Source organism: Silene latifolia, chromosome 6 (assembly GCF_048544455.1).
Source record: "Silene latifolia isolate original U9 population chromosome 6, ASM4854445v1, whole genome shotgun sequence".
In the NCBI taxonomy this organism is placed as follows: domain Eukaryota; kingdom Viridiplantae; phylum Streptophyta; class Magnoliopsida; order Caryophyllales; family Caryophyllaceae; genus Silene; species Silene latifolia.
Window position 1 is genome coordinate 26,911,372 of NC_133531.1, and position 72,089 is coordinate 26,983,460.

Sequence of the window (72,089 nt, forward strand, 5' to 3'; positions counted from 1 at the left end):
CTGAATTGGCGAAACTAGAGTCGTTGGATGGTCACAATTATAAACGTTGGTCCCAGAAATTATTGATGTATTTTGAGCAGTTAGAAATTGATTATGTTTTATTTAATGACCCGCCTAAACCTATCACCCCTACTGACGTTGAGACGACCCCTCCTGCTGCTAAAGATGTTAAGTCTAATGAAGAGGATATTGCAAAATTTGTGAAAGACAACAAAACTGCTAGGTGGCACATACTGAATAATATGACAAACACTTTGTTCGACTTATTTGCTGTGAATAAGTCTGCTAAGTTTATTTGGGAGTCTTTAGAAACTAAGTATGGGGCTGATGATGTGGGGAAAAAGAAGTATGTTGTGGGACAATGGTTGGGATTTCAGATGGCTGACGGGAAACCTATCATGGATCAAGTCCATGTCTATGAAAACTTATGTGCTGATGTTGTGAATGAGGGCATGAAACTTGATGATATCTTTGTAGCTAATGTTCTGCTAGAGAAATTCCCTCCCTCCTGGTCTAATTACCGAAACCAACTTAAGCATAAAAAGAAAGACCTATCCCTTAAAGAACTTATAGGACATATGAGGACCGAGGAGGCTAATCGCCTTAAAGACCTTCCTGCTAATCAATCTGTGGATCGTTCCCGCTTATTCTTCTTTGTTAAAGCTAATTTGGTTGAGTCTGGTGGTCCGTCTAATGCTGAGAAATATAAGGGTAAGGGTAAGGCCAAGGTTGGTCAGGGTAAGAACCAGGGTCCTGCTAAGAAGAATGGTCCAGGGAAGCATACCAAACCGGTTCCTAAGATTCAGAAAACTGCTAAGGGTCCTATTGTCTGCTATGTCTGTGGAAAACCTAGGCACAAAGCCTACCAATGCTCTGAGAAGAAATCTGCTGAGGCCAATGTTGCTGTGACTGATGATGTTATTGCAGTTGTGGTTGTGGAAGCTAATCTGGTGGGTAATGTTTTTGAATGGGTCTTGAATCTTGGAGCTTGAGACACCCTGTGGCCGATAGGGGTTTATTTCTTTGAGTTCGAGGAAGTTGCTGATGGGGAATGCGTCTACATGGGTAATTCTTCATCTACAAAGATCACAGGCAAAGGCAAGATCTTTCTCAAACTCACCTCGAGGAAAACACTTGCTCTCAGTAATGTTTTATTTGTACCCTCATTGCGTCGAAACCTTGTGTCTGGTGCCTTGTTAAACAAAGCTGGTTTGAAACTTGTTTTTGAGGCTGACAAGGTGGTAATGTCGCGTAATGGGGAATTTGTGGGCAAGGGTTATCTTTCTGAGGGTCTTTTTGTATTGAACACCGAATCTGCTATTAATAATATTGCATCTTCTTCTGCTTATATCGCTGAGTGTATTGATGTTTGGCATGGTAGGTTAGGTCATGTGAATGTGGATTACATTAAAAAACTTAGAACTATGAGTTTAATTCCGAGTTTGACGAGTCAAGAATTCTCTAAATGTGCTAGCTGTGTTGAGGCTAAGTTTACAAAGAAGCCTAGTAAACCTATGACTACTAGGAACACGAGTCTTCTTGAGTTAATTCACACCGACCTAGCCGACTTCAAAAATGTTGCAAGTAGAGGTGGCAAGAATTATTATGTTACGTTTATAGATGACTGTTCTAGATACACCCGTGTCTATTTGCTTAAGACTAAACATGAAGCTGAACAATCTTTTATAAACTTTAAGAATGAAGTTGAGAACCAACTTGACAGAAAAATTAAAAGGGTAAGGTCTGATAGAGGTGGTGAGTATAAATCCAGTTATCTAGCCGACTTTTGTGCTGCAAACGGTTTAATACATGAGACTAGTCCACCTTACTTACCCCAATACAATGGTGTAGATGAACGTAAAAATAGAACCTTAAAAGAAATGATGAATGCTATGCTTTTAAGTTCTGGCCTATCTGACGATATGTGGGGGGAAGCAATTCTTTCAGCTTGTCACATTCTTAACCGTGTACCTCATAAGAAAATTGACAAGACACCCTACGAGATTTGGAAGGGCTATCCTCCTAACGTGAGCTTCCTTAGGGTATGGGGGTGTTTAGCTAAAGTGGGCTTACCTGATTTTAGGAGATCTACCGTTGGACCTAAGACCTATGATTGTGTGTTTATAGGTTATGCTCAAAATAGCTCTGCTTATAAATTTATGTCTTTGAGTGACCGTTCTATATCTGAGGCTAGAGATGCCGAATTCTTTGAGCATGTTTCTCCTTTTCAGAAAACTTTTGTACCATCTCCTAGTTTATCTGTTGCATCTCATGATTTGTCTTCACATGCTAATAGTAGTAGCACTTCTATTGATGTTCATGTTGAACCTAGAAGAAGTAAAAGACCTAGATGCCCAAAGAACTTTGGTGATGATTATGATACAACTATGTTGTCTGAACTTGGATACACTGTTTGTGCTAGTGATGAGTTTGTTTCAGCCTTTTTAATAGAAGATGACCCAAAAACCTATAGTGAGGCAATGAAATCCATTGATGCTAATTTTTGGAAAGATGCTATTAAAAGTGAACTTGACTCTATTGTGTCAAATCGACTTGGGAGTTGGTGATTTACCTAAAGGTAGCAAACCCATTACAAGTAAATGGATCTTTAAAAAGAAAATGAGACCTGACGGTACAATAGAGAGGTTCAAAGCTAGACTTGTAGTTAGAGGCTTTACACAAAAGAAGGGTATTGATTACTTTGATACTTACTCTCCTGTGACCAAAATTTCGACTATTAGGACTCTTGTCGCCTTAGCTGCTATTCATAACCTTGTTATACATCAGATGGATGTTAAAACTGCTTTTCTGAATGGTGAACTAAGGGAAGAGATCTATATGTCTCAACCTGAAGGTTGTGTGATCGAGGGTCAAGAGAGTAAAGTGTGTAAACTGAACAAGTCACTTTATGGACTGAAACAAGCACCTAAACAGTGGTATGAGAAATTTAACAACACTTTGATAAGTAATGGCTATGTGGTTAACAATTCTGATTCATGTGTTTATTCAAAAATGATGGGATCTGATTGTGTAATTATATGCCTGTATGTTGATGACATGTTAATACTTGGTAATAATTTGGAGGTCATAATTAGAACCAAAGATTTTTTGTCATCACAATTTGAGATGAAGGACTTAGGAGAAGCTGATGTTATCCTAGGAGTTAAGGTCATCCGAAACCCCAATGGAATCTGTCTAAGTCAATCTCATTATGTTGAAAAAGTGTTGAGAAAGTTTAACTGCGTTGATGATGTGCCTGCTAGAACAACCTATGATCCTAGTGTACCATTGTGTAAAAACTTGGGCAAGAGTGTTTCTCAAGAAGAGTATGCTAAAATCCTAGGTAGTGTGATGTTTTTAATGAACTGTACTCGACCAGATATTGCTTATGCAGTTAGTAGACTGAGTCGTTATACACATAACCCTAGTAATGAACACTGGAATGCTCTTCGTCGTTTACTAAAATACCTAAAAGGAACAGTTGACTTATGTTTGCATTATAGTAAATTTCTCTTTGTGTTAGAGGGATATTGTGATGCGAACGGGTTGCGGGTAACGATGAGATCTGTTCTACTAGTGGTTATGTCTTTACCATGGGTGGAGGTGCTATATCGTGGAAGTCTTCTAAACAGACTTGTATCGCACGCTCTACCATGGAATCTGAGTTCATAGCTCTTGAGTTGGCAGGACAAGAGGCTGAATGGTTGAGAAACCTTTTAGCTGATATACCCGTATGGGGCGAACGGTTGACACCGGTCTCCCTGCACTGTGACTCGCAGGCTGCTATTGGTGTTACAAAGAATTGTGTCTACAATTCGAAAAAGAGACACATTCGAATAAGGCACGGTGCAGTTAGACAACTCCAAGACAATGGAGTGATTGCTTTGGACTATGTGAAGTCTGAAAACAATCTCGCAGATCCCTTTACTAAAGGGCTGGCTAGGAGACTAGTCGTTGATACGTCGAGGGGAATGAGGCTTAAGTCCTTAGGTCAAGAGTGAGACTTGACTAGGTCTAAAGCTTCTATTCCTATGGCGTTGTATGATTCATAGCCTCTATGGTGGTGCTTTTAAGACGCACTTGATGAATCATACACCAGGTTGGACTTAGGTCCTTAATGACTCATGTGAGAAGTGCTATTGAGAAGCACTTGAGTCACCTATGTAGGTGTAACGATCATTAGACTATGAGAAGTCTTCTGATCACATCTATTAGTACCGAGGTAAACGCATAACTCTAAAAGAGCGCGTTGCACTTTCGCGGAACGATCTTAATCTGAAGGTATGATATGTGTTGTGGGGGGTATCGACCGAAGCTCAGCTAGGAATTCAAATCGCAAGATATTCTCTCGCTGTAAGTAAGTTGTTTCCTCATTACACTAAAGTGTCAATTCATATCGAAAGATATTGATACCTAAGTATCCAATCCTTCCTTTACCCAGGAATTCTTTTTCTTTGTCTCTGGCGCCCCTAGTGGGGGATTGTTGGAAATAGGGGCTTTTTTTAGCAAAGTCATTTTTCCATATTGTCCCACATTGGTGAGGAAAAGAAAGATGTATGTCTTTATATATCTCATCTTGCCTTACACTATCACTAGTGGGTCAAGGGAGGCTTTTGTGGAAGCCTTGCGAGGTGCTTAATTCAGCTCGCACACGCGCGCGCGCCGTGCCCGAGCCCGGATTCGGATTCGGGATTCGGGATTTGGCAATCGCTTGCGGCGGGCTATGCCTATCTTTTTGGGCCAGTCCAAAGTGTGTGTTTTTGCTGCTTCTGTTTTGGTGTCAAAACAGAATAAGAAACAGTCATCCGATTGTTAGTGGGTGAGCAAAAGGCTCCTGTTCTTCAGGCTTTGACTGCTGCAGTTTAGGGGCACGTTTTTAGCTTCTGAACTGCTCCAGTTCTCCTATTAATAAGACCCTGTACTCAGCTTCAAAAACACATTCCTTCACACTCTTCTTCCTCTCTTCTCTTCTGTTCTCTAAATTATTTCTGGGTATTGCTTAATTTCGTTCCAAGTCTCTCTGTCACGAGTGGGCGTGACAGTGAGGAGGCTGTAGTGTGATCCTTGGGGAACTACCGGCACTAGCTGATTGCCACCACGGTCGTACCGGGCAAATAGTTTTCAAGGCAGTGGCATCCTACCACGGCACTACTTTTACGGTTCTATCTTTCTGCTCTCTTTCGCTTATTTTCGATTCTGGTTCTTATCTGTTACTGCAATTAAACCAACACCCATATCCTACCATTTTGTATATATACATTTCCTAGCTTTCAAAAGGTCCACCTGCAAAGCCTTATAACAAGGGACATGTTACTTGTGATTCAAGACTACCAGGGGTATTGAAGTTCATTTCATTTCAGGTGTAAACCATAGGCATCGAATAAAGATTCCATAATAATAACTAAGGATAGTGTTTTTATGTTCATAAACAGCCTCCTCAGATTCTCCTTGGTCAAAGTCGCCATATCAACCACGTCTCTACCGTTTATCCCAAGGTTTGCTATTATTATTGGGTTTGTGGCGGAGATGCGGCGAGGAGTGAGGATTGAGGAAGAGAAGATTGGGGGATTGGTGATGGACGGTCAGGAGTTTTGATTTTTTTTGTTGTTGTTTGTGTTTGGTGATTGATGGTGAAGCAGATGAAAGGGATGAAGGTACAGAGGATGAAATATGATATATTCAAGGAGAAGAGGAGAAGAGTTCGGTGCAAGTTAAATGATGCAATAAATAGAAGGGATAATTCACGTGGTACCCCTGCGTTTAAGTTTGTGCACATGGTACCCCTCAACTTTCATTTTAGTGCACGAACTACCCTTACTTTTCTTGCCGTTATAACGACGTCATCTCCCCTCAACCCCTAACTTATTTTACCCCCTTTTCCCTATCAACCTAACTTCTTTTCCCCCCATTTCACTCATAAACAAATAAAAAAAAAGGACAACCTCTCTCACTTCCTCATAACATCAGACGATTATCCTCCACAAACCTCAACAATCAATCACATCAACCCGAAAAACCCCCAAATCAGCTTTTATTTTTCATCAATCTTCTTCATTTTGATCACATATTCATCATCTTCGTCGTTGCTATTGTATTCCAGGTAACAATCTTCATCTTTATTTTTATTTTATTTTTTGGTTAAAATTTGTTTCTTTGAATCTTTTTTTTTTGTTTTGTGATTAACTCATACCTAAATGAGGATTTTTGTAAACGATTTTGTTTGCATGTAGATAATTGTTGTTTTGTGAATTTTAATTAGGGTTTTTGATGTGGTTTTATGAATATTGCAATTCAATAATTAGGGTATTTGTTTGTTTTTCTGATTTTGTTATTCCTTTTGTTATTCCTTTCCATTTTGGAGTGATTTTGTCAATTATTAATTTTTTTTTGAAATAATTAGGGTTAGGGTTTTACTCGACTGTATTTAAATAATGCTTGATTTAAAATGGTAGGATGGAAGCTGCGTTTTGGTTGCAATGTCACTACAAAGGGCAAAAATTTGATTACGCTATATATGATGTGGATTTTATACAATTACTAGATATAATTGCTGATCTTGGGGTTGTTGCTGAGAAACAACAAGTTTTATTGCCCTCTGTCTATGCTATGTATTATAGAGGAAGGAATGATGCTAAGGTAAACATTAAGGATGATGGGGATTTACTGAAAATGTTTTGGGATTATGAAAGCTTTGAGACAATTGATGTGTGGATTGAGGACACAAATAAGCCAATTACGGAGTTTAGGTTAGTGGCTGAAATAAAAAAGGCAAGAATGATGGAAGAACAGAGGAAGGAGATGCAGAAGAAAAAAGAAAAGGAAAGGATGGAGAAAAACAGAGTGGAGAGTGAAGGTTTGTTAGTTGAACCTTTGGCAATTGAAGTGCCTACTGTGGATGTGGAGACAAATGAGAGTGTTTATACTAGAGTCTTTGAGTCTCAAGAGTTGGCTGATCTAGCAAAACAAAACACCAACCCTGAACCTCAAAAAAAGACTAACCCTGAACCTCAAAAAAAGACCAACCCTGAACCTCAAAATAAGACTAACCCTGAACCCCAAAAAAAGACCAATCCCGAACCTCAAAACAAGACTAACTCTGAACCTCAAACAAACAGCAACCCGACTTCTCATGAAACTACTCCTAAAAGTCCAACCACCACCATCATACCTGAAAATGTCCCTGAAACTCAAACAAACACTCCACCAAGTCAGTACACCCAAAATTGCCCAACTGCTAATAGATTTAGCATAGAAAATCAAAATGTCCTTGAAAGTACCCCAAACTTGTCTCAATTGTTTAAAAAAAGGCCTGACCCAAAGCAGAAAATTCCTAGATCAACTGCTAAGAGAAAAGGTATTTATACTCCAAAATCTAAGTCAAGTACTCCTGGAAGTGATGCTGAGGCAACTGAGATAAGGACAGGAAGGGGTAAGAGAAGGGGTGAGCCAATAAATTTGGGTTTGGATGAGGATGAAGGTGAAGAGAGTGAGGAATTTGATGAAGACTGCTCTGCCTTTGATGAAGAGAGTGAATAAGATGAAGATAGTACTGAGGATGAGCAATCATCTGAGTGTAGCAAGGATCCATTTGATAAAACAGTGGAAGGGGATAAAATGCATCCATTTGATAAGACAGTTAATGAAGCAAAGGAAGGGGATGAGGCAGTTTCTTTGGATAAGGCATACAATAATGGTAAGATGTATGTACCTGAAAGGTGGGGTGAGATTAAGTTGAGGCCATGGTTACTGTTCCAAACCAAGAGTGACTTTGTATCAGTGCTCTCTGATTACTGCATTCAAGAAGGATTCAATGTTATAGTCAGCAAATCTGATAAAGTGAGGTACAGAGATGAGTGTAGTGGAGAACATTGTACTTGGAAGATACATGCGTCCATAATCCCTGATAAACTAACTTGGGCAATCAAGACAATTAGTGGTGAATAGAGCTGATCATATGGCCCAGGCCCGCTAGCCCGACCCGGCCCAGCCCGATTTTTTCCCGGGCTTGGGCCTCGATTTTAGGCCCGAAAAGCCCACGGCCCGAAGCCCATGACCCGATTCAATATAATAGGGCCGGGTTTGGGCCACCTTACTGACCCGAATTTTGCCCGGCCGGCCCGAACATATGCAAAATTTATAAATATGTATAATTTAAGAATGTTAATAAGCATTAAGTAAAATAATTAACCAATCAATTGTTGTATTGTAAATAAGCCGTAATAACTTGTTTACATGTATTAGTTTGATAAGGCTTAGTATTTTCCTTCACCAGTATTTATATGATAAAAAATGAGCTAATGATTTTGTATCATATTAGTGCCGATAAATTATTTACCATTATCGGCGTGCTAAGTCAATGTTTTTGAGCCTAAAGAAAAACAAATATCAAATCAATTACAAAATTACAACAACATACAGTGAGCACCGCACTAAAATATATTATTACACTACTAAAAATTGTGCATTTAGTTTGTATAAGTCACCTCAAGCAATATCATAAAAGCTACATTAGGTTACTACTTCTTAATTGCAATACTCGAAAAAAATCAGACAATTCTATACCAAATTTTTGATAACAAATACACAAAGTATTATAACTTCAAAAGGGGATTTCTAAACTTATTTTAAGAGAAAAAATATTTAGCCCGAATTGGCCCGAATCGGCCCGAAAGCCCGCTTAAGCCCGCATGGGCCGGGTTTGGGCCGACAAAATAGGCCCGCACTTGTAGCCCGGCCCGGCCCGACCCACACACTTGGGCTTAATTTAATGCTTGGGCCCGGCTCAAACCCGGCCCGGCCTGGCCCACGATCACCTCTAGTGGTGAACATATCCAATGCCATTTCCTGAAGTGCAATCCTATGGCAACAACTGAATGGATGGCTTCTAAATTAGAAGATGAATTGACTGCAAATCCTGGTATGCCAGTTCAGGGCATAACAGACTTGTTAATGGGTAAGTTTGGAATTACTGTAAAAAAAGAGGACAATGTACAAGGTCAGAAATGTAGTTGTTGAGAAGGTGTTTGGGGGACATGAGGAAATTTATAATTTTCTCCCTGCTTATGCTGAGATGATCAAACAGACCAACCCTGGTTCATGGGCACTTATTACCTGGCATTCCCCTTACACTGACAGGTTGACCTATTTTAAGGGAATGTTTGTTAGCTTTTCTGCCTGGACAAAAGGATTCCTGAGAGGTTGTAGGCCAATAATAGGAGTTGATGGTTGTCATCTGAAGGGGAGGTTTAAGGGAATGTTATTGTCTGCATTATCTCTGGATGGCAACAATAACTTGTTTATCATTGCATATGCTATTATTGGTAAGGAGACAACTGAGTCATGAAGTTATTTTTTCAGAAATTTGAAGATGGCATTTCAGAAGGAAGGTTGTACTAAGTGGGACTGGACTTTAATTAGTGATAGAATGAAAGGTGTTGAGAAGGCTATATCAAATGTGTTCCCAACTGCCACAAGAAGAATTTGTGCTCAGCATTTGTACACAAATTTCAAGGAGAAATGGGCAGGGCCTGGCTATCATGATCTGTTTTGGAAGGCTGCCAATACAACATCACCATTTGTCTTCAACAAAGCAATGACAGGTATAGCTAGACTTTCTAGAGAAGCTTTTGCTTACTTGTCTAATGTTCCCCAACAATGGTCCATACATCAATTTGATCCACTAACAACTTGTGATCATAATACCTCAAACTTTGTTGAGTCTTTTAATGCTGTGATTAATGACATGAGGGCCAAACCAATTCTTGTCTTGATGGAAGAGATAAGGCAATATCAGATGAACAAGATAGCAGAAAGAATTGATATAGCTGAGGCTGTGCAACCATATGATCTTACCCCATATGCAAAGGGTATTATTGAGTCTAATTGTTCAGACTCAAGGCATTGCAGAGTGATAAAAGCTGGAGGTGGAGAATTTGAGGTGGTTGAAGGTACCACAACTACCTTTCCTGTAAATTTGAAGAATGAAACATGTTTGTGTGGGGCATGGCAGATGACTGGGATACCATGTAAGCATGCATGTAGGGTCATCTATCACAACAAAGAAGAACCAATGCAATATCTGAATGGCTACTTCTCTGGGATGTGCTATAAATTAATTTATAGCAATATCATGCACCCTATGCCTGATAAAGATCAGTGGCCTGAATTTCAGTTTCCTATGATCCAGCCACCACTACAAGAAAGATCAGCAGGAAGGCCAGCTAGACAAAGAAAGAGGAAGCTTGATGAGAAAAAGAGAAAGAGAGGCAGCAGGTCCACCATCATCAGATGTTCTATTTGTAAGACAATAGGCCACAATGCAAGATCATGCCAAGGTGGTCCAACAACAAAGAAGAGAAGGACTGATGGTGCTTCAACTTCAACAAATCAATCTCCAAACTGATTTAGAAGTTAATGTGGTAATATTTTATTTTAGTTGCTGAAAACATTGGATTTAACTTGACTTTTTGTAGGAGTTGTAATTGACATTATAACTGTGTTTGTAATGTCAATTCCAACTTCTAACTATTCATTTTTTGGGTTAGATAAATGGTACCTATTGGATAAGAATTGGTAACTCTGTTTAGATAAGTAGGCTGTTAGTAAGTTGGTTGTTAGTTGTTGAACTGGATGAATCATGTAAGTTTTTGGGTTAAACTCTTGGATGCTTGGATGTCAATGATGTTATATAATGCATGTAATTTGTTTTAGGTTTCTGAAATCTTTTTTTTTATATCACAATGCTAGAACACTTATTTCATTATAATATAGACTAAAAACATATACATTATTATCCCTATTTTCAAACTCAATTGAAACTTTTTAGATAAATCTACAATTTCTCTTTTTAAGTCACAAATGATAGTTGTTTTGTTCCTTCAGTTTCTTCTTAAACTCTTGTATAGCATTAGCATCATGAAATTGTGCAGCTTCCTCACCAACCAACTCATTCATGTCTTCATTTTTTGGTTTGCACCATTGAAAGCATTCACATTCATCACATTTGTAGTACAATCTTGATGGATTTGCTGCCAAAGGTCCAGATGACCTTATGTTGAATCTCTTCTTATATTTAGGGCAATTTTTGTTATCAATTTGCACCCCTTTTGAATTAGATCTTGAATTAGATGATGATTGCATTATTATAGTAGGAATGTGTTTGTAGTAGTGTTTAAGAGTCATTGCTCCAAATTTTAACATCAACTCTCTTTATATGCAATAACTACAACGGCTACTTTTCTAGCCGTTAGAGGTCATTTCTGGTAACAGGGGCATTTGGTGCACAATTCTCAAACCTCAAGGGTATTTGGTGCACAAATCTCAAACTTCAGGGGTATTTGGTAAAAGTCATATTAGTTAGTTGTAGTTAGTTACAAATTTTAGTTAGTTGGATATTCAAAAGGTTGTTGGGTTTCAACAAACTTTCCCAACAAGTCAATAAACCTGCTGCCGTTTAATATTTGACAGCGTTAATGAAAAAGGGTAGTTCGTGCACTAAAATGAAAGTTGAGGGGTACCATGTGCACAAACTTAAACGCAGGGGTACCACGTGAAATAAGCCAAACCTCAGGGGCACCATGTGAATTATCCCTAAATAGAATTATTCTCAGTTAAACATTAGTTGGGATTGGATTAATACGAGAAGAGGAGACTTAGGTTGGATTATTCACATGAAATAACCCATTTCTTTATGGAAGTCGTATATACTTTAGTCTATTTCGACATTTAATTTTAGGTCATTAATATTGGGTTCGAATATTTGTTACTTTGAGTTGGATTAATCCATTATCAGTTAAAATGTTTAATTAATTAAAAAATTGATAAAGGGGTGTTTGGTGTTACAAGCAACAAAATCTGACTTTCTAAAGTTGTAGACGGGTTAAATATGTGACCATTTACAGAATAAGACAACCAACAAGTGGATGGTGGAAGTTATTATTTATGTAAAAATGAGATTATTTAACCCATCTACATCTTTAAACGGATATTCCCGTATACAATAAGACTAATTGCAATCCTTATTAAGTTGTTTGGAGCTGCACAGACAACTAATGAGGATTTGAATGTAAATCGAGTAGACAAAGTTCAACGAAAAACATAGGGTAAGATTATCAATAAGACTCTTCAAGTTTAAGTCTCTCCCACATTAACTTTTCACTAACTTTTATTATTTCTTTATTATTCCGACTCGTCTCAGACTCTACTTCAAAGTAAGTTTACAAACAACCCATGTTAAATGAAGAGATCAATTGATAAGCTTAAATAACTAGTACTCCGTATTTAAATCGAATGAAAGCTAGTTATATAAACAAAGTGCACCTCTGATCTGGAAGTCTGTGATAAAAAAATATAGAGTTGGTTGCTGGTCAATAGTCTTAGAGCTCGAGGACAAAATGCACGGAAAAGGATCCGTGTTGAACTATGGACCAAGTACATAGTCTGATGAAGTACCGTAAGTAACCGATTCCGCCCAAGGTTTGGGTAAGGGTGTTCCATAGTATCTTTGGTGTTTAATAGTCTATCTCGAACACAAATTTCACCATTTTGCACGTGTATTAAAGTAAATTTGTGTTTCATAGAACGGTTCACATGATTATATCGTGCTTCAATTTAGCACGTAGATATAATTTCAACTTTCGAGTCTTTCTACATCATACTCGTATGATTCTATCGCACTGTACACAATTTACATTAGAACACAGTACCGCGGAGTATTATATATGATCTCAACCTACTGCGTATTTGGCTAGTACAAAAGATAACAAAGCCAACGCTAGATAAATAACTCGGCTTCGGACATATACAACATCCTTGGTTTTAGCTGTTAGACTGTACAATAGTTCTCGACTTTTGAGCAATGCACGACAAAGTTCACCAGAAATTCTTGATAGCATTCTTGGTGATCTTTGGGGAATTCCCAGAGAATGTCAAAGGAAGTTCTTCCTCAATGGTTTTACTGTCTGACCAACTTGCAGAAACACCGACTACCTTTGATTCTCTTCTGTGCATATTTGGCTGTTCAGGATCGTCAGGAATGTCCCGGTATAAGTGTTTAAGCATAAAGAGAGCTGTATCCAGGTCGCGCCAATAGTTTCTGCACAAATGTGTGGAGTACTTAACAAAAGGTATGAAGCCGACAAATGTGAAAAAGAATAAAAGTTGGATTTCATTTTTACTGCAAATAAAAGGGGTCAATTACTATGGAAACTTTAATTTATTTGATTTTACCGTCTAACTAAGGGGGCTCGATCACTACATTTATCAAAATACAAACACTATTTAGGACAGGAAGCATAGGAAGCTTGTTTTAGATTTATACTCAAATATCCAATGGCATTTTACGTCTTCTAAAACACTAGCAGGGAAACAAGAATGGAGTCATGACTATGAACTTACGTGTGTGCTCCGATAGCTGATATATACGAATGCTGGAAAGTTTTATCCTACAATAAGCAAACAGAAGATTATAATAGAGAGTTACAAGAGAGTAACGATGCCAAATGGAGATATGGATATTGTAATGAATAAGACCAATTGAATCTTTCTTAGTACTTCAATATTAAGGACAACTTTTTTCCACAACTTTTAGTAAATTGTTTCGTCAGTGATTTCAAGGAGCTAGAAAGACCGTGTTATTTTGAAGCAAACAAGCAGTTCATTGCAATTACACAAAAGATGAAATTTGGACAAAAGCAAAGAAACTGAAAACGGTGTGCGGTATTGGAGAAAGTTAATTGACCCACTCATGCACTCCTTCAACGAACAAAATTGTATATAGCCAGTCTTTGGTCCTGACCGGGTTTAACCAGATCACCGGTATGCAACATACCAGGGACCCCAAAACAGATAATCCAAAACCAAAGACCTGCTGGGTAAGCTACAAGTCTGGATCAGTCTGGACCGAACTGCCCGGATCGATCAGAGTAGCCAGTCAGTGCCTAGTTTTGAACCGCTCTAAGATCCAGAGATACTAAAATCCAGAAGATGCACTCTTCAGATCTGAATATATGCAGAAGCTACAGGTGTGCCTAGATAAACATGTTAAGTAGGTGTAGTGTTGGTTTATTGTTTCAGTAGGTTTTCGCCCCAATTTGATTTCCAAGATTAATATTAGGGATATTCTGCATGGTACCCCTCAATTTTTCGACTTTCTACATGGTACCTCTACACTTTTTAAAACATACATGGTGTCCCTAATTGTTGTCATTATCACTAAGTGTACCCCTAAACTTTATTTTCCGTCAATTAAACTCAGTTTTAGGCGTTAAGTGATTACTTCGACGCATAACCAAGTTTGTCATTTATCATCTCATGACATAAGGACTCTATTAGGCTCAATATCCATCTTTGGACGTGATAATTTGGCAAAGAATCAATAAATTTTCCGTCAAAATTTTTTTAGCCCATATATATCAATAAATATTAGGATCGAGATGGATATTGAGCCTAATAGAGTCCTTATGACATGGGATAATAAATGACAAGTTTGGTTACGCGTCCAAGTTATTACCTAACGCCTAAAACCGAGTTTAATTGACGGAAAATAAAGTTTAGGGGTACATTAGTGATAATGACAACAATTAGGGGTACTATGTATGTTTTAAAAAGTGTAGGGGCATCATGTAGAAAGTCGAAAATTTGAGGGGTACCATGCATTATAAAATCTTCAAGTATAACAGTTCCTATGATAATGACTGCTCGTTTCAAGGAATCTCATATTACATCTTCGTTGAACCTTTATTTTCCTCGGGCAACAAAAATAGCATTTCAAGCTAGCAAGTGAAGATCAAGTCACAATTAGAACTAATTGCCGTAGAACTTAAAATATCATGTATGCAATGTGCAACAGAAGCTGATTCGAGAGGTTAAAAAGATTCACCATGCCAACATAAAATGATAGAAGTGAAGCCCACTAGAATCCTACATAGAACAGATGGATAGAAAAAACTCCGTACATACCTGAAGAACATGATCAATACGCTCTTCTTCACTTCCAGTTAGTCTTTCTATCATGTAGGAACCATAAGAGCGTTTTTCATCAGACTCATCTTCTTCTGGTTCTGCAAAATAACTCAAGTTATACAACAATGAACAATAAGTGAAGAAACACTCTCACTAAACTTTGTATGTTTTTACCATTGTAAGCAATTGGCTATCTCCACATACCTTCAAGCCTATCTTGCTTTCTTGATTGACAAACGGTTAGCACTTGAACCTATCAAAAATAAAAAAATGCTTTTTTTCAAAAACAAATTCTAGATGTCAAGAGTGAGAACATAAATTAATGGATATGAAAGTTCAATTCTCATTAATTAAAACTAATAAATGAAGTGGCGGACGCTGAGGTCGGCAGGTTGCTGACTATAGAATCATATGTTGTTCAAAGTAAATACTCCCTCTGTCCCGGTCATTTGTTGTCCTATTCTATTTTGGGGTGTCTCAATCAATTGTTGTCCTTTCTATTTTAAGAATGAACTTGATGAGCAATTTGATCATTCACACTCAATTTGGTCCACTTGTCATTTAATAATTGGCCCCCTCCTCTTTCCTTGGTCTTTGTGCTAAAACCAAAGGACAACAATGACCGGGACGAAGGGAGTAATATTTTTCGGTGAAGAGGGAAGAAAACGAATATGTTGCTTCACAAGGAAAAATCCAGATCACTTCACAATGTTTGATATCGCATTTTTTTCTTAACATCTACATCCCATAAACTCGATCGGGGATCCTAACTTAGTAGATGTTGAAATGCTTCCTCAAGCCACGAAACTGTCGTAGCCTCTTAGGGAATTTAAGAAGGTAAGTAACTTATTCCCTAAGCTGAACCAAGATACTTCTGAGAACAGGGGTACCAAGAGTCCGTTTTTTGACAAGGCTCTATGGAGATTAAATACTAGGTAATTATACCACTCTTCATCTCTTAATTTGTCAGTAAAATGGTGTTTTATTTGTTCCATAGATGAAATTTTTACTTGGGAGTACGAGCAACCATTTAATCATCAGTTGTGCCAAATAGTTGAGATCTTAACCAAACTTCAGTCCCCTTTCTAAAAGGTAGAGCATACTCCCAAATACAAGGAATGATAATAAAGTGAGTAAAGTATCGGGAAATAAGTCAATAATATTTAATACATCATATAATAAGCAGAACTCACTCTGACAGAGTTCAGATGGTTCACAATTGACTGCGATCGTGATGCTAAATCTTCTGCAAAATCCTGGAGCACATTAAGTCAGAATAAAAAAGCAAGTAACCACATCAATTAATGTGTGTACATGGCAGGCAATGTTTTATTAAAGCCATACCTGAAATCCGATATGCAGCCGCTTGCCTCCTCTGTGGTATGGAACAATGACAGGGCGTTTGCTAACATATTCTTTACATACCAGTGGCTCTATTCTGTGGTAAACAAAAATATTTTTATATTATTTTTTGTACAAACAGATAATGGTTTCACAGTACAAGAAAACCAGTATAAAGGGAGAGTTTCATGCTCATGTGCCTCCCCCCACCCACCCCTCACACACACACCATGGAATTCCCAATGGGAATAAGTGCTATAACTCCTACCAATAACTATAGCATAGCTACAGGGAAGTAAAATATAATACAGTTATTAGGGTGACACTTACCTATATGCGACAGGATCAAAAGGATGAAAGATATTGAACATTCGCTGACAAGCAGGCATCTCTTCGTTTACATTTTCCTCTCCCCAGTATTCCCCACCTTCACCTACACAAGCAGAAATAATCATTCATAAGCATGAAAATCAGGCATCTCTTCATTTACATCTCTTCAACTATTTCTTCTTTCATTCATGAAAGACACTCACAGAAGAATACACCCATAACAATCGATGCAATTTTAGCGTGATGCAAGGATAACTAGTAATGGAAGCGCAAAAATAAGCCGCTATCGTCAAAACCAACAAAGTTATAAGACAACTAAGGACTAAGAGTCTAAGACACTTACCAATCCCAATGCGTACATTTCGGATGGCAAGGAAGACACCGAGAGGAGAACCAACAGCAAAAAATGTATCAACCTGTTGAATAACAAGACATCGGTAAAAAAAAACCAGCATCATAGATAACACATAGAAGCGAGTACAACAATGTAGGGAACCACCTTAAATTCAAGCTTTGTGTATTTGATAAAAGGTCTATAGCCCATAGGTGAATCATCTAACGCAGCCTGAATCTTCATGGATTCATCTTGATCTAAAACGTTTGGATGTACATCATCATTTCCTGCACCAATATGGCCAAAACCATAGCGTAGAATTAGCGCTCTAATGCATATCTTAAAAGATGTACTACACCCCAAATAGAGAGTATTGTTTTTCATCACTGCAGTACTTACCACGAGTTTTAGTCCTACCAAGTTGTGCTTCCAATTCCATCACTCGCCCTTCAAGATATTCAAGCTACATCATTTAACAAAAGAAAATCATTTAAATCCTAGAAGAAACACATGTTTACCCTTTGTTTGGATGAATGAATTTAGAGGGAACGGGGGGGGGGGGGGGGGGAGGGGGAGACCTGAAAAGCGCAAGGATGGGCCAATATACCGAGTTTGGTTAGCCAATTGGATTGGAGGGTGTTGGAATATAAACGCACATGAGTGTCGCACATTGCATGGAGAAGAGAGATTGTACCACTTTATAAACCAACACAAGGAGGCTGCTACTCCTATTGCCGATTGGTTTTAGGATGGAACCTCCCTCATGTTTGTCAAGTGGTCCATCTCTACTCCGTTCGGGTAAGGCCCAGACCCATTTTCATGTTCTAACAGAGGGACTCATCTGCCCTCCAACAAGTTACACGTTAAAATGCTTCCAACATATGAATGATTTGAAAGGAAAATGATAGATATTGTTACATCCTATCAGTGTATCCAAATAAAACCATAGGTAATGGAGCCCACCTTTGACTTAAGAGCGATGGTATCCATGTCTTTATCTCCTGTATGTGACAAGCTCTTATCCCCGGCAACATTCTCGGAAACATTAGATTGTAAAACACCATCCACATTAGGTGTATCCTCCAAAGTGTCTCGAGTAGTATTGGGGGCTTCACCAAAAGATTTAATTCCAGATGAAGAAATGGTGGAATTACAGACGCCGATAATCGGGTGTGAATTTTTAGCATCTTCATTTTCAAAACCAGCTGGAACGTGCTGACTCTCCTGCAACGTTTTAGATTCACAATCCCCGGCTTGAGAAGATAACTTGGAGACGTTCCCAATTGGCTCCTCGTCTCTCACTTGTTTTCTAAATAAACAATCCATTGGAAATGGAGATGACAACTTTTCTTGGTGACAAAGGATATCATATGAAAGAACACTTCCAAGGGAATGACCATATAAAGAAACCTGAAAAAGTTAGGATTCATTCTTAGGACTACCTTTTCAAATTGAATTCAGAACTAGATGGAGGAACAGAAAGAAATAAAATCACCCTAATTATTCATATTAACCTCTACCTTTCCGTCATAGCCTGGATTCCTCTTTAGAAACTTCAAGTACAATCGATTCAACTGATTTGAGACCTGCAAAGAGGGACATTTATCATTTGAGCCTCTTTACTAGGAACAGTAGCACGTCAATAACTTATAATCGCTTGGCTCTTGCCACAACTATTAAACAAAGAAATAATTTGTACAAAATGAAAACTGAAGGGAAATAAAAATCGACGATCTCCCATGAATCTTCATTAAGAAACAAAAGTATGTTTTGTGGTGTACAACTGAAAATAGTTCACTACCTTACTAATCTCTTCCTTATAGTTCCCCCCACGCCACAGAAAGAGGTAATCTTTTTTAGACAAAGTAAGTTCTTTTAAATTTTAATAGAGCATCAGGAACAAGTTGTGAAAATTATAATCACCCAATCCCAGTAATCTCTAAGAAACACCAGTGGCATACGCCAAAAGAGAAGCAAGAAAGGCCTTTTTTTCCTCCATGCTAAAAGATTAAGGGCCCAAACAAGTAGGCAATCTTCTCCGACTCTAACCAAATGCACCAGAAAAAGCAACACACGCTCGTGACAAATTTCCTCTTTCATGTTCTACAACCAAACCCAGAAAAGAAATGCAAGGAAAATACAACAAAATTGGCACAAAACAGCTTTTTCAATGTTGCATCTTCAATGACAATATGGAGATGTTGATTTCTCATAAGGTTGCGTAACATTACTTTTGACAGATTCAGTCACCCAGGGTAACAAGCCTAAAAATGTGCTTGAACTTCAGATATTCAGATTTCATGGCATAATAAAGAGCAAGACTGTCTATAACACGCAAAGTTCTCCTTAAGGTACCAAGTGGCAAGTACCAACATAGTTATAACGAAATTTAAAACTCGACAAAAAAATGAAGACATTGCAACACTTTCATCAATTTTTATGCATGAAGGAGGATGAACAAAGAGTTCCATGACCTCCCATCATACCGAATATGTTCGTACAGATATCAGCACGTGTCCACCACAATAAGTGTCCCAGCTGTAACAGCTCCAGATGCAAATAAAATTTTATTGATAAAATGAGCATCACTAGTTCAAGAGGCATTCTACGGAGCACAGAAATTTGGTAGCACAAAAATTTGGCACATTTTTTTATTTTATTTCTCTGCTGGGGGTTTGACACTTGTACTGGAAGTCAGAGCTTACAAGTTAGTGTCAATAGAATTCCCCTGAATACCAAAACACAGATCTTCATGCACAAGCTGGCAATACATATAAAGGCATACCACACACCGGCACACCCCCACAGACAGCTAAAACAAGATAAAAAAAAATAGACAATCTTGCCGACAAAGAACCACCAAAACTCAAATATAAAAAAAAGACAACAGAATTACATACCGAATCAATGATCTCCTGGCAGTAAATTGGGCTCATGTAGTACAAGACATCATGAACAGTTGCACTTAGAGTTGTACGCAAACCTCGCACACCATCTAAAGTTATCTTCTCAACTGCAGATTCTCCACTGAACTTCAAGCCCTTTCTCCACTGGAAAACAGAATAGAAAACTCACATATGCAGACAACTTTCCTGTACATAACATAAGTCCCTACACCTAAAGTAGCATTCGAATGCTACTGAAGATAGAAAATTCCACTGTAGTATCCCTAACAGGCTAACATTGTGTACCCATGGATGCCTTTTCTAGTTTTCTTAGTGTGTTCACTTAGTTTTCATTCAGTTACGTACAGTTTCTTCTTCTCATATTCCAGGGAGCTAAAGCGTAAATTACAGCTAATAAAAATTACACGGAGGCCAAATCACATCCTCCTGAGATAATATTAAGCTTTATCCAATAGAAAGGGGTTTAAAAGTGAATGGGGGAAAAAACATGAGCAAAGAAAGGATGAATGAAAGAGTAAGATAAAAATACTATCATATGTGGAAGTACGATGGAGTTTGGGCTTAGGGATGACTCTTCCGCTACTATGTTTCCTCGTATACAAATATATCTACTTTTTGTATTGTATGAAATCATGTTTCTATGTTCAACCTCAGCATAATCGACTCTTAGGACCTCCATAGGCTCCATTGATGTAGAAACTTGAAACCTTCAATATCGGACGATGGGAGAGCTTATTTCTTTAATAATACAATAGGGTTCTGGTGTGGGCTAGCGTCAAACGAAAATCCTTCTCTAGTTATCTTGTAAATCCTTCCTTAAATATATTAGAATGCTTACTTGATATCCACCTTATATCATTGCCAATTTCATTCAGAGTTGAAAGTCTCCTTTTGCTTGGATTATGGCATTGCTAAGATTAATACATATGACATGTTGCAATGGAGAAAGCCCACGAGCTACCCTAATATATGCATGATGTGATGTTGCAACCGTAAGCGTATCTCACACCTATTTTTTACCCTATGATGTTGCTTGATCATTATGGATACAACTCTTAAAAGTCAAAGGGAAGAGACAGGCATGTGGATTTGGAACCATGGACCACCTGCGACCTTATTATGTCGAGCTATGAAGGAATGACAACGGAGTTTATCGGTGCTGTGCTTTATGACTATTTTCTGGGTGATTGGGTTATTCTGTTGCAGAGGAAGTAGAGTGGAAAACAAGAAACAGGTGATCTGAAGACACACTGAGAAAATGCTTACCTGACATGGGATATAGAGTACTCTCTGAATGCCACGTTGATATGAAGTCAAGTGTTTCTCAGCTAGGCTAGAGGTAATATGACGAAAATTTGTCACATCATCTACCAGATTTGATTTCTCCAATCTCTGACCAATACCATGGACCATAAACACCAAATGACGAACTGGAACCTGGAAATGTACAATATAACAGTCACAAGAAGCTAATAACATATTGAACTCGACAACACTACGGCAGAGGGTTGGAAAATGGCAACAGAGCCAACAGCTCCAACAAGATAATCTTATTACATCCACAAGACGTGTTTTTGGATGACAAGAAGTGTAGGCTCAAAAAACTTCTGGGGCAAAGAATATTCTCAACTGGATTATGCAGACCTTCACAATAAAATGATAAATACAAATAATGCTTTACTGTATCAACCATTAGGGCCTGCAGCTGAGATTCGTAAAGTTCAAATCTATGTACGATTAGAGCAGTGAAATACACCATACTACCAGAGGCTGGCAAGATGGGAATCTAAGCATCTGTTTGAAAAACGTAGATTTATAAAGTATTTTGGCTAGATTGCCCATCTACCACCTGCCTTATTCCGTTATTCACTCGTAAGTTTGTGGCTCTCAAACCTTGTTAAATGAATTGTTGTCGTCTGTGACAGATTCAATGACAGGTTTTCATTTGGTCAAGTCAATTAATCACTTCCAAACCAAACATGGGTAGTCTCATCACTCTTCCCCTTCTACTCTACTTATCAACATATAAACTCCTAAAGGCAAGTGGGTATGGAGGTTCACCACATGTCCACATCAAACGCTTGATTGATAAATGTCATTTGTAAAAATAATTACAATAATGACGATGATAAATAAAAACATAGCAAAAATATTTTTTATAAGAAAACGTAGTGAATATTCGGTTAGTAGAGCAAAAACATCCTCTCCTCTAACAAAGTGGGACATGGGACTGAGTAAAGTGTTGCACCTTCAATCCCCATTTTGCTCGTCTTCTTATAGTGCCTTCAGGGTGATATCATTCAGGGTCTAGTAATGGAACCGCATAAAAGGCACTGGGTTAAGAGTTGAGACTGAGTGGATCACTTTATCTCAGATTTCCAATGGTTGGGAAGAAAGGCTTCTTATTTTTCACATTGTTACATTTCGGTATCTAAAATGAAGCCTGATGGGGTTAAGCTGAGATCAGGACGACCGCAAATCGCAACAATCAATTTTGATACTCAACTGAGAATCAATACAAACAGGATACATTTATCTAAATTCACCAGTAATTGGGAAGGTATGTTTCTTTCACTTTGTTAGAGATTTTAGCATCTAAAATAAGTATGATGGTTATCTGACCTAAAGAGTGAAAAAAGGAACTAAAAGGTTATACGATAAAAGAACATTAGGGGAAGGACAAGGGAGCAAGGGGATAAACCTGTGAGCAGTAGTCATCCATCTCCTCTTCTTTCTGCTGACGCAATTCATCCTACAGAAAAGGAATAGTTACATACTTACATAAAATGATCAGGAATAGCAAACAAAACAGCAGTCACAAAGTGATAATTAAAACGTTTTCATTCATTTTGCTCTCCCATTATGATTTCCTTAATGCATGTGGCATTGTCCCAACTCCCAACTAATAGGTAAATGCACAGAGGGAGTATTTATGAGAACGGTGACAAAGATTATTTAGGGATGTTGGCATGCTGTTCAGTAAGTGATGATCATTTCAACGTCCATCAAAGCACACTATAAAGCTAAGAGGAATGAACCTGTGTTGGCTTTGGAGACGGAGATGCAGCATATCCTCGCCTAAGTTTAATACCATTGCCTCCTAAATTAACGATGCCAGAGAAGCCAGAAGCATCAACATTCAGCCACGCCTCCCAAGTAGGATCCTCTCCAGTAAAGAGGGCATGAAGTCCCTGCATAGAGATGAATACACAAGGAAAAAAAAACTTAATATCCAGTTCAAGATACAAGATCTCTACTTCGGGCAGTGCAATATCATACTTGTGTAGATCCTTGTAAATCTACTCTAGCAGCAAAGAGTCCAGATGGTTGAAAAGTCCTCCGATGCCAAATCTAAAAAGAAACATCAATCATGTCAGTCTTGAAATTATAATGCGGAATGCATGTTTAAGGACTGTAGATGCAGCCAAAAATTCAAAGTAATCTTAAGTTACCACCCTCATGGATCCTACTCTCTAATATTCATCTACAACTACCTGTTGATCTTTCTACAATCTGTTAGGAGAGAACAATTGTTCGGCAACGGTAACCTTGGATTATTCGTGAAGCCCTTTAAATAATGTGTACCAAAATGATTGACTCGAACTGAACTGACTATATTGAGCTGAATAGGTATAAAAAAATTCAGATCCCTATGCAACCCTCATAGCTCATTTAAACTCATTTGAAATATTAATTCATCCTATTACGGAACTTTTCTAATGGCACTCTTATCAGAATGGACGAGAAGGTAGTGTTTGATAAATGAACTATATAAAGATTTCCACTGCTCTTCAATTAAAAAAATGGAATAATAAAATAAATAAATAGAGAACCCAGTGTTTTTGTCATACTTCAACAACCAAGTTTTGTGGAGACTAAAACTTCACCACAAAGCTCCACAATTATACCATAATAAACAAAATGTACAGAAGTAGAAAGGACTATAAGATATCTTGTTCCTCCTGTGATTTTACAAGCCTGTGGTTGTTATAGAACTTATTGCATAAACTGAAGATATATTATCAATCAGCAGAAAGCAAGCACATTTACAACAACAACAACAACAACAACAACAACAACAACAACAGAGCCTTAATCCCAAAATGATTTGGGGTCGGCTGACATGAATCATCCTATTAGAACCGTCCCTGGGTGAACGCACACCTCACAATGCGAAAAGAGAAGGGAAAAATGAAAAACAAAAGGGAGAGCGAAAATGTAATACAAAGTCAAGGTAAACTTACAGGTTTTAAAATCGAATTCCGGATTTCTTTTATAAAAACTTAAAATTTAAATCGAGAGAAAAGTTAAAACGATTTTGGAAACCGAAAAGAATTAAGGATCCGGAATGCCTTAAAAGTAAACCAAGTAAAATATATAAGAAAGTAGTTGGTAAAAAAGGTGTAATAAAGGAGAGAAGAACAAATAAATTTTTAAAAATTTAAATTATTCAGCAGAAAACAACTATATTATAAATTAAAAGGCAAAGGTTGTAGTCCTGTAGATACAAGAAACTAAGATAGCATTTGAGGCAATTTGAATGCCTAAAATAAGTCCATACTGAAACTTGCAAATACCTGTCTACGGTAAGCAATTTCCAGTTGCTCAGCAACATCTTCGCGAAGAGGAAGCCAATCAAGGCCTCCACTTTGTGCAAACCAATGACCTCTTAAAACACGTCTATTTTCCCCGTTCCAATACACAGGAAAACAATGTCTTTTCGCCAAATCTACCTGAACCAAGTAACTAAACAAGCTTAAGCAATGAATCTTCAAAAAAATAACAATTTGACAGTCATTGTGAACTTCCATGCAATAGCCCACTTGTCTTCACATATACGATACGAGTATACGACATCCAACTCTACATTTGGATGTTATACCTTTGCTAATATAGGAAATTCTATTTGGTTTCCAAGCCACCACCTTATATCGCTTTCATGGCCTTCAATATAAATCATTAAAGCCACAACAAGACAAAGCAATGTCACGTTTGTGAAGGCTTAAATGGATAAATAATATTACATTCTTCAGTAATATTTGACTTTAATGTTCCACAAACCATGAAAAAAAATCCGGATACGCTGCAAAGTTCAGACTGGCTTTAAAAATTAAGTTCAACCAATTTGCTTAAAAATAATTGTCACCTTCTACTAACATAAACCTAGTCACATGCCACAGAACTTCCAAGTCTTTAAAGATAGAGATATGGAGCTACATGGGTAGCAATGTCGATTCTATTCACTCTAGTATCAACTTTGTAAATCATAATGTTCCACATTGCAGTCTCTACTCTTTTTGTGTCCACCACCCCTCCCTCATTTATTTCCATTTTAGTTTCACATGATAGCCTCAACTAGTCGACAAATTTCCTTCAACATAATTTCCACTTTTGGCGAACCTAAATATCCTACCCACAGTGCGCAGCTCTTCTAAGTCCGTATAGAATATGAGCTAATAGAGTTATAGATAACAAAGTGGTATCTAACTAATTGTAGTAGCATCAAATTCGTAAAATCACAATCTTCACATCGCAGCACGAAGTTTAAAACTAACTTTTGGTAATATCTTCGGAATAATATGAACCAGTTAACTTCATGGGTTGTGACACCAAAAGCAACTTCATTTTGGGATAAATGGAAGGACCATTATATTCAGTCATCAGCCAGCGTAAAAGGTGTCAAAATGTCTCTCAGAGTGACTCAATGCACTAACAGCCAAGCTGTATGACAATCTTCCAGATACATGAATAAACTCCCCGACTAAATCGTGAATAAATGAAAGTTGATACCTCATACAGGCCACCCTTAACAGGAACTCCAACTCTCTCCTCCTCAACAATGAAGACTTCGGATTTTTGACAGATTAGCGGTGACTCTGTCTGACTACTAGAGCTACTTCGCCTTCTAGGACCTTCACTACATTCTGCATATTCCTTCCACCACTGAGATAACAGTTCTTCCTCTCTCTGTTGTGCAAAAGGGAACAAAAAGAGACTAATTTCAGAAATAGCTAATCAGACATGTCAGCCTAGATATATTTTCAGCAAAAAAAAAAGGGCCTTATGTTACCATTTAAAAATGGTCACATCTGACCATAAAAATATTCACATAAGGCCCGTCTGAAGCCTTCAGACGGAATAGGCCGTCTGAAGTGAGACCTGCTGATTTCTCAATCTGCTTCCTAGGATAGTTGTATAGTCGAAGCCACGTGCTTAGCAGAAAACATTACTAGCTAATGGTGCCTCACAGTTATGTAACGTAAATCAAGTATACAAAGTTGAAGACTGACCTGCAAGAAAGATGCCTCTATAGCAAGAGAATCCCTCATACCAAAACGGAAATACTCCCCTTTACCAACTACCTCTGCACGTGGGATAGAGGCGGCCAACTCTGTACAAGCATTACGCATCAGAAAGTTTTTGGCTTGGGATCAAAATACATGCATTAATGTAATTACATTAAAAGAGAGAAATACCCAATATTTCAAAAGAAATATAAAATAGAACATGCAAAAAGACTCGTGCCATACATGGTGGGTGGACCCAAATCGACCCGAATCCAATGGGTCCAAAATTTCAAACCAAGGGGTCCAATATTCTTCAATTTATTTTAATACAGAGTATATTTTCACATTTTTAATGTATTTTTCTAATACTAAAACAATGCAAAATGCAATAGAAGTTTAAAAAGTTAAATAAAAATAAACAAAGTATGACGGTATTTAAAGTAGCTAATGGCTGCGCAAAGTACTTTTTGAATGGAAAAGAATCATGTTTCTGAATCATTTAATTATACTGTGACTTTGTGGATAGGTCAATTACCGATGAGAAAAGTCAGGCCATATGACTAACTTTGTGTCTTTGATCACAAAACACAATGTGATATCATACCCAATTCCAGGCGACTCTATCATCCTAAGATCATATGCAATAAGAAATTATCAACAATAGTCATCAAAACAGCACAAAAACAAATCCCTTCCAAAAACTTCTATCCTTAGTCATTCAACAGCATGCTATACTTTGCTGAAATCAAACCAAATAATCTCTCATGATGCAGCTTAAGCAATTGACACGAACAAAAGTGAAAAGAGGAGCAACACGAAAACTCACGATTAAGCGATAAAGGGACCTTGCAAAAGTACCAACGAACATCGCCACCATCAGAAGGACTTGTAGTATGAGCAAGATACTTGTGCCTTCCCTCAAACTGTTCTATCTCATCCTCCAATCTCCGAATATTCGACGGCGTATTCCTCAACAAATCAGGGTCTGTCTCTTCAACATCACCCGACATCGATGCTTCTTCTTTTCTTCCCCCTTTATCATCTTCCCTAGTTCTACTTTGCTCTTCACTACTCATATCAATTACTAGTACAAAACCTGGAAAATGAAAACTAAAACTGAATTTTTCAGCCACTATGAACTTCAACGTGAGGCATCTAAATTTCTCGATGTTATCTATATTCTATACTCTTAGTTTTTACTTGAAAGGAGACATCCTCCTCCCTTGACTTGAAACAAATTCATAAGAAGTATCCTCTTCATCGAAGTTTACAACATTTTCATTCACAATACTAATTGTCACTATCAATAGCAATCTACTTTACATGTCTCAATCTAGCAATTAACACAGAGGTACTATGGACGACAGGTCACAAATATGAAGCAAATTCATAAGAAGTATCCTCTTCATCGAAGTTTACAACATTTTCATTCACAACAACTACATTGTTGCTATCAATAGCATCTACCGTACAAGTCTCAATCTAGTGGTTAAAACAGAAGTACTATGGACAGTAGGTCGCAAATATGAATCCCGCCATCCCTCCACCCCACACCCCACATCCTCTTGTATTGCACGACCCTTGTAGCTGCTTTGACACCAAAAAACCTATCAATAATATCCCGCTAGTAGTATCGACTCATTTAATCGAGGTCTATCAACTACTCCTACTCGAAATTGAGCTAACTTTCTATTAGCTTCTGCTTCTTATTGCACTCTCAGGCCCGATATCAGACATTCTTAAATCATCCTTACATTATAATACCGCGAAACGAATGCGCTTATCGACAACCATCAAAGCTCCCTCTAAATTCCAACCAAACCGTCAACAAAATACAATGCAATAAATTCAAGACATTGAAATCAATTTCCACTAGCAACAAATTGATCAAATAATTTCGAAATACAAATTAAACCTAATCAATATGAGGAATTAAGCATAATTAAGATGAAAAACAAAAAAGAAAGAATTTGAGTAGCGTAATAGTGTAGCTCACCTTGGATTCGCGCATGAATGATTTGATCAGCTGTGAAAACGTGGAAATTATGCGTTTAACACTAAAATTATTAGTTTGATTTCTGAAAATCGGAATTGCAGAAAGTGATTGAAATCAAATTAAAGAGGAAATTGGTGCCCTAATTAGTTTCCGTGTGAATGTGTACAAGTAATTTAACTCGGTGAACTCGGTTGAATCAGGATGTGGAAAGTTGGACGTGGTGTAAGAGAGAGACAAGGGATAATTATTCGTAAATTAATAACGGTAAATTTGTAATTTGTTTGATTTTGTACTGTATATTGTTCAGGTTGGATCGAGATAGGCTGTAGGAATGGTAATTAGGATTGTATTATTATCGAGTTGTTAATAGATACTCCGAGTTAAGAGTTAATTTATCAGATGAAATTTGAGTCGGATCAGGTCTGTTTAGGATAGATAGGAATAATAATATAGTGATATAGGTTTGTAGGGACTAGTAATTTGTGTTTTTGAGAAAATAGAAGAAATGGGAAATGAAATGTGATCGAAATTAATCTCAATCATCCATGAAATGGAGTGAGGGATACAAAGAATTGGATGGAAAGCATCCTAAATTTGTTGAGGTTGTTTGTTGCTGTCAATCTCCATGCTCACACGATGAGAACTTCAAAAGCATTAGTCGAGCTCGTGTCTAGCAGAATATATGATGTGAATTCAGTAATGAAATCTTGGTGGTGTAAAAGGATGTGTGTGCTTAGATGGGAAAAATAAGTGTTAAAAACTTCATTTATCGTGTTTAGTACTCCGGCTCACCTTCATTTTGATTCTACTTGTGTTCACACCAACATTTTTCTCCAATTTAGCACCTAAGCTAGCAAAGGTCGAACAGGAATCCACTATGATCCACAAAGTATCCGATCTGAATATATAGTTATTTTCGCTTCACCCATATGAACCCGCATGAATTCAACATTTTTGAGCCTACAAGATCCAACAACCTGCCTGAGACCACGGTTTGCCCTAGTTTCATTGCTCTGGGCCTGGGCTTATCATGTTGTTTTAAAAGATAACCTACAAAATGAGCTAATTTCCACATATTTACCTACCTTCTAATTTATCTTGTTTACTTTCATGTTAAACTACTTACTTTGTCTCGGTTATTTTTTTACCTAATTTATTTATGAGCGTCTCATTCATTTGTTTACCTTTTTATATTATAAATAGTTTTAAAGGGTAATTTGATCATCCACTTAAATTATTGTCCACTCTTCACTCAATAATAATATCAACAAATGACTCTTTCATCTTTCCTTGGTTTTTGTGCCAAGACCAAAAGTAAACAAATGACCGGGACAATGGGAGTATAATCTACTTTTGAACATTAAAATTTCCAATTGTTAATTATAAGATTTCTTCTCCCAATTTAAAGATTATTGTATCGGGGATTTGTCTTAGACATGGGGACCCAAATAACTCGACCCTACTGACAATCGAAAGTAAGGATCCGAGATTGACTTGTAACCGAGTTGACCTGAGCCGAATTTTTTATGTTAATAACCCGACTAGACTTGACCAATTTGAATTCTGCTAAACTGGAAAATGAAGAGGAAATAAAAACACGTTATATAGCCATAATTTATTTCAAATTAGAGTTGTTTATGGACGGGACGACCTATTAGGCATGTCCCCATTTGACCCGCTAACAAAGCAAACTCAAAATTTACAATGGCCCCGCTTACAAACCCGCCCAGACCTCGCAAACCCGCAGGTACGTGGGCCAAAAAATCATGCTAGTTTCGGCCAAATTCACATTTAATCACCTCTATTTCAATTTTTTTTTTTTTTTTTTTTTTTTTTTTTTTTTGATTAGGTAAGAAAATTAGGTTGATCCTCTAGAGTAGGACCAACCTATCTCATCCTTTCGAATGAGGAGGTAAGTTGAAGCCATAGGCTATCAAACCACTCGAAAGAGTTGGACATGAATGTCCAACCGAAGCCATGAAGTCAGCAACCTTGTTGGCTTCACGAAAGCAATGTTTAATTATCACTTCATCGAAAAAATGAAGGTCTAATTTCGCATCCTTGATAATACTAGAAATTTCCCACGGAATTTGCCAAGTACCTCGAATCGAGTTAATAACACATAAGTTGTCACCCTCCACAATTAACTTCGAGATTCCTAAGTATTTAGCTGCTAAAATACCTTCTTTTAAAGCAAGTGCTTCCGCAACAAGGATATTATTGGATCCGCACTTTTTTGCTCCCAACAAAACAACTTTACCATTGTGATCTCTTATAGAATATCCTAAAGCAGCTTTATTACCTTCTATTCTCGATCCGTCAAAATTTAGCTTTAGGAAACCGTTTGTAGGTTTTTCCCACCAAATCTCTCCCTCTTTTCCTTCACATCAACAACCTCTATTTCAAAATACGAACAATATACCTTTTGTATGAGGGTGAAAACAAACACATGAATATCATGTGAACAAAATTAAATTCATAGATGACATTAAAAGTGTCTGGGATATTCAGAGTACTGCAAATTTTGTGTATAAACAAAATTAGCTATTGTCACATTTATTAACGTGCGAGTAGAGAAACAGATGATACACATATACTAGTAGTATTATTTAGGGGCGTCTTAAAGTAAATGAAGGCCTGATGCACCACAAAAAAAAATGAGACCCCAAATATGAATGTATAAGTATACTATATTTCGAGGTTTGTATTGAATTTTATTAGTAAAGTTTATAAACTTTGTGGCCAAAACTGGAAGCCCGATTCCACCACCCGTGGTCGCCCGGGGTATTATACGCCCTTTATCATTACATCATTTTTTTCGTCTGTCCAAGTTAAACTTTACACTTATTTTATAAAAATAAAATAAGTGTAAAATATTGACTAACACGGAGGAAGTACATCTCATGAGATAGATATGTCCGATTTTCTTTTCATTTTATACACTCACGTTCTCCTTTATACTTTTCCTTTTTACTTTTCTTTTTCACCCTTTTTTTTTTTCCTTCTTTTGATTAACTTTTTTCCTCCCTCATTACACTACTTGCTTCCCAATCCCTTGAGCTACTTTTTTTTTTTATAATATAATTGCTTGAGGTATTCATGCTAAAATCATATAAATTTCTTTTTCTTAATATAAAATAAAATTTAGTCGTTTTGTGAGAGACAGATATAATGTAATTTACACCTATAACACAAGAAAATAACTTGTTGATACCAAGTATTATGAAAGTATAATGTCTGAATTAGGAATAAACGAAATCTTGTATTTCGTGATACCTTAAATTTGGATAGTAAATATTTAATTTGGTGTTTTTGCTAATGTCTCTTACGCCCTCAGATAACAAAGCTAAAATAAGAACAATAATGATATTAATTTTCCCAAAAACTCCCCCAAATAACAGCCTAGGTATATCGGCTACACACAATTCTACCATATGCGTTAAACAACTCGTGACAGTTTCCCATAATGAGAGCGAAATTGAAAATTGTATCGGTGACATTTGTTTCACAATAAAAGAGACATTCAACAAATTAAGTAGTCTGTTTTATACCGTATAAGACTGTTATATAATACAATACATAAAATAGTTAATACTCTCATATCAATAAGACAATAAATGAGTTACTCGATATACAAAACATAACATTAGCAGTTAGTTTTGCTTCAGACGTGTCATTTTGGTCTGAATCAATAAGACGAGATTTATGTAACCATTTTACAGCCAAATATGACCACTATTGAAAAACAAGTTACCATCTGTAACACTGACGGTACCATTATGGTTAAATTTAACCAACCATAAAATGGTAACATATGCCCGTATGAGCTTTAAACAAAAAGTGACTGCTTGAAACAAGAATTTGCGTAGCATTAGACTGAAACATTTGTACCATATCTGTCTTATTTAAATACAGTGAAATTTGTCTAATTTACTATTGAGTATCACAAATTCTTAAGAGAGACCGTCGCTCATTAATGTTAGAGAAAAACCTCTCTCCTAATAGGTAGTTACCATTTTTATTTAATTTTTATCTTTTTCTTTTTAGTTATTTAATTTAATGAGAAACGGTCTCTCAAAATATTTTCTTACATTGACACTCAAATAGGGACTTTAATTACCACTACAATTAGACTGTTGAGACTTAATTAAGGTGCCATAGTTAAATAGGACAGTTACAAGTTAGTACACTACTACTCTCTCTTTGTTCACTCCACACTCCAAATCACTCAACACCTTCTCTCTCTTAAATCACTTGCATTGCAAAAACAAGTAAAAAAGCTGCAACTCTCTGAATTCTGTGAGCTGCTTGCTGCAAAAAAGCAAATTTCTTCTTCTTCTATAAAATTATTATTTCCATAGATCAGAGTATAATATAAATGGGTTCAGAGCAGAATAGATTTCCACAGTCTGAAAGGGTATAAATCTCTATTCTTTGTTTTTATTATACTTAGATCTGTCACTTTTTTACATTTTTGTTAACACCCATCTGTTAATTTTTCTGAATTTTTTCACTAGATTTATAGTTTTGCAGTTTGATTATCTATTTTTGTGTGTTTTAATTACTGGGTATTTGTTAATTCACAAAGGTTATGATAGACAGTTTCTCACTAAGTTATCGAGAGACCAGTTTTTTCCGTACCTCTTTATATGTTTTGCAAAATGTAAGTAGATGAGGGTTGTCATTTGTCAACATCTAAATTGTTTTATCATATGATCTGAGATTGATGGGTTTGGAGTGGGAAGTACTTTAATTAATTTTAAGTAGATAATGATGTGACTGTTTGCCAAAATTAGGATGATGATGTAATTAGGACATAAAAAGGGGGCAGAAATCACATCAGTCCACAAAAAATCAAAACGAGTATGATTATTTTTTCACAAATTCAGGAGTATTTAAGACGGGTGTATCTGTCTTAAGCTTAAGACGTGTGGTGAAATTAGGATAAATCTTGGTGATAAAGGAATGATTTTTAATAATTGTAGTTAAACTCTTAATCTGACTTTAGCAATCAAAGATCTAGGTCACTTTCCAATATTTTTGGGATGTTTTTAGGAACAATTTGTGGGAAGTTTATTGGAGTATATTTAATTGTCAGTTTGTCACTCCCTTGGATGCTTTAATTTAATATCTTCCAAGACTATATTTGGTCCCCTTTTTTTAATAGAAAAATGACTGAACTACCCATTCATTCCGGCTTGGAGTAGGAGTAGAACGAGAAAGAAAAATCGAGGAAATTCGTGAGGGGCCTCATGATAAGTTTGTACTGAGACCAACGCGTATCGGAGTACTTTAGTTTCCTTGAGTTAGTGGGTAAATGAGTGGATTTTGTTTGGTTAAATGGGTTGGTTTCACACTAAAATAGCATGAGATTGCTTCTCATGGTGACTTTACTGTAGTATCGATGTAGTATTGTTGTAAAAGTGTGAACTAGATTCTGAATTGTGATTCCTAATTTAATGGTCAACAGAAGAAATGGAGTGGATGTTGGGGTGGACTTCCTTGCTTTAGAGTGCAGAAGACTAGCAAACGGATTGTGCCGGCATCTCGTGCACCAGATGGTAACACAGCTTCAAATCTGCCTAATGGAGCACAGGGTGTCGCAAATCAAGCAACTTCACTGCCCCCACACCTTCTAGCCCCACCGTCTTCTCCTGCATCCTTCAGCAATTCTGCTCTTCCTTCTACAGCTCCATCACCTAATTGTCATCTTTCATTGTCTGCCAACTCTCCTGGTGGACCTTCCTCTACTATGTATGCAACTGGTCCCTATGCTCATGAGACCCAACTTGTTACCCCACCTGTCTTTTCGACATACACAACAGAACCATCGACTGCTCCTTTGACCCCTCCACCCGAATTGGCTCACTTGACCACACCCTCTTCTCCCGATGTCCCATTTGCGCAATTCCTTTCGTCTTCAGCAGACCTTAAACGTGGTGGGAAGATCAGTTATATGGGTTCAGGTGATCTTCAAGCGACATATCCGTATTCGCCTGGAAGTCCTGCCAGCTGTCTCATATCACCCGTTTCACAGACCCCGCGAGCCTGTGCTTCTCCGTGGGACTCTTCTCATTCTCCAAAAACTACAAACGGGTCAAAATCACACGATTCCAACTTTTTTTGCCCTGCAACATTTGCACAGTTTTATTTGGACCAGCCACACTCTGTCGGACGACTTAGTGTTTCCAAGGATTCAGATGTTCATCCAAACGGTGGAACTGTTAATCAAAGCAAGCAGAGCAAGAATAACAAGCATGATGTTGAGGAAGTTGAAGCCTATAGAGCTTCCTTTGGGTTCAGTGCAGACGAAATGATTGTTACTGCTCAATATGTGGACATTTCTGATGTTATGGACGATTCATTTTCAATTAATCCCTGCACTTCAACTGAGCCACAAAGTGAAGAAACTGCATTACTGGGATGGGGGCATGGAGGATCAAGGTCAAGAAAGTCGGGAAGCAGCTCACCTGCTGAAAATTATGCAAAATCAGGATCTAATCTCAGTCGCATCAATTTACAGAGAACTAGCTCATCCATTCCGTCTGAAGGTTAATCACTCTGGCTTACTATTAATAGTTGTATTCCATATTACATTTCCTGTATTTGTGTGTTGCAAATTGTCTTTTAATGGCCGTACAAACATCGGGTTTATCCAGGTTGAGCACTGGGATTGAAGCTGCAATCTATCTGTTTTTTTTTCTCTCTAAAAAAGAAGAAACCGACGTGATCACGTATTTAATAGGAGTATACAACACAGACCGATAAACGACTTATAAGTGCTATGCGGTTCACTATTATCGAACGTGACCCTTTCAAACTTCAAAGTGACAGCTTTACTTCGTAACACTGTCTTTGGCAAATAATGATTTTATTATAATCCTTGTTATGATGCTTTTATTATAAACTTCGTAACACAGCATAAGAACCTTTACTTCGTAACGTTCAAAGTTGCAAACATGCTTTCCTCCCCTCCCCTCATTTCTTTTTTTTATAATCGCTATTATGATGATCAGGAAGATAAGAACCTAAATTCTTAAAAATGATTCAGTCTTGTAATTACTGATATATAACTATATAAGTAAATACTGGAAACTTGACGTCTAATAGCAAATAGTTACTTTTATTGCTATAAACAGATAGTGGTGATTAACATTACGTAATTATTGTTTGAACTTCTCGATTTGTAGTTTAAGGCATCCATTTTTGTGCATATTGTTCTTGACACGCTGGATAGATTGGGAAAAGAAATAGTAGGATAACTTTCTCTTTAGTTGAATAGGGAGTTGTATATCTGTCGAGATACTTGAAATAGTGATTTGATTTATTTTGTGGTATATGGCTAATGGCTCCTCAATTGGTTTCCTTTGCTTGGTATTTTGTGTTACTCTGTGGCCTATTTTTTTTTTATATTTCTAGTCAGAGTGTTTTTGTATGAGTAAAAAGGAAACCTCAATGGTTTGTTTGTATGAAAGGATTTAAGGGACGGGGAGAAGGTAATTTCCATTGTTTTGTCAGTAAGTTAGGTTGGAAGGAAATGTTGGCAAAGGGAATGGAGAGGAGAGATCCATTATTTTATTTTTTTTCCTTGCTGAATTGAAATCTTTCTAACATGCAACTTGGTTCGCTCTCCATCATTGTCCATTTCGATACCACGTCTTTGCAAAAGGCTTCTAGCAATGATGATTGGTAAATCGGTAATTGCTTGGATCCAGCTTTTTGCACGGATTTTGAAAGTGGCTAACTTAAATGTGAGTATCCCTTCAGTTGATTTTTAAAAATTTTAGACTTGTTCCTCGTCAAAACTTCCTCACTTCCCTTCCCTTGGGTAAGTGTTCCTTGACTCTTTTGTAAGTTTTTTGTTTGGATTTGGAAAGGAAAATACCCTTATGTACCTTTTGTTTGGATAGGGGAATTTGGAGGGAAAGGGAGGGGAGGGATTTGGAGGGAGACAATTTCCTTTATTTGGAGAACAAAATAAAGGTGGAGGATTTGGAGGGGAGGGGAAATGGATCACTCCGTTTTTCCTCCAAGGCAAATTATTTCTTTTCCAACAAAGGCAAGATTTGAAGGGAAAAATTATCTTCTTTCATTCCTCTTCCCCTTTTCCTTCCCTCCCATCCCTTTTCCTCCATTTTCTGGTATCCAAACAAATGGTTCTTCTTCTGCGCGATTTTAGACTCAACGATAACATCGTTAGTTAGTTGCTTTGTCGTTCGTACTTGTTTTTTATACGTGACCTGCAAGTGCAGAAACTGATGATTGATCCATCTGTTATCTTATTTGTATTGGTGTTGCCGTGTTTGTTAACATTCTTTCACTGATTCAACAGATGAGCGTCATGGAAATATCTCTACCCAAAGTACCCCAAGGAACCTTACAGATGACGAAGACATATTTTCTGGCATAGGGAAATCAAGAAAAAACCGCAAGTTTCAAAAAGGTCAATCCTGCTCGGATGCTGAGATTGAGTACAGGCGAGGTCGGAGCTTACGTGAATGTAGAGGAGATCTCTCATGGCATTAATTATTTGTAATTGACATATGACTCTCCTGGTGGGGCCGAGCCTTCAAATTCCCTAACCCTTGAATGACATTGGCTTGAGCTTTCGTGTTACAGGTAGAGTGGTCTAACCATAACTCAGATAGCTGACTTGATGGTACTCGTTGTCAATAGCTATTGCTCTGGCTTTCTGATTTGCTGTATCATTCCTCTCGAGTCGGGGCGTCCGTTCTTTTTCTCTCGGTTTCTTTGTTTTTGGGTTGGCCTTGTTGGGGTTGTTGATGTGGCATTAGGCTTGTCCTTAGCTTAGTTCCTTGGTGTGGGAAGTTCTGATCTACACTCGGGTTGATTGCAGTGTGATGTAAGATGCATGAAGGTTAAAATTGTTCATATTTGAAAAATAGTTGGGATCATTGGCGGGTGCCGTTTATACTATGAACTCCATTATATATAGTACTACTCTCTGTTTATGGTATTTGATGAAAATTTCTTAGCTTGAAGTTTGCATCCTGTTTAGTTGTAAAAAACTTTACTTGAAATATGGCGTGCAAGACGGGATTAAATGCGATGCAACATTGTTGCCTTCTACAGTGAAATGTTACTGATCAAATGTCTGCCTTTGGGAAAAAGTTGGCATAAACGAATTTGAACATGTGAAATTCCTAAAACAACTCTGATCACATCCGTCCATAGAACTGCAGGCAAAAGTTGTCAACCTTCTCATATTCGAAGAAAATACTTTAGCCGTAAAAGTAAAGGATAACAATCCTGAGAGGTCTCAAGTTAAGAAAGGATAGCAACCCTGGGCCCAACTTGCATATTAAATACGAGTGCAAACCTATATCACTCGGACACCTCCACCTGTCCGACATTTAAAGTGTGTGACACGATAAGAAACTTCAACACTTCATTTCAAATTAAAAGAAATGTATTGATACTCTTACATAGTGTTCTGATTGATCACTAAATTAGTGCATCTTTACATTGATAAACCAGCAATAAAAGTACATCGCATCATAAAGTTTGGAGCAATACATTTTACAAAATCCTATACTCGAGACAATTGAAGCAAATTTGCATTGATGATACAAAAAGGACAGTAAGGTATTCTGAAAAGGTTCCAATTAGCAAGAAAATTAGTCTACATATTTCAACAGGATTTTCCAATACCTTGAGCAAGAAGGATTCAGGTGAATAGCTCGAAGAATCCAATCCCGCGGGTCGCCATAAGCGTCCCTGCCAGAACTGGGTTCAGACCCATGTTGCCCAAGCAAATGCATTTGGAAATAGAGTTCTGCCGGCCTCATCTCTGTAAAAATGACATTTACAGACTTATAACTTACAATCAACAAAAAATGAATGATACTACCCCACCTCACATCAGCCTCCCCACCTCCCCGGATTCTCCCCCCATTTCTCCTCGATAATAAGTCCACATGACTAAAGCCCTACTTGACAATAATACACTAATAAATCCCAGATTAAGGATACCTAATTCATAAGGTACATCCCACAATTCCCAACAGAATACAGCCCACAGACCTTCAGACCTCAAAACAGGACACTGAGAAAGACGCAGCATAACAGATTGAAAAAGGGCATGATTAAAAAACTGATACCTGGTGGCCAAGAGGACCATTCATAGCAAAGACTTCTTTCCCACTTCGCCTTTGATCCAAGGCTTGCCTCTGCTTGAGCAATCAAATAATTAATGAATGGCAATCCGGTCGATGAAACCTCTAGCGCTTTTTTATAACTCCTTATACCGAGATTTATATACTGAGGTTCATGTTGTGTTTTTGCAAGCTCCAAGCAGATGATACCTGGAATCACAATACACTATTTATGAAACAAAAAAGGTAACAGTGTAACTCGGAACAAAATCAAATACAACTAGACAGTGGGTGGACACAGCAAGATTAACGTAATAAATGGAGATTACGACATTGAAATTAATATTATTGCATACTAGTGAAATCAATGAACTATACCGTGGCACAAAAAGAAACAGCTCTCAGACGTCACTAATGAACAAGCTTCAGCCAGGAATTCCTCTGCAGGCTTGAAGTTCTGAGCCTCTTGAGAAATTAATCCACACAAGAAATTGTAGACAGCCCACCATGAGTTCCATGATCCCTTGGACTCTATGACACCATCTCTGAAACCTGAATCTAAATAAGACACGCTATTTTGGGGCCTATTTCGCGATTCAATAGTTTTAAGAGTTATCCAACCAATAGGATGATGGGTTTTAAGCTTCAAACACTCCATAAACTCTTCACTGAGACCTGTATGATTATTTTCGGCAATATGAGCCCGACACAATTGCAAATGGGCGAAAAAGGTATAGCCATCGGGAAGTGAAAGAGTTGATGCTTCCTTTGCATAAGAAATACACCCTGGAATATCTCCATCACGAAGAGTGAGTTCTGAGGAACATAGAAGCAGCTGGAACTTCATATATCTGTTGAATATGTTCTCTAAACATAACTGATTGATCAGAGCAGTAGAAATCATCCGCTTGACCACATTGATAAGGTGTCGCGGAAATTTTGTTCGTCGTGATTTTGAAAAAAGGGCGAGTACTAGGAAGTATCTAGCATTAGGGTTCCACGGCTCCTGCCGAAACCATCTACAAAATAAATAAATGACGATCAGATAACTACGAAGACGTGAAGATTACATTGTGTAGCAGATCAAAAGTCGAGAACAAATATACTATTTACAACAAGTAATTAATTAACTTCGAAATTGTCATATGCTTCTGAGGTAAGAAATACAAAGGGTCAACTTCAAAAAGAGAATTTTCCTGTATATTTACGAGTGTCAAAAAGACAATGGACAGACCAAATGTCGATTCAACTTTGTTGGAGGAGTATTACTTTTCCGAGAGGAAGGCCCTTTATTGGAAGAAGCAAGGGAGTTGGCAACAGACAATCTAAAGAAGAGATGGAAGCATGAGTCCCTTGTTTCTGAAAGTGCTTGAAAATAATACGAAGACCTTCGAAGAGCTAGATCGGATCAAAACTAGCTACAAATTAAAGGTCTTCAAAAGATAATGATGGAGTATCAACTAGGGAACAATCTCATGATGAACAAGAGATGTATATTAGCTTACTCTGCCAAAATTTCAGCATAAATCACATGGCTAGGTTCAACAAGCCTAAGCAATAAATAAACTTACGACCATGTTGAGATTTTGTCGGAGATTATTGGCATGATAGTTGTTATTCTAGCCAAAAAGATCTAGCACCCAACACTTGCAGCCGAGAGAGAGTAACATAGCTTTAAAATAATGATGAAGAAGACGTAGCAAACACCAACCCTGCATAAACTACGACTTATCATAAAGGAGCAGTATACCTCTGCATTATTCCTACTAGAGATGGATTCTGGGGGCTCTGGTATTTACAAGTGGAAAGAGAGTATTCTGTTTTGCAGCAGGTAGTCGCATCACAAGCAACCGCTTCAGCGCCAATAACTTCGCGTGCAGATCTGAAGTCCTGCTTCATAGAGTCAAGAGACTCAAAACGACCCACAGAACAACACCGCCTTATAACATGGTTGTTATCCCATTGTTCACGAGATAACAAAAGATATCCCAGCATGTTTCTGCAAGAGGCTGTTATTTAGATAAACTGGTAACAGGGAAACAAAGAGCACGAAGAACCTAAAATGGATAACAATAATAATAGTCTCCCAACCCCAAACTGATTTGGTGTTAGTTAACATGAATCATCATTTGAAACCGGCAAAGGAAAAAAAGGAATACACAATAAAAATAGTCAATATCCAAATAAAGCTAAGGAACTCATAAAAACGTAGAAATCTTTTTCTTCTTTTTGAAAAAACAAGAATTTGGAAAAAAGAATACCAGTAGCAATAATAATAATACCATGGACAGAAAAAAAAAGGCTAAATACTTGGTAAGCTCTTTGGTGATGAATTTAGGGTGCATCATCTAAACAAAATAAGCATACCTTAAAGAACTAGCATTGGGGTACATATGCAACGCCTTTCTGAGGTGGTCAATCCCTCTTTGTATACTGAGGTTACGCCCTGATCCATTTCTGATCTACATTGATGCAGCAATTTCAGATATTAATCCCGCTACAAGCTAGCTGACCAAAAACATCTCAGCAAATTGATATCACAAAAGGCAAAAGCAACTTATATAGAAAAACATACTAGTTTACCAAGTGCAACCAAAAGATGCATTTCAATTATCTCTTCTTGTGATGAAAGGGAACCACGACTACTCGAGACAGCAGCCTGTAGTTGATTAGTCTGATCGACGACATCTACTGCAGATACAACAAAGCTAACTTTTGCACTCTGGAGCAGCTCTCTAGGCATTTTTAAAATACTATTAGTAGCTGATCCTGCCCCAGAAATGGAGTACAAAAGAGCACAAATTAGACAAATGGCTGCAGCTGCTGAAGACATATTGATGGTAGGAACACATTTAGCGAGATCTCTCGCGGCAGACAAGGCCAGATCGTTCTTGCCAAGGTTCCATAATGCTACAGCATATACTTGTAGGCCTTCAACGTTAAGTAAACCTATAACATTTAAAAATCATCAGCGTACAATTTCCTCACTTTCAATAATCCAAATTCAAAAAAATAACGCAGTTAAGCTTAAGAAGAATTCGTCGACAAATGGAAAACAAAGATATTAGTTCATCGATCGACATACTTCCAAACATAGGAAGAGAAACAAGTTAGCTACCCACAAAAACGCTAAGTAGCACTTTGGAGAAAACAGACCTCTTTCCTTCAAATGTTCCAATTCTCGCACAGCAGCCAGCACATTCCCAGCCTGCAACACACAAAGAAGGTGAATGCACATTTCTGGAAAATTTTGAACACATTACAAAGAGTATATAGTACAAAAAACAAACTATTTCCCTTGTCCATCAAGAAACGTCCCGCTTTTTCATTTTGAGTTGTCCATTAATAAACCTCCTACTTTAAAACTTCCATTTTTTGTTTAGTTTTATTTATAGCCATTGTATATTCTAACGACACTTCTTTCACAGTTTCATTGACTTTCATTTTCATTCACATTCTTATGATCTACTATAATTTATGTGCAAAACAAACTCAGACGTCTATTGTTGAACAACGGGAGTAGTAAACATACACCACCAGACCAACATCTTCCATGAATGTCACTCTATTCACTTGTCCTACCCTTAATGAGAAACGTTGTGAGAACTAAATGATAAATTCTAAGAGGAAGAATGAGAGCTGGAAGATCTCACAAATAATTCAAACCATTCACAAGACCACATTTACTCAAAACAAACTGCTGCAACAAAGAGTGGCAACTCCAATGAAACACCCAGCCCCCCATAAAGTGCAGCCTAAAAACAATATCCATGTTCACAAGGCAATCTTTTCAATTTTTCAGTGACGCCAATTGGGAGTGTTGAGGCGTGAAACGACTCATGCAATCCTACTTTCCAAAGCAAGATAAGCTTTGTTCCAGTCATCTCATAATTGGTCATCATAAGTACTAGAATGCAAATCAACTAGGGCCAAGGGATGCCCCCAGGGATGAACCCCATAAAAGCAAGTGGCCATAAGAATCTAAGAAACAACCACACAAGAGAAGTCCTCAAACAAATACAGTTCCATGTTTCTCTTGTCACTTCGTCTGTGTATCACGTGTCTGAAACTGACGTTCCGAGATAACACATCGACACTCCATTTTAGACCAAAATAATAACGCATTTTCATAAAATCTGTGACCGACACTGTGAGACTTGACACGTGTGCAGCAGACACTCCTAGCAATCTAGCCTAGTTATGAATAATGCAGCAACATCAAGTTATCAAAAGCAAAACATATGAATAACAAGTTAAAATAAAATCTAGTATCTTTTTTTTGGGAAAATTGTAAGCTTCTCATTAAAAGATCAAAACTCCATACAAACATATGAATAACAACTTAATATAGACTCTATTATCATAATTACATACTCCCTCCATAATTTATTATATGACGTTGTAGCTTTTTTGGTTTATTGCTTTATACATGACGTTGTAGGCCTTGTAGCCTTTCATTATACAATTCTCCAATTCCCAATGTTTTGGTTACATAAAACTCTCTCATTTTGGCCAATAGAATGAATGAAAGGAAAGACCATGTAAGCAATGCATTGTTTCTCATGTACATGAAAATAAAGAAATAATAAAAAGGGTAGAATAATGGCAAGCCCTTAATTTGTGTGTATTAGCCTAAAACGTCATCTAATAAATTATGGAGGGAGTATAATGATAATTTATCAATATATATAGTAAGTTGTGTGATGAGAATCTTGTTCGCTTCAATAATATTTTTATAAGATTATGTTCGTCATATTTTTTAATATTACTAGATTATAGAAAATGACGGTCAGTGTTGATTTACTATCACCAGACAAGAGAGCAACTGAAATAGTTAGAACCACGAAAACAGAGTCTGTGAAGTTCCAGTTTTGACCTTCCTGAAGCTATATTGCTCTTTTTACAAATAATAATAAATAAATGGGTAAATTGATAGCTTATACCTTGTATAACATCACTTTTCAAAATTTATACCTAAGATAAACTTTTTTCCGAAACTTATACCACAAATCTTATTTTTTTTTTCCATATTTCAAAATAATGGCCAAATTGACCGTTTTGCCCTTACTAATTAACCATCCACCCTTTCTCCACCACATTAACTCATTAAACCCCAAATCCATCACATACACCTCACCCCCACCTTTTCTCCCCAGAACCATCACCACCACCACCACCGGTGTCGGCGCCGCCCCACGTTAAATAATGTTGGCGACCCCTTCCACTTCCACCCCTACCCCGTTGAACTCCCACGACCTGAAAGCCTTATGCTCCCACATCCCACGGATTTAGTATCCTCCTCTAGCACAACAACTACGTGTTCTGACAATGACGTGTAAGGCGGTGCGAGAGGGGTGTAGCCCACGAGGTGTTTTTGTCGTGGAGTGGTGGTAGTGGCAGCGGCAATAGAGAGGTGATAGTAGCGACGGTGGTGGATTGATTTATCTTGAGAAGATATGAAGAAGTATGTGTGTTAAATAGGGGTTAGGGTTTGGGGGGTTGTAATGTTCGACAAGTTGGGGGGTGGGGTTAGGATGGGACATCAGCAGTAGGACAGCTATGGACCCGTGGCGCTAGCATCGGGGGTGGTGCCGGTGGGGGCAGAGATAGTTCTTGGTGATGGATGATGGATGTGTGGATTAAGGGGTTTAAAGCGGTGGAGAAAGGGTGGTTGTGTTTAATTAGTAAGGGCAAAACCGTCAATTCATGTCCTTTTTTTAGATTTGGTATTAAGTTTGAAGGAAAATAGGATTTTGGTATAAGTTTTGAAAAAAGTTATCTTAGGTATAAGTTTTAAAAAACGATGTTATACAAAGGTATAAGGGGGCGTTTGGTTAGAGAAAGAGAAAGGGAAAGGAAATCAGGAAGGGTAAGAGGGGGAAAGGTAAAGGATTACCTAAATCTTAACTAGTTGTTTGGTTACGTCAAGAAAGGGAAATAATGCTCCACCCACTCTCATTCCTACCACTAACACACACCACCACAAACAACAATTTATCTCCTAAAAAATGGTTGCAGCCACCGTCTCCCCACCCCACTTCTGAGACCCCACCGCATCGCCCCGCCTCACATTGTCGCTCAGTTGTCATCGTCGTCGCCCCACCCCACCCCAACACCACAACCGTCACTCTTCACCCTAAAAAAACCCTCCCCTACCCTCGAAATCCCCTTCCCCACCCCCAAAAACACTAGGATCTTGTGGTGCTCTGGCGGTATGGGGTAGTGGGGTAGACAGTGGGTTGTCGGCGGTCTGGGGGCACTTGGGGAGAAGATTGGTGGGTTGTGGTTTGTGTTGGTGTGTGGGTGGTGGTTTAGGTGGGGTGGTTGTGGTGGTGGCGATGGCGGCGTGGTGGTGGTGAAGGCATCCTAGTGGTGCTTTGGTGGTGGCTGGTGTGGTGGTAGTCGCAAGTGTGGTGGTAGGTGAATAAGGTGGTTGAAAGGTAACAAGGGTAATGAAAATTGAAATCTCATACCTTGGGGTGGGGGGGGGGGGGGGGGGTAAGGAAAGGAATTTCATTCCCTTTGTTTGTGTCAAACAAACACCAATAAAGGAAATCAATAAGTTTGTTTCCCTTTCCCTCTCTTATAGACCCCCAACCAAACACTCCCTAAATTATCAATTTACCTAAGTAAATACTGTACTAAAAAGTGAGAACTACATTATGATAATGTGTGGAATGAAGCCTATACATCGACACACACCTTGCATAGAGCTCTAGCCAGATTCACAGATATATCAGCAAAATAAGACTGAGGTAAAGGAAATGCAGAAATCTTCCATGCACAACGTGCTAGTTGATAAGAAGTAACAGCGCCCTCATAATCATGCCGCCCTTCATAAACCAGACCACATATATTATGAGACTCGGGATAAGACGGTGCACACTGCACAGCTTGCCTGATAGCTCCAAAAACCTAAATAATAATAAGACAGATTAGATGTTAAAATCAATAAGTCAAGCTCCCAGTAGTATAGCTCTTTGATAAACTGAAGCATGACTTAGCACTCCAGAACAATTTCACTGTACCTCTGAAGATAATAGGTGACCAGAAATTCGTGCAAGCTTGGCAAGACCAATTTGAAATTCAGCAAGCTGCCGAGCACAAAAACATGAACAAATGAATTATATCATATCATTATGTGAATTTTGCATATCAACAACAAAAAAAAACCCATAGAAAGACATATTGTTGTCACAAAGATACTTCCTCTGTCCCGGTCAATAGTTTACATTTTCCTTTTTGGGGTGTTTCAGTCAATAATTTACACTTTCCTTTTTGGGGTGTTTCAGTCAATAATTTACACTTTCCTTTTTTGGTATGTTCTACTCTCTACTTTATTTTTAGGGTCCTGATTTTCGCAGTACACATTTTACTCAACTCAGTACAATGTTGACAATTATACCCCTTTCATTTATTCCTTCATTTTCCCTCTCTAACTTCTCTCTATTGTATTCTCTCTAATTTCAAACCTTCATCCTCCTCTAATTTTACAAATCCACTACTTCAAACCTTCATTCCCCTATAATTTCAAGCCTTACTAGATCGCAGGCGGTGTAGCACTCTATACTACGGAGTACATTACTACTTAACTACATACGACATACAACATACATATGAACTATTTATGCCCAATCGAACGGAATTTTGTAATTTGTTTAATTTATGCATTAACGCTACACTGCATAGTACATTTGCACTAATGCCCTATATATGCTTGCCGCCCAGTGTACTACATCATTTCTTTGCTATTTTGATTTTTTTTTAAGTGTACTACATAGATGCCTGTTGAACGGAATTCGGTGACCGCCGATAGTCCTTATCGCTGGCGACATCCGACTACACCAATATCCCCATCATCCCACCAATTACCAATAATTAATTTGAACATAAATCCTAATTAAAAAAAATAAAAACCTATAACAAAGAGTCGATGTGTCAAGTTGATTATTAGTAACGGATTACTGAATAATTTGACAAAGGTTGAAGATTGTCAAGGATGTAACAATAGAGAGAATGTAGAGAGAATTAGGTTGATATTTTTTAGTCAAGGGTAGATAAATGGAAAGTTTGATGTAAAATGTACTGAGATGAGTAAAATGTGTACTGCGAAAATAAATTACGTATTTTTATTATATTAAAAGCAATTCCCCTCTCTTTCTACCTTGGTCTTTGTGTATAAAGAATATGTAAACATTTCATTGAGACGGAGGAAGTATAATATTAAGCAACAAAATAAAGCAGCCATCACAGACAGTATCACACCTACATATATCTAAGATTAGCTGGGTTGTCATTTGGTGTTTGAAGGTAGTCATGGTGTGATTAGAGCCGATCATGGGGCTGCAAAGGTGGTTAATGCTTATTGTGGGGGACTGGGGGTTGCGGAAGTGGTTAATGGCGGAGATGGTTGGGCTTCGGATGAGTTCAAGGGAGTGACGGGCTGGTGATAGAGTAAGGAGTAGCATTTCTGTAAGGGTATAATTATCATTTCTAAACCAAAGTCCTACATTAAAAGCCAAAAACTAACTAGAATTATGTAAAACAATTTTCGACACACCCTAAAAAGAAATATGTAAACAATTCACTAAGGAGAGTAGTATTTGTTAATAAACTTAGACTATCTACTTTCGTCAGTCTGTCATTTAGAGTGAGTTAGACTCATAATGACACTTAATAATACGCGAGCTTTTACCTCATATATACAATTCAAAAGTCTGAAGTTGAGATGTGAGATGTATACAATGTTGCCTACATTGTTGGGGTTTGAGCAAAATCTGAAGCCACTGACTTGGGATAGTCTGTCTAAGACCTCACATCAAACCGACATACACAGCACATGATATCCATAGACAGCTATGACAAGACTATGACCGGAGATAAAATCCTAAAGAATGTGCAGTAGATATAGATGACAGAGAGAAAAACAACAGACTTACAGGCAATATTTGAACAGCGCGCAAGCAACTATCATAAGCCTCATCTGACGAAGACTCACTTCAACATCATGTGCATACCATGAGAATGTATCAGTTGGAAATGCCACAAGACTTCAGAAATAAGCAATCATAACTCAACTTCTTACCTAGTAACTATTTCAGCTGACATGCCAGCCCACGGCAACGCAAGGGAAGGATCTATACTACGTGCCCTGTCAAATGCTTGTCTGCCCAATTGGCTTTCACCCTCTTCTTTGTATAGCTGTCATGCAAAGTTACAAAATACATTAGATCTGATAAACCATCACAGCTCCAAGAATGGGAATCCGGAATAGAAACAAGTGTCCATAGTCAAAGATAGAGCTCAGATTAAACATTCTGCTGAGCTCAGTTTGTCTACAAAAACAAGTACCCAACACGCAAATTCTTCAAGTATAACTTTTTTTTTCAATTTACTGGGTCTGAACTTCATACAATATAAAATTAGATGATAAAACAGGAGAAATTTAGACTTTGTTGCACTATGAGTATCAACAAAAGATAGGCTGCTCTATAAGCGTTTTAAGCCATACTAGAGACAAAACAAACAAAGCAAGTGAGTATGCATATTTTAACTCGTCTGCTGTTCCTCATAACCATATTGACATAATGCATCTCAGAAGCATAGGTTTCCTGCAGCTGTAACACTTTAGAGACGCGTGTTTCTGTTTTGTGTCCTAGATATTTTATTTCCAACTATATTGTTAATGGCAACTTACCTTCAATAAGGTAACTAAAGATGCTTGTGAACAGATAATCATATCAAGACAAGGTAACATGGGAATTGTTGAAGGCTTTGTAATGTCCTGATCAAAAATACTTCTTTACCCCTCTTTCCCATCTCTCAACGGGTGTTTTTTTTTTTGCCATGAAACAATATGTAACATCTCACATTCTGAGAAGGTTCACCAGGGATACCAATAAAAGGGACTAAAATTCCACTTTTTCTGAATGGTCAGCAACAGGAGTGAGGCATAGTGAGTTCCACGTTTGGATTAAGACAAGATTTGTCTCCGCAAAACAATCAATTTTGACCAGTGGCGTAAAATTTAATCCCAATGGTATTGAAACATGTAGACTGCTCTGTTTCAAGGGCGTCAATGTAAACGGGGCAAGGAGACCGATACAGCTGATTTTGTAACCTTCGGCAACATCTGGGCTAAGGAGGTGAGTGAACTGAACACAAGCACTTCGCCAAGGGCTAAAGACGAATGCGGTAAAAGCTCACCCATGTACTTCAAACCTATCTAGTTTGTATCGTATTCTTGCCCAACTCCTTTGTTTGATCACGAGCTCTGTTCTAGGTTGGCTCGATCAACTAACAAGCCAAGCACAGGTGACAATGGAGTAGACCAAGCCCTTGATCATCAGTACATGATCCAAACCCGAACACTCAACTATTCAGCTCAGCTCGATGACAATCTTAATCCTGTTTGAGAACGACACCTCCGTCGCCATCGCTTATTCTTCATTGTTAAAAAGGTGACTGCTTGAAAGTTAGATTGTGAATGGATTTGCTTGTGTATAGTATCAAAGAAACAGGCTGTCATAGGTTCAGGGCGAGCGAAGGATGAGAGTTTTTGGAGTGTAGATCATATGATGTCATTAGTTCAGCTGATGGTTATATGAGTGATTCTGCGGTCAATGATGCAAGTTACATCACGGGTGAATTCAATGTTAAATCATAGTTTCTAAATCTGATGAGAAGGAATAGGAGAGAGCCTCTAAACCATAGATCCTCCACAGATAAGAAATTAGATGGCTAGCTTAGAGACCCAGTTATACTCTAGAAAGAGTGATGAATCTTCGATTCCAATCTTAATTACAAGGGGTACAATGTCAGGCAAGGGCTGCAAAGCCCGCAAGGCTTCCTGGATGTGAACTACACCTTAAACATAAATTGTATTGATTTACTTCATTTAATTTATAGGAATATTTCAATTTTAAAAAAATTAAGATCCAAAAAGAAGACCTAAAGTTATGGCACTAGTCCTCAGGAGCCTGATATATTATTACAAGAAGCCCCCATTCATATCAAATGAATATATTCGGTTTTCTTCTTTATGAACATAACCAAATACTAGGCCATTGTTCGCAATCTCAGTACTATGACAGTACGACCGATTGACCTCTATGCTTAGAGGTCAGAATATAAAGGACCCTTATGCTTTTGTTTGGTTTCATTTTAGTTGTAAAAATGCCGATTTCGTTTCCCAGTCATGCCTCGCCAGCCGCCACTAGAATTGAATGGATCATTAAATAAAGACATTAAATATGAAACCGAAAGACTAGGAACTACCTTTCCAAGATATGCCCAAGCAGAAGCAAGAGATACATCCAATCTCAATCCCCGGATGAAGGAATGCTGTCTCAACGCTTTATGACCAGACACGCATCCCAATGCCATCCAAAATTCATAATTGTCACTCTCAAGTAATAAGCTTCCCAACAGCATCTTCTCAGCCGGATTCCTGGTGATGCAACCACAAATTAACAATTCGAAATCTAACAAGTCTAGTCAAGAGAGACAGAGAGAGAAAAACTTACCAGGCGTCCAGATCATCTTGTTGACTCCCTTTTAAAGAACTAATAAGATTTATGGCCACAGCAATATCCATATAAATATTTGCTTGCCATGGAGCTAAGTGGAGAGCACGCTGATAGGAACGTTTGCCAGACATCGCTGCAGAATAGCGAGTTTCTTTCCAAGAGAGGAGTGAGTTTGAAAAGGCTACCTCATCCTTCTGATCCTCTCCTGTCCATGGAAATGATTTGGCATATGTAAGCTGACAAAGGAAATAAGAAAGTTTCAGTTAACATTACACGCCAGGCACTTTGCAGTAGGCCCTCAAGAATGAAGCGTACCTAACAAACATATTCCATCCACCTCTCGATAAAAATACTGGTCTACACTTTATTTCGTCCCATTTTAAAGATCATACATAAACTATCTAGCGCACTGTCAACAAACCAGTAATATTCCTTCTTAAATGCATGCTAATACTCTATTGTTAAATTGAATAAAAGATCCATGTATGATGTACCCTCTTTAATATTCACCATTGTGTTTATCAAACATTTAGTAAAGACCCACAAGAGTTTCTACGAGCCAAAACAGAAGTTTTTCGGTGTGCCAATTTTACTGAGGTTAAATATCCTGCAATTCCTTTCAATACGTATCCCTTGCAAACTCCACAATAATCCACACAGAATCTTAGAAAAAAGTCACCTACTTGAACTTAAAACTCTTGATGACCAATTCTATATTATACATATCTTCCATTTCTCAAATCTAGATAGTATAAATCTTAAAATTGCTTCCGCTTTATCAACAACAACATTACCCCAGTGCCTCAATGGCTCCCGCAAATTGCAGGGTAAGGGGGGGTCGGATGTACGCAGCCTTACCCTTGTGTTAGCAACACAAAGAGGCTGTTTCCGAATGACCCAAGATGAAAATTGCGTCGAGAACTGCATCGAAGGACCGCCACTTCACAAAAGAAAGAAGCGCAGCCACTTTAGTGAGCCATTTTGATTTATTCTATTATAATCCATAACCAAAGAGTAATGACTAATGAGTCTTTGGCTCCATTGGAAATAGACAAGGGATCATAATTCTTCTAACTTTAGTCACAAGAAGTCATATTCAGATCCCAACGAAATAGACAAGGGATCATAATTCTCAAGTAAATATCGTCAGACTAATAGACCCTCTAAGTCAAGTTATTAAGAGTGAAGTCAAAACTAACAATCTTCCCCTCAGGTTTCAATTATTTCGCAGGGGCATGGAAGCTATAGAGACTCTTCCATAAGACAGAGATAAGAACGTCAAAAGTGGACTTTAACGCATCAATTAACATTAAATAACACTCAATACCAAAAACACATGTTTGTTAGGTGTTCCCATATATAGCACTTCACGTGAACCCACCTCTGCTGCGCATATAACCTATTTTCTCCCCCAGTCCATCACCAACATGCCCTAAATTTTCGACATGAGATTAAGCTAAAATATGAATTAGGCCTCTAGTGTAGCCGGGCATACTTCTAAAGTGATAGAAAGAACAATAATTAACTTCATCATACTATCCCACACCTTCCGTGTGATCATATGTGACCTCCGTTTCCCTCAGTAGAACATGCTGCCTACAATATCTCTATTCAGAAATAAATTAACTAAGTTTGGCATGTCATAGACAGTAAATACGATCTAAACCGAAATCTGAACATTAGCAATAACATCAAAGCACTTACTACAATTATATACAGTATAAAACACAGATATGAAATACCTTAATATCAGCGTGCAGCTTCCACAAACATGACATATTGCTAGCCAAATGGGTGCTTGCTTCTGCAACTTTAGACGCTTCCTGCAACGCAAAGGATTTCAATGACAGAAGAAACAGAATACATCAAGAAGTTTGAGAAAGGAAGAGAAGAACCTCCAACATAGACGAGGCCCATGAAAATGCACCCTGCTTGATGCATTCTTTCGACAAAGCAAGGAGCCCAAAAGCAAGTCCATATTGACCAGATGTACATTGGGGGCGTATCTCAAGAGCCTCTCGAAACTGATCTATTCCCTGAGGACAGTTTAAGAATAGAGATGAGTGAGAGGAGATGATATTTACAAGAGGGAAAACAGAGAACCAAGATTGACCATATGATGAAATGGTAGTGATTCGCAATAATCTTTGTTGTGATACTCAAAGGTCACTCTCACAAGTAGAAGAATAAATAACCTCTTCCATAATTTTTTATCATCCACTCAAAAGAAATAAGGGGTTCCTTGTACGTATAAAAAAGAGTCTCTATTACATTCATTTCCGATGGAACCAAAATCCCAGCAAAAATCTTTCCCCAATCCCTTGTTACAGATAATAATTACCAACCTAATAGCTAACAATAAGATGAAAGAAAATACTTAGAGCATGATCTCTTTGGATTATAGCATGAAAAGAAAGACCAGAAGATAACCAATTGAACATCGGCTGTTCCTTTAAAGTCTGAATCTGCATTGACAAGATTAAGCATCTAGCTCAAAAGAGAATCCCATCAGTCACCTCCCTAGTTCCCGAATGAAAAAATATTTCTGGATACCAAAGTTTCAATCTAATTTCCCTGCATTCAATTTTGACCTGCCTAGTAATCTATGTCCAAATAAAAACTTGATTTCGGATATTAAAGTAAAACTTGACAGATCAACTCCAGCAGATAAATCTCTCCTACAAGAGCGCAAACAAGTACTCCTTCCCTCTAACTTTTCTTAGAGGTAGACAGTTCCTCTTAAAGTGGTATTTCATGTCAAGCTACTTCGGTCTGTGTTGTTTCAAGTGCAGGCCAGAATGTTGATAAAGTTTTCTATGCTAAATTGCTTTGGAATTTTAATTAATAAATTATAAGCAGCAAATGCAGTCGAAGAACTACGATTCTGCAACACAGGTGACTCTTTCTTTAATAGAATGGATTCACACGTCTTTAAATTAAGAGAGCAACTGTACATGTATACATATACAAACACACCTTTCTATACCAACCAAGCATTAGGTAAATATTTCCACTCTCAACCATTGCAAAGGTTCTTGAACTTTCCAACTCCATTGCTCGTGCATATGACTGCAGATACAACGACAAGAAACACTTGACTAGAAGATCTAAGGTGACAAATTAATGATAAACACTTGAAGGTTTAGCAAAATCACAACAAAGTCTGGACAGATGGTAGCTTCCCTACGATGTTTATCAGACGAATCTCAGAGACTCAGATTTTAGGTTATCGTCGTTTATGTTTCTCAGACTCGTGTGTGGCTGTTGGATACAGATACATTTTCAAGGGTCAGAAGACTCAGGGCTCCTCATGACTCCAAATTTTGAAATCCAATCATAGCAAAAATACCTAACTCGAAAAGATTGTCAAAGCATTGATACATGAAGAGGGACAAAGCAGAAACAAAATAATCGGGGAACTGTTCATTTGACAAAAGCAACAAAATTAAGCCAAATTTCAAAAAAGAGGTCAGTACCTTGATGGCAGCAGTATACATGCCAAGTCGTTGATAAGAAAGGCCTAAAGCCTGAAGAATAATTATTCAATGTGAAACAAACAACAAAAATTCAGTAATTCTCGGGAGAATAAGGTGTGGAAAAAGTACAAAGCTGCACAAAGAAAAGATGGCGCAGACCTCCCAGAGATCCGCACTAGATGGATAGCCTCGAATAGCATGCTGTAGACTCTGGACAGCCTCAGACCACTTCTTTTGATGGACCTACATGCAAGGGATCGCAAACCAATTTATAAGTTGATCGTGTTCCAGAATAAGATATGACTATATGAGTACGCAACTTATGTTACTCAAAGTCAGCTAGATATGACACAGGTCACAAGTGCACTGTGCATGTCCAAGTGGGTATTTTATGGGGGGAAAACTACTCCCTCCATCCCATTATTATCTTCCTAGTTTGACTTTTTTTGGTCAAACTACGTTAGATAATGTGAAAAGTCGGAGTAACATTGCATGCAACATGTTCACTAGACAGTAATAAGAAGCATACCAATAGGCAACCCATCCTGGAAAACGCCCAGAATGCACGAGGGGACTTAGATGAGGCCTCTTTACACAAAGCAACCTCCAAACTCTCCTTCCCGTCTTTGTCCAACAAATTACACAATGCTTCCTGATAATGATACCAATCAACAAGAAGACTACTACAACATGTAATATAAATCGTCTACATTAAACGGAAAACTTTCAAAAGGCAGACCATACCCCAGCATCAGAATCATCGGGGTTAAGTGAAACAGCCCGTTGATAACACTTGACAGCTCTCTGGATATCTACATTGCCGTAGTAATGACCTAAGTATTTAAAAGCTTCCCCACTTTGCGGATTCAATTTTGCTGCCTTCAAGAAGTGCTCGGCTGCTTTCTCTCTCCATTCTACGCCTCTTTCCCACAACAGCTTCCCCTGAAACAACCACAACAACAAGGTCAAAACCCCCTATAAGCCTAACACAATATCTTCTCCAAGGTGGTGTGACACAAGCTTTCCCGTGAAACAACATGCCATTACATACCCTTGCAGAAACTGAAGAAGTAGTAACTATCATGATATGTAATACAACCACCAAGTCAAAACCCTCCATAACCCAAACCAAAATTCTTGTGTAAGGCCGCCTGACACAAGTTTAATTGTAAAACGATACACCATTAAGTACCCCTACAAAATTTAAGTTATACTCCCCCTGTGTCATATTAGAAGCTGTTTTAGGAAAAAACAAAATTTGGTGGGAAAAAGTTAACAGAAACCACAAGTCCACAACAGTTTCAACACCTTCTTATTTAATTCATGTGCAATATACTAAAACGACTTATAAAACGAGACGGAGTGAGTAATAACAATCATGATTACCCTAAACCATAGCAATTTCTAATACAATCCACCATAAATTACTTTGAGCAATAGAATATGCGTAAACTAAGATAACAAGATGAATGTAAAAGAGAGAACTACAAGGTCGAATTGGTGAGAAGGATCATCTGGATTAAATTCTAACGAATTTTGATTGTCTTCTTCCTGAAAAATAAAATAATCAAAAGTAAGTATAAAATCAGAGTAGAAAGAGTGAAATTACAAATGTTAAATCGATTGAAGAAGAAGAGAAAGAAGAATTAGGGATTGGAAATTACAGTGAGTTCCATAATCAAACAATCAATTACAGTCCGCCAAAAACCCTAATTAATTTCTTATTCAAAATATTACCAAATTTGGGAATTTGTGATTTGTGAGTGACCGGCAAAACCCAGTTTTCTACGTTGATAAGTGTTGAGCGAGAACTGAGAAGGTATGGTTCTTCGGTCCGAACTACGAAGACCCTAATTTTTGTTTGAAGTCACTAAAGAGTAATTTAATTACTCCATTTTATAAACCACTTTTCTAAAATAACTCGCTTATGAAAACTTTTTAATAATTTATTCCCATAAAATGTTCTCAGGTCAAAAATTGCACCCAAATTGACAATCCGGTAAAAAATCTTTTTTTATGACCGTTTTATTCCTGTGTAAATACATATCTTCTTCCCCCATTTGTAAAACATGTTCTGGACTTCTCGCACCTTCAACACCATGTCTTCAATATGTACTTTCAAAGCAACCCCGCATCTCCGGTCCAAATTCTTGATATGCCATCCAAGTCCCAACTCCCAACTCCCAAGTCTATACAAAATGCCAATATGATCCCGAATTACAAATGTCGGACGGAGACAGCCCCAATGTAACTCAGTCAAATATATCCAAACTTAAAAGGGTTTTCTTCCTGCAAACTATTCGTTTATAAAACACTAAATCAATCAGGCATATCAGCATTAATCTTACTCCGTTCACATTCCTCAAAACAGTTTGATAAATCGAACCAAAAATCAAGATTGTGCCTTTTACTTCCGCTCCTGAACTTTTGCACGCCGACATCGATTAATTGCGATTTTTTACCGGTATTGCTTTCTTCCTCTTCCCATCAGGTGTGATTTTTCTGATTATTTACTTCCTCCTTTCAATTTCCTTGTTCCTGCTACATACCTTATAACTATGGACAAAATGGATATTAAATCCCCACCATTCATTATTGTGTCGGTTGTACGGGTAGCTAGGCTAAAGTGCGGTGTTGTTGGGTTAGTCTGTGTTGATATAAAGAATTAAAGTGAAGAGAGTAAGAGAGAGAAAACAAAATGCAATTAGGGGTATTTTGGTCATAAATTTAGGCCTTAAAACTGAAAATTTGAAAACTGACGGAATATGTCACCGGAAAGACGAATTGGGCGCAACTTTTAAATTGAGAACATTTTATGAGAGTAAATTATTAAAAAGTTTTCATAAGGGAGTTATTTTAGAATAGTGATTTATAAAATGGAGTAATTGTTAATTTACTCTAATTTAAATTCACTTTCAATCCTATCAATACTATATATTAAATCCATAAACTAAGGAACTTCCATGTAATTAAAGAAAGTGATACAAATTAATTATATTATATAGTTTTAAATCTTGATGGACCCGGCCAAGGACTTCAATGTAAATATTATATAGTTTTGGTTGAAGTATAAATTTAGAAAACACTATAATATGGTGATTTTCCTTAAAATAACATGCCCACTTAGGATATTAATTAGTATAAAGATGTTAATCTATATCTATCTATATTAATAAAGGAAGCTTTTTTCGAGCGAATACAGAGAGTCCAATTATTCTGAAACACTTACATCAGTTTGACTATAATATGGAAAGTACTTCGAGACCCACCATTTAAGTCAAAAACTTCTTATCATGATGAGATAAAATTTGATTTTTTAGTTGCTATAAAAGTAGGTAAATGCAAGTAATTAATCAAGATGAGATTTTATTCTCATATGCATATTTTTAGCTGACTTTTTATTCTCCTTATATGCATATTTTAGATCTTCTATATATGTTTTTGTTTTATATTGTTTATTTGGAGTCTATTCTATTTATTTAATTTTGTGACATGCATAGTTGATTTAGCAATCTAATATACGAAGTTATGATTACTCTTTATTGGCTATTAATCTCAAACAAGTTTGTATGTTTGATTACAGGAGGATTTGAGTTGAAGCCTACATGCATGCTACAACGATAAAACCATTAAGGTTGGTTTTCTTACTCATGAGTATTAACACCTTTTCAATTTGCTAATAATATATCATAATATATTATGATACACAGTACATAAGTTGCTAAAGAAAGATGATATTGGCGAGAGCACTTTCAGCATCGAACTTTTGTTGTGAACAATTTATTTACTTTTATGTATCATGCATAAAAGACTCTTAATTTATCATGAACAATTTAATATGAGCATTGGTTTAAGGGTCGTGATGAGAAGGAGCACAACCACAACCAAGAATGAAGTTATCGTTGAAAAATAGAATACATACCCAACATAGTTGACAAGGACTCATAAATTATCTTAGTTGTAAATTTGTAATGCATATAAATCGTGTTTACTTTGTTTCAGATTGTAGCTTTTAAAGTTAATCTTATGCATTTGTTCATTCCCGAATTATTATGAGCTACAACTTAATGAATTTGATTGGACTAACGGTATACATATTACTATGGTTTCCGAATTCACTCGGTGCCCTACGTATCGCGAATTGTTAAAAGCGAATTTTATCATGTTGCTTACTGAAAATACATATCACACACATTCTATAAGAGCAAATCGCGAATTGGTAAGGACGTATTTATAGCGAATTCGGTAACTATTCATATTAGTATGGAATAGAATATTATATGTGATCATAATATCACATGCTATGATATTATGATAAAAGTATTGGGAATAAGATGAGAGATTGAGAATATAGTAGATAAAATATTGTTTTATAGGAATATTAGATCTAGAAAATAGTCGAGTAAGACAAAAACGGTATACGGGTTGATTATTGAAAACAATGGTACAACTTGAGAACCGGTATCATAATAATAATAACATGATATTTTAGTTTCTTAGACCATAGTTTTATGCCTTTATGGCCTAGATTTAATAAAGAGAAAACCGACCCAACCGTATATAATCACAAGAGGGCTTATATCATCATAAGACAAAGATTTTACAATATTAAAGTGTGAAACTGTTATTTAAAAAACATATTATTTCATTATCCCGTTCTCGCAACAGTGAATACCTATTTTTATTAATTTTAACCATTGTTCGTTTGTGATGCTCAGATTCATAATACACTACATACAACTAAGGTTCCGTGTCTGACTTCAATTAGTGATAAAACGGAATGTCATTGTTAAAATTTAAAATTAATGGTCAATAGCGACTGTCTTTTACTCACAATCAAATTGGCGCAATAAATTTGTGATAACAAGTGCATGTCATAATGTCCTACAACTTTCCAACAACTTATTTTGCACATATTTTTTAAATAATAAGATTGATAATTAAAAGTTTGATGATTTTAGAATTACTACCACATTTAAAATCCTAATGATCCTAATACTCTAAGCACAAGTTAAAGACATCTTCTACCTCTATGATACTATTGCTATACTATACGGTTTCTGTTAGTGCTATGCTGCTGCTCCGCTGTTGCTATGTCATTGCTAATTATTTGTGTATTTTTTTTATAAAATCAAAATTAATTAACGCACTTCAAGAGTTCAAGGTATAGTAGGTTTCATGAGAGATCGTCTCCCACTAATTTAGTGGGAGACATAATAGGGAAAAAAGATATTCGGTGGGTCCCTCACCCCATCATGTGAGAGGTTTCTCAATAACGCTATTGAGAGACCGTCTCTCCGGAATTTTTGTGTTCAAGGTAATGTGTTTATTTAAGGTTATTTGCATGTAAAGTTTTACTCAAGAGGCTGAGACCATTGATATCTTAGGTAAAGGGCAAATAAGCATAGGGAGAAATAAAATTTAACTTTTAAGAGTTCAAGGTAATGTGTTTATTTAGGATTCGCTTTTTTCAATTAAAGTGTACTTAAGATTACTATAGACGATCTTACGAAATTGCACTTCACACGGAGAAATCAATCTCAGAGTTTAGATAATCAAATAGCATTCAAAGTATAGTTAAAATCGTTACAAAAGATTATAACAAGTGGCCCGTGCATCGCACGGGTATTAAATCTAGTATATACATAAAAGAGAGTTTTTTCGAGCGATTCTAGAGCGTCCACATCATCAAAAATTAATTTAAGAAAGTTTCATAAATAATATTTTCCACATAAAAAATAAAGTGGAGAATCTTTTAATTATTATAATATCTATATTTTCTATTTTATATTCATGAGAAGTTTCTAATTTTTATATAAAAACTTTGACATTTCATTTGGCAAAAAAATGTCGTTATAAAAATTATGAAGATACTATAATCAGATTCGTGGTAAAAAATGTTTTCATTAGAGTATAGATTTCATATGATTTGCACATATTAAAGATGGTGTACTTCTTAGTATGTTATATGTCCCACATTGAAAAACAATATTAGTGTGGTGATTATAATACGTATAAATTATAAAATTGTCACATATCGAAAGATTAACATAAGGTGGGTGATCCTATGATTATAAATAGGAGTCATCATTGGAACCTATATACCAACCAAAAACCTTTTGAGTCTCTTAAGAATTATTTTGGAGAGCTCTTAAGAGTTTATATCATTATATTCACAGTATGATATATATATTTTATATATTATGTATTATATTCAAGTGATGTTTATAATCTTTATATAAAAACTTATACATCTCATTTGCCAAAAAAGTATTATAAAAAAAATTATGAAAATTATATTATAATAGATTCTTGGTAAAAGAAATGCTAGCATTAGAATATAGTACAGAGTATCATATTGTTTGCATATATTTTTAATTATGATAAAAAAATTAAAAACAAACGTTATATTATAATAGATTCTTGGTAAAAGAAATGCTAGCATTAGAATATAGTACAGAGTATCATATTATTTGCATATATTTTTAATTATGATAAAAAAATTAAAAACAAACGTACGAATATTAATAAATAGTACTACCTCAATTCAAAATCAAATACAACATTTTCATTTACACACTTGCCAAAACACAAATTACAACGTAAATATCTTTAAGTTTACAATATAAAAGATTTAAAAATTTGATATTCTCATTGAACTTTATAGGTGAATCAAATAAGATCTCACGTGACCATATTTTGTCTTGCATATTGCAAGGAATCGTAAAGATTATATTCGTTCATGAATAGTGTAAAAAAAGGAATGTTGTATTTCGTCTTGAATCGAGGGAGTATAGTGTTTGCTCATTATTATTAACCCGGGTTAGATGTCGAATTATGTGCGAAAAAGATGGTACATTTCTAAGTATGTTATTTGTCCCACATTGAAAAATATGTTGGTGTGGTGAATATATTACGTATAAATAATAAAATTGTCCCACATCAAAAGTTTAACATAAGGTGGTTGTTCCGGGTGTAATTCCAGAGCAGTTATTTGTTACCACCCGTGCTTGTAGAATGACGTCTTTGATTGGCTTCTCCTTTCGTCTCCTGAAACAGTGAACAAACTGAGGGCTCGGCTTTGGACCGAGCGAACTCACTCCGACGCTCAAGTCAGTAACTTAGAGAGGTAAGTTGTGGTTACTTGGCGAAGTATGTATTGTAGAGAGATAAGGAGGATATTACCAGATGAATAGTCGCTTCCTCTTTCACTCTCGGTCTGGCCGAGGCGTCGGATTTGCGCTTCCCAACCGCCGTTGTGAACATGTTAGCGTATCGACCGTTGTGTCCTCTGCCAGGCCTTCGGTGGGCCGAGGCGACTAGAGGTTCTGCGCGACGGCGTTCGTTGGCGTGTCGACCGTTGTGTCCCCCCGCCAGCCTTCGGCGGACCGAGGCGACTAGGGAATTCTGGCGCGACGGCGTATGTTAGCGTGTCGATCGTTGTGTCCCCTGCCAGGCCGCCGGTTGGCGAGGCGACTAGGGGTTACGACGCGACGGCAAGACGTTAGCGTATCGATCGTTGTGTCCCCGCCAGGCCTTGGTTGGCCGAGGCGACTAGGGTTACGACGCGGGCGTCACGTTAGCGTATCGTCGTTGTGTCCTCTGCCGCCAGGCCTTGGTTGGCCGAGGCGACTAGGGGTTATGACGCGACGGCGTATGTACCTCTTGGGGTGACTTCCGTGGTGTCTACTTCTTGATGGTGACTGGGAAAATGAACACGATGGAAAACTTGGGTGGTTCTTCATTAGATATAAACATGCGTCGGGGTGCCCACAGTTGTCTTTGGGCACCTCCGCCGCTATACAAAGTATTTCCTGAGATTGTCGGTGTTCCAATGGCTCATCAAAGGCACACCCTCCATGTCTGTCACCCGGTATGTACCGGCCTAATTTCTTCAACCACTTTGTAGGGACCTTCCCGATTAGCCGTCGATTTGCCATGAATGTTCCCTTTGTTGGTGGCGGTGACTTTCTTAGGACTAGGTCTCCTACTTTTAAGTCTCTTTTGTGGACTCTTCGGTTGTAGGCTCTTTTCATTCGGCTGCAGTTTCTTCGCCAAGTTGAGGCGTCTTTGTATCTCGGCTTTCTTCGACCAGGTCTAGGGAGGTTTTTAAACCTTCCTCATTTTCAACCGGGTTAAAGGTGGCGTTCGTATGTTGGCACCGTTGCTTCAATTGGCGGGGGCGCCGGACCCATAGACTAGGTGGAATGGACTGTACCCCGTTGCTTCTTTCTCCGTGGTTCGCAGGGACCATAGGACGCCGCGTAGTTCATCGGCCCATCTTCCCTTTAGGTCTTCAACTGTCTTCTTCAAACCGTTTAGGATTGTTTTATTGGCTGCCTCCGCCTGTCCGTTGCTCTGAGTTGTGGAATGTGTCGTCTTGGTAGAATTCGTTTTCCACCAACACCTTCTCTGGTTGTCTCGACATCTTCTTAGCTTCTGGGGTGGGTTTTTTTTTGTTTGGGAATGAATGTGACTAGCTTCTAGTATCTCATCCCCACAGACGGCGCCAATTGTTCCGGGTGTAATTCCAGAGCAGTTATTTGTTACCACCCGTGCTTGTAGAATGACGTCTTTGATTGGCTTCTCCTTTCGGTCTCCTGAAACAGTGAACAAACTGAGGGCTCGGCTTTGGACCGAGCGAACTCACTCCGACGCTCAAGTCAGTAACTTAGAGAGGTAAGTTGTGGTTACTTGGCGAAGTATGTATTGTAGAGAGATAAGGAGGATATTACCAGATGAATAGTGATTCTTAGGTTAAATTCTGGATCCTCTCCTCAATGAGGGCTGAGGAGTATTTATAGACTTTCCCCTTTTGTCACGCAGTGGCCAAGTGGCCAAGTGGCTAGCAGGTGGAAAGACTGAGCTACCCTCGGCCGAGGGACCTATGGCAGGCCGGCGGATCCTGTTGACTCGCCGCCGAGGGGTCTTGGGTATGAGTTCGCGGATATGTGCCCTACTGGTTGGTTGCCCGGCCCGAGGCACATGATGAGACAGCCGACGTGTGCGTCGGTTAAATTTGTCTAAGTCGTTGACTTTGCTGTGGATATCTTTGACCTTGCTCAATGTGTTGACTTAGTCAGAGGGTGCAGAATATGCCCCATCAGTGGTGATCATATGATTATAAATAGAATGCATTCATAGAACCTAAATACCAACCCAAAACCTTTCGGGTCTCTTAAACATTGTCTTGAAGATCTCTTAAGAGTTTATATCATTATCTCCACGGTATGATATATATATATATATTTTTTATTTTATGTCCAAGGTATGTTTATAATTTTATATAAAAACTTATACATCTCATTTAGCAAAAAAGTAACATATTTTTTTTCTGAAAAATTATATAATTAGATTCGTGGTAAATAAATGCTAGCATTAGAATATAATATCATATTATTTGCACATATTTTAATTATGATAAGAAGTTAAAAAAAATGTACTATACGAATATTAATAAATAGTATAGTATTTGCTTATTATTATTAAACTGGGTTAGATGTCGAATTAGGTGCGAAAAAGACAGTGTATTTTTAAGTATATTGTTTGTCTCACATTGAAAAATAATGTAGGTGTGGTAAATATACTACATATAAATAGTTGAATTGTCTCACATTAGAAGATTATCACGAGGTGAGGTATCACATGATTATAAAGAGGAGTCATATTTGAAACTTAGGGGTATCAACCCAAAATCTTTTGAATCGCTTAAATATTATCTTAGGGAGTTCTTATAGGAGTTTGTATTAACGACAAACCTTTATTACAACAATAGCATACAAATATTATTCACGTAGATACTTATAAAAGAGATTATATATTACTATATTAGTGATATTATAATGTTTATTTTAAGACAATCGATAATATAATAACTTTATTTAAGACAAAATCATAATTAAAAAAATAAAATGGGTGCTAAATATACGTGAATTGGTTATTAATGTGTCAGATATAATGATAATCTCTACATTAAAATAAAAAATTTATGAATTATAATACAATCAAGTGTTGCATAAAAAGATCTTGAATTCACGAACAAATCAATAATGAGCTTTTTACTTTGATAAATAATAGAATTAAATCTTTTTAACTTTCAAATATAGGTAATTATTACGCCTCATTACATTTGAGTAACTAAAACACATCATAATTTTTAACCATTAATCAAAATCGCACAAGAAAAGGAAAATATTTTGCATTTGTTAATACATTTTATTGCTTCGTCAATTACATCTTAAAAGTCGTGTTAGGAAAAAAATGTAATTTAAATCATATCATTTGTACATATTTTAATTATGATAATAAATGGAAAAAAAACGTACGAATATAAATAAATAGTATAGTATTTTCTCATTATTAAATCGGGTTGGATATCGAAATAGGTGCAAAAAACATGGTGTACTTTTTCGTGTGTTATTTGTCCCACATTGAAAAATAATGTAGGTGTGGTAAATATACTACATATAAAAAGTTGAATTGTCCCACATCAGAAAATTATCATAAGGTGGGTGATCCTAAAAATTAATTTAGGAAAGTATCATAAATAATATTTTTGATGTAAAAAATAAAGTGGAGAATCTTTTAATTATTATAATATTTATTTCCTATATTATATTCAAGTGATGTTTCTAATTTTTATATAAAAACTTTTACATTTTGATGGGGCATATTCTGCACCCGCTGACCGAGTCAACATATTGAGCAAGGTCAAAGCCAAAAGACAGGAAGTCAAGGTATCGACTGACCCTAAGCGCGAACTGCCGGCCTGTCATTACTGGGTCTCGGCTAGGCAACTAGCCAGCCGGGAGACATATCCGCGTACTCACATCCAAGTCCCCTCGGCATGGAGTCAACCAGGTCAGCCGGCCTGCCATGGGTCCCTCGGCCGAGGGTAGATCAGTCTTTCCACCTGCTCTGCCACTTGGCCACTTGGCCACTACGTGACAAAAGGTGAAAGTCTATAAATACTCTTCAACCCTCATTGAGAAAACGATCCAATAATCCACAATTCACCTTAATACTCACTATAAATCTGGTATAAACTCCCTTATCTCTCTACAATATACTTTGCCAAGTAACACACAACTTAATCTTTTTAAGTTTACTGACTTGAGCGTCGGAGTGAGTTCGCTCGGTACCAAGCCGAGCCCTCAGTTTGTTCATTGTTTTAGGAGAGGTCGAAAGGAAGAGTCAAACAAATTCATCATTCTACAAGCTTACGTGGTAACAAATCCTGCTCCGGAATTACACCCGGAACAATTGGCGCCGTCTGTGGGAAAAGATACTAAAAGCTAGTCAAATCCCTTACAAAAAAAAAACACAAAACAAAACCCACCCAGCAAGCTAAGAAGATGTCAAAACAACAAGAAATAATTGTGAGCGACGAAACTGCATTCTACCAGGATGACACAGTCCCTAATTCTGAGATCGGGCAGTCCCCCACCGGCCAAGTAATTCAACCGGCGTACGAGATGCCGATACTACCAGAAACACCGCCGCCACTAGGCCAAGTCACCGTCATGGGACATGTGGTCGATGCAAAAGCCAAACGAAAGCTATTCTGGACACGATGGGTAGTACGCCGATCACCCCCGCCGCAACGACGGTGGCAAAGACACCCACGGGTGACCGGGGCCCATAAAGTGACCCCGAACAACTTGTCCGAGGCGATACAAGGAGCCATGCATACTAGGACGCCGGCGGAGCCCGTCGCGATGGCGGACCAAAGTCCTTCCCCACTCGCGGGAGGACAGCTCGCCGCGGCAACAACGAGGCCACCCCGAAGAAATGAAGAAAGAAGTCCGACTCTCCAAAGTCGGACAACAAGAAGCCCTTCCCGCCACGGGAAGAGAAGCCGGACTAAGGTTGCGAGGAGCCGATCGCCGCGTGTCATTCGACACGTGGTCGATGGCCCCTCGGTGCCTATGTCCTCGAAGTCTCCGTGCCGACCAAATCAAGCCGCCGTCCCTATCATACAAAGGGGACGGTGACCCAACCGACCACGCCGAGGCTTTCGAGTCTTACATGTCGGTATGGGAGCAGCCCGATGAGGTATGGTATCGAGTCTTCCCAACAACCCGCATGGGATGGCCCGAGTTGGTACAAGGGGCCGCCTAATGGTTCGGATATACGCTACGCCGACCTAAGGGATAACTTCATAGCCCAAGACGCCCGCAACAAGAGAAGGGCCGTGGAGACATCGGATCTCCTCACTATTCGACAGGGGAGGACGAGTCTCTACGAAGCTATGTGAAGAGGTTCGACGCAAAAGCTCAGCCAGATCCGTGAGCCGAACACCGAACCGGCGGCCTTCGACCGATGAAAAGCCTCCCGAAAGGCGAGCTCAAAAATGAGCCGATCAAGTGCGATGACCTCAACCCGGACTCCGCCGAGAAAGATGGCCGACCGAGCCGTAAAGGTGGAGGATTACCACAAGACCTGGGTAGGCCACAGTGAAGCCGGGCACCCAGAAAGGAGGAGCCGCCGGGAGAATGTCGATGAAGGTCGCCGTGACATGAATCGGTCACGGCCGAGAGATTTAATAGGAAGCGAACTCGGCGGGCGACGGGGGAGTTCGGGACCATACACCTTAAGCGGTACAACGGTCTCACCCCCGGTCAAAACTCCACCGAGGTCTTTGCCCGAGCAAGAATGAAGGGCGAAGTGGGCAAGACCCCCAAGACGAGGGGGGAAGGCGACGCAAGCCAATTTTGCGATTACCACGGCCAGCCCGGCCATAAGACCGACAACTCGGCATCTCAAGAACGCCATCGAGGAGCGATCCGAAAGGGGGCCCTCGGCAAGTACGTAGCGGGGCCCCGAAACAAGCTCCGACGGGCGAATAGGAAATCGTATTCCGGAGGATGGGAGTGATCCGGTGGTTATCGGAGGAAACGAGAACGGAGGGTCAGCTAATGGGCACAAACGGCACCTAAATGAGCTTTACCAAGCCATCAACTTTGTGCCCACCACAGCGATCCCCGCTTCCACCGTCCCCGATATAACCATCGGAATGAAAGACTACGAAGGAGTCGTAGCCCCCGCACGACGACCACGCCGGTAGTCCACTGGACATAGCCAACCACTTGGTTAAGAGGTGCCTAATTGATACAGGCGCCTACACGAACATCATGTTCAGGGAATGCTTCCTCAATCTCGGTCTGAAGATTGAGGACCTGAGCCCCTGCACCAACCCACTATACAGCTTCTCTGGGGCTGGCCTGGTACCCCTGGGGTCAATCAGGTTGCCGGTGATGTTCGGCCAGGCGGATGCGGCCAAGAATGTTTTATCTGAGTTCGTGGTCATTGATGGTTCATCCGCCTACAATGTTCTGATAGGCCGGGTTACTTTGAGCGAGGCCGATGCCGTAATGTCCATCCGGGCCCTGACATTGATGTATGTCTCGGACCGGGGGGAGGCACAAAAGCTCGTCTCAAAGGACGAGAGAGACAAAATTGTCAATGTCCAAATATCTGCCAGAGGGTGTAATATGCAATCCCTCAAAGTGGCGAAGAAATCAGAGAAAGGGAAGAGCCCATCCTTACAACAGGAGGGTGATCCGATGAACACCGTAGGCATGGTCGAGGGAGCCGAGACCGAAGAAATAGAAATTGACCCAGGGCGCACCGTAGCTGTCGGTGTCGGCCTGGAGCCAAAATTCAGAGCCGATCTCCTAGACCTGCTGAGAAAGAACAAAGACGTCTTCGCGTACTCAGCCGCCGAGATGCCAGGCGTGAGCCGAGAGGTGATCGTTCACAAGCTGAACGTGCTCTCAACCGCTCGCCCTGTCAAGCAGAAGATGAGGAACTCCTCGGCCGTGAAAGACGAGGCCATCAAGGCCGAGGTAGACAAACTATTAGAGGCGGGCTTTATCATGCCTTGTACTTACCCTGAGTGGCTAGCAAATGTTGTAATGGTGAAGAAGTCATCAGGGGGGTGGAGGATGTGTGTTGATTTTACAAATCTTAATAAAGCATGCCCTAAAGATTGCTATCCCTTGCCTCGAATAGATAGTTTAATTGACGCAACGGCAGGCTACACTATGCTGAGCCTGCTAGACGCCTTCTCGGGATACCATCAGGTATTCATGGCCGAAGAAGACATGCCTAAGTGCGCATTCATCACCATACACGGCACATACATGTATAAAATGATGCCGTTCGGTTTGAAAAACGCTGGCGCAACTTACACTAGGCTGGTGGACAAAGTGTTTCAAGATAAAAAAGGGCGAAATATCGAGGCTTACGTCGACAATGCTATTGTAAAAAGCAAGTCTGACAGCGAGCACTTGGCCGACTTGAGCGAAACATTTTGTTCACTAAGGAAATATAAGATGAAACTTAACCCGATGAAATGCAACTTCGGTGTCCGGACAGGTAAGTTCCTCGGCATGCTTGTCAGCGCCAGGGGAATTGATGCCAATCCAGAGAAAGTCCAAGCAATACTGGACCTACCGGAGCCGAGGAATCGAAAAGAAGTTATGATGCTGACCGGGAGGATGGCGGCTCTCGCCCGCTTCATCTCTCGGTCGTCCGACAAGAGCACCCCATTCTTCAAAGTGTTGAAGGGGAATAAAGACTTCAGCTGGGGGGAGGAACAGAGCACAGCTTTCAGGCAACTGAAAGCTCATCTTCAAACTCTCCCGACCCTGTCCAGGCCGACGCTGGGGGAAACGCTATATCTATACTTAGCAGTTACCTCGGCCACGGTCAGTGCCGTAATCGTCAGGGAAGAGAACAAGCAGCAACACCCAATCTACTTTGTCAGCCATACACGGCTGCCCGCCGAAAGAAATTACCCACTGATTGAAAAAGCAGCCTTTGCTGTCGTCGTTGCCGCAAGGAAACTGAAACCTTACTTCGACGCGCATCCCGTGACGGTCTTAACCGACCAACCATTGGAGAAAGCATTGGAAAAATTTGAACAATCCGCAGCTCATCAAATGGGCGAGAGCTATCCGGCCGGCATTCAATACAGCCGAGGCCCTCGATAAAGGGGCAGCACTTGCAGACTTCTGGCCGAGTGCACATACCAAGAAGAATCATAGCCCCGCGTATGGGAAGTATATATCGATGGGTCCTCTACGGCGAACGGCTCAGAGCGGCATCCTTATCATCAGCCCAACGGGACGAGTTTGAGTATGCCTTGAAGTTTACCTTCTCGGCCTCAAACAACGAATCCGAATATGAGGCGGTGATAACTGGAGTCGAGCTAGCTAGAGCTGCCGGGGCGGAACACATTGTGTTGAAGACAGACTCACTATTGGTGACTAACCAAATCAGAGGAGAGTATGAGGCTCGAGACGATGGGATGGTAAGATACCTGGAAAGGGTAAAAGCTGACACTGCAAAATTGAAATCTTTCCAAATCCAATGCATCCCCAGGTCTGAGAACAACCGAGACGACGCTCTCTCAAAACTTGCTAGTTCAACCATCAAGAATGTCAGCCGAACCGTGCTGGTGGATATCAGGAATGCTAAAAGTATCACTGAGACCGTCGGCATGGTGGGCGACATCGAAGCTGAGACGACGTGGATGACTCCGATAATGAAATACAAATTAACAAAAGAGTTACCGGAGGACCGCAGTCTCTCTCAGAAGATAAAAAGGATCGCCGCAAGGTACTTGGTATTTGAAGGAGAATTGTATAGAAGGTCCGTAATAAGACCACTTTTAAAATATGTCGGCCCAGCCGACACGGAGCTCATACTGACAGAAATTCACGAAGGCATCTGTGGACATCACATGGGGGCAAGAACGCTAGCACACAAAGCTCTCCGAGCTGGCTACTTCCGGCCTACCATGCTTGAGGATTCCAGAGCCAAGACCAAGAAGTGCAAGAATTGTCAGATGCATGCTCCGGTGATATACGCACCCTCCCGAGACTTGCAACCAGTACTTAGCCCCTACCATTTGCACAGTGGGGGATGGATTTATTAGGGCCATTTCCAACGGCCTCCGGAGGAAGGAAGTACCTCATCGTCGCCGTTGACTACTTCACCAAATGGGTCGAAGCTGTCGCGGTACCTGCCAAGACCACGGTGGCCGTAAGAAAGGTAATCTGGGAGAACATCATAACTCGTTTTGGGTTACCCCAAGTCATGGTATTTGACCACGGCCGAGAGTTTTGGTGTGACATGGTGATGAACTGGCTGGAAGAGCTCGGTATCAAATTCGCATACTCCTCCGTCGCCACCCTCGAGCAACGGGCGGGAGAGGCGGCTAATAAAACAATATTGAACGGATTGAAAAAGAAGGTTGAAGATCTAAAAGGGAGGTGGGCTGATGAACTACCCGGCGTCCTGTGGTCACTTCGAACCACGGAAAAAGAAGCATCAGGGTACAATCCATTTCACCTAGTCTATGGGTCTGAGGCCGTCCTGCCAATTGAAGCAACGGTGCCTACATTTAGAACGCAAACCTTTGACCCAGTCGAAAATGAGGAAGGCCTGAAAGCCTCCCTAGACCTGGTCGAAGAGAGTCGAGACACGGCACGGCTCAACTTAGTCGTTTACCAAAACAGAATGAGAAGAGCCTACAACCGAAGGGTCCACAAAAGGGACTTAAGAGTAGGAGATCTAGTCCTAAGAAAGTCGGCCGCCACCAACAAAGGAAACATCCATGGCAAAATGACGGCCAACTGGGAAGGACCCTACAAAGTGGTTGAAGAAATGAGGCCGGGTACATACCGGCTGACAGACATGGAGGGTGTGCCTCTAATGAGCCACTGGAACACCGACAACCTTAGAAAATACTTCATATAGCGGCGGAGGTGTCCGAGACCGTTGTGGGCACCCCAACGCATGATTATATCTAATGAAAAGTGTTCCAAGTTTTCCATCAAAATGAAAAGTCCCCCTCCATAGTCCTACCAAAGTAGACGCGCGGCCAAAGCGGGCAAATACTACCCAAGAAGAAGAGCGTATGAGCACCGTTAAGAAATGTAAATCGACCGCCCCGCCAATCCGGGAGTGGCGAGAGGAAGCGATCAATATGTCTAGATTTAAAGCGGTCAAAACATAAACTCGATTGCCTCGGCCAAAGCCGGGAGTGACGAGGGAAACGCGATCCGCAACAAGAAGCGGTTGATACTCGCGAAAGCGACCAATATGCTTAAGAACGTATAAGTACGGTTGAGACGCAATCGACGCCTCGCCAGGCACCGAGAGTGAACGAGGAAGCGATCAATATAGTCTATAGTTACGAACGCGAGCCGAGCCGTAACCCCGATTGCCTCGGCCAAAGCCGGAGCGGCGGGGACACAACGACCGATACGCTAACATGTTCACAACGGCGGTTGGGAAGCGCAATTCCGACGCCTCGGCTAAGACCGGGAGTGAAGGAGGAAGCGGCGACATGCCAACATGTTCAAGAGCATGTTTACAACGGCGGTTGGGAAGCGCAATCGACGCCTCGGACCGGAGAGTGAAGGAGGAAGCGACCGACATGCCAACATGTTTAAAAACGTTTAAGTACAATTGAGATGCACATTCTAACCGCTCGGCCGGCCGAAAGTAAAAACGAAAGAGCACTCAATATGTTAAAAACGTAAGAAGACAACTCAGATGAAAATGAGATAAAAACCTCGGCCAAGCCGGAGGCAAAATGAACAAACTCTTATTAAAAATGTTCACAGTAATACAAGAAAGAAGTCGACGGCAGTAGTCCCCATAGGGATAGCCTAAACACTACCTACCAAAGTTCAGCAAAAAAAAAAAGAAAGGTACAGCAAAAGGTTACAGACATAAGAATTGAAAGCGCCAAAAAAGATGGCAGGGAGGAAATGCTCAATAGTTGGCCCCCGAACAGCTGAAACTGTCTGAAGGGCCGGGTGAATCTGGTGACGACCGCCCGTCTCCCTATGCTTGTTCCTGCTCGCCACCGGCGGAAGTAACGGCATTACCATCAGTGGGCGACCCAGAAGCCGACTTGGCAGCTTCACCTGCCTTTGCCCTCTCAGCTTCCTCCCTGGCCGCCTTCACCTTTTCAGCATGGGCCGCCTTCTCCGCAGCCTCCTCAGCGGCCTTCGCAGCCTTTGCCTCCTCCGCAGCCTTAGCCTCCTGATACCGTCGTTTTAGTATCAAAGATAAAATTTATAAAACCAAATTACTAAAAGGGTAGTAATAAGGGTCGATCCACAGGGAGGCAAGATATCTATTTTACGTTCGCTTATTTGGTCACCAAACGGGGGATTTGTAATTTTTTGCTAAACTACGAGATTGAGAGAGTAAAAGAGAAAAGCAAGGAAAGAGAGAAATATGCTAGGAATCGGTCTACCGTGGCAACTACACTATCGGGTCAACTGGGTCGATCAAATTATTGATAAGAAGAGCGAGGTCGTCACCTTTCGGTCCTTAAACCTACGATTATACCCTTTCGGTCTCTAATCGCCCTAGGGTCTCCCTAATTTAGGTTTCGCCCTAGTTAGGTATCACCTATTGTAATTAAGCAAGCCTTCCCTTCCAATCTTTCGATCTAGGTCGGGGGTAACTAATTAATCGGTCTCCTGCATGCATTCACTCGACCCAATCACAATTATATTGCTTAATACAATTCTTATCGCAAAACTAATCTAATCATGTCGATCCTAACATATTACTACCACGGTTTCCCTAATCCTAGCATATCAAAGGGATTAGCTACGCATATTCATAATCGCAATAACAATCATATACGAATAAACTAAATCAAGAGGCATAATAAGGGAATTAATAAGATCTACTAGCATAGAGAAATAAATAACAGTAGAGAAATTAAGGGCAATAAGAAAGGAATTGAGAATAAAACTAAATAGAATTAAAGTCTAAGAGAA

The 72,089-nt window shown here is 38.8% G+C and overlaps 4 protein-coding genes across 6 annotated transcripts; 2 read left to right on the forward strand and 2 right to left on the reverse strand.

The window, feature by feature from the left end:
- Positions 1–9,367: 9,367 nt before the first annotated feature.
- On the forward strand, positions 9,368–10,402 carry LOC141587911 (uncharacterized). The gene has a single exon (XM_074409375.1). The coding sequence runs from the start codon at positions 9,368–9,370 to the stop codon at positions 10,400–10,402; it is 1,035 nt and encodes a 344-aa protein (XP_074265476.1).
- A 2,152-nt stretch (positions 10,403–12,554) lies between these two features.
- On the reverse strand, positions 12,555–28,821 carry LOC141586584 (phospholipase SGR2). Of its 3 annotated transcripts, none has more exons than XM_074407871.1 (22): positions 28,156–28,821; positions 26,986–27,255; positions 26,163–26,263; positions 25,663–25,839; positions 24,450–24,605; positions 23,152–23,223; positions 22,911–23,063; positions 22,574–22,624; positions 21,139–21,309; positions 19,867–20,016; positions 18,487–18,552; positions 17,930–18,376; positions 17,366–17,429; positions 17,132–17,253; positions 16,976–17,048; positions 16,633–16,735; positions 16,306–16,399; positions 16,155–16,217; positions 15,166–15,214; positions 14,959–15,059; positions 13,396–13,442; positions 12,555–13,093 (listed from the first exon to the last, which is right to left on the reverse strand). In XM_074407871.1, exons 2-22 carry the CDS (start codon positions 27,233–27,235, stop codon positions 12,871–12,873), a joined length of 2,733 nt encoding a protein of 910 aa, XP_074263972.1. In that variant the 5' UTR covers positions 27,236–27,255; positions 28,156–28,821; the 3' UTR covers positions 12,555–12,870. The 3 variants fall into 3 exon arrangements, with proteins under 3 accessions (XP_074263972.1, XP_074263971.1, XP_074263973.1); XM_074407870.1 differs by having other exon boundaries at positions 26,986–27,269; positions 28,156–28,773; XM_074407872.1 differs by having other exon boundaries at positions 24,450–24,618; positions 26,986–27,269; positions 28,156–28,492.
- A 3,525-nt stretch (positions 28,822–32,346) lies between these two features.
- LOC141586587 (uncharacterized protein At1g76660) lies at positions 32,347–37,087 on the forward strand. The gene is made up of 3 exons (XM_074407878.1): positions 32,347–32,572; positions 33,626–34,706; positions 36,488–37,087. Exons 1-3 carry the CDS (start codon positions 32,534–32,536, stop codon positions 36,679–36,681), a joined length of 1,314 nt encoding a protein of 437 aa, XP_074263979.1. The 5' UTR covers positions 32,347–32,533; the 3' UTR covers positions 36,682–37,087.
- Positions 37,088–37,613: 526 nt separating this feature from the next.
- Positions 37,614–55,137, reverse strand: LOC141586588 (tetratricopeptide repeat protein SKI3). Its single transcript, XM_074407879.1, has 22 exons — positions 54,939–55,137; positions 54,763–54,825; positions 54,019–54,216; positions 53,804–53,926; positions 53,434–53,517; positions 53,275–53,325; positions 52,775–52,867; positions 51,694–51,834; positions 51,541–51,621; positions 49,796–50,034; positions 49,548–49,719; positions 47,356–47,471; positions 47,210–47,267; positions 45,299–45,364; positions 44,973–45,185; positions 41,427–41,478; positions 40,846–41,219; positions 40,638–40,732; positions 40,021–40,269; positions 38,649–39,289; positions 38,277–38,480; positions 37,614–37,966 (listed from the first exon to the last, which is right to left on the reverse strand). Exons 1-22 carry the CDS (start codon positions 54,948–54,950, stop codon positions 37,794–37,796), a joined length of 3,498 nt encoding a protein of 1,165 aa, XP_074263980.1. The 5' UTR covers positions 54,951–55,137; the 3' UTR covers positions 37,614–37,793.
- Positions 55,138–72,089: the final 16,952 nt, after the last annotated feature.

Bases quoted from the DNA above. Each gene is read 5' to 3' on its own strand.
- LOC141587911 (XM_074409375.1), top strand. From the start codon at position 9,368: ATGGCATTTCAGAAGGAAGGTTGTACTAAGTGGGACTGGACTTTAATT.
- LOC141586584 (XM_074407871.1), bottom strand. From the start codon at position 27,235: ATGAGTAGTGAAGAGCAAAGTAGAACTAGGGAAGATGATAAAGGGGGA. The intron at 18,377-18,486 runs GTAGAGGTTAAT...TAACTTTTTCAG, and splicing joins ATCCAGGCTATGACGGAAAG to GTTTCTTTATATGGTCATTC. The intron at 17,049-17,131 runs GTGGTTCCCTAC...GTTATTCAACAG, and splicing joins ACACAAAGCTTGAATTTAAG to GTTGATACATTTTTTGCTGT.
- LOC141586588 (XM_074407879.1), bottom strand. The intron at 53,326-53,433 runs GTCTGCGCCATC...ATTATTCTTCAG, and splicing joins CTAGTGCGGATCTCTGGGAG to GCTTTAGGCCTTTCTTATCA. The intron at 38,481-38,648 runs GTATAGTTCATT...TTGTGATTCCAG, and splicing joins CTGTTTCTTTTTGTGCCACG to GTATCATCTGCTTGGAGCTT.
- LOC141586587 (XM_074407878.1), top strand. From the start codon at position 32,534: ATGGGTTCAGAGCAGAATAGATTTCCACAGTCTGAAAGG. The intron at 32,573-33,625 runs GTATAAATCTCT...AATGGTCAACAG, and splicing joins GATTTCCACAGTCTGAAAGG to AAGAAATGGAGTGGATGTTG. The intron at 34,707-36,487 runs GTTAATCACTCT...CTGATTCAACAG, and splicing joins CTCATCCATTCCGTCTGAAG to ATGAGCGTCATGGAAATATC.